The following is a 72,089-nucleotide window of genomic DNA, read 5'->3' on the forward strand; positions in this document are numbered from 1 at the left end:
TATTCTATTTTTTTTCGGGCGGGATCCATTTTCAATTGGAATTACATTCTATATACATCATTTTTTTATATATACTTTCAAAAGCACAACAAAGAATTCCGCTCCTTTATATGTATAATATGATTTACAAATACAACGATCTCAAAATCTTAAGGTTGAATTCGAAAAAATTTAACCAAATTATGTTCTACTAAAATGTATGGATCAGTAATATCTACATATTAGATAACATAGATGTGCGTGAATTCATATGAGTATGCATGTTTGATAGATCAATTTTGGTTCGATTATGGATTACATGTATCATCATCTCGAATTCAAATATTTGAATCCCTTTTTTGTTCACTCCTTTCACGCCCATCTCTCTCGCATGCATGCTCCTTCAGGTAGCTATCACTCTCTTTTCTCCAGCTCACCCGCACGCTCACTTCATGTTTCTCCTATCCTCGCAAACATGGTCTCTCGACGTCTCCCTTGAGAAGTGTCACACTCTCCCTATCATTATACATTACACGGTTTTCATTATCTCTCACGTCTCTACTATTCTCTGGTATCACTCGGTACCTAAGCTTTCTTTTTCACCGCCACACACACAGTCTCCACTCGTCTTTCACTTTATCTTTCTCTCTATGGGATTCTCTCACACACCCTATATGTGTCTACATATGACTCATACCACTAAAATTACTCTCTCTCTCTCTCTCTCCTGTAGACACAACATTTGTTGCGGTCTCCTTTTCGTCTCCATCCCAGACTGACATTATTCATTTGTTTATCGATCAGACAACCCCGACTACCGTCTCCTCTCTCTCTCACAGACACACACACACAACTCCTGCTTCCACTCCCCTTCCCGACTACCGTCTCTCTCTCTCTCTCACATAAAACTCTCGCTTTCGCACCCCAACTCGTATTTCTCTCACAAACATTTATCGACTAGCTAGCCTCTAGATAGGTTTATACACCCGCACACTCGTGCTTCCACCATCGCATACATGTCTCTCTCCCGCTCCTTGTATCTATGTCGATTTTTCGTCCCTTCTTGAGACACGCCCTCTTGATCGTGCACACACACACTATCGCCTCATTTTAAGCTGATACCTATCGCACACACACTCCTTGTGTCTTTGTCACACATGCACTCTGTCCTCCTCCACTCTCCCTCTCTCTCACACACACATGGGCTTTTGGCAACAACTAGCAAGATGCCCATGCGTTGCACGAAACATCAAGATGCATTTGTATGAGTAGTTTATCTTGTGGGGGAAAATGATGAATGAGGGAAGGCCTTATTTGCAAATCTGGAGAGGGGTGTGGGTATCTTTTTGCAAAATTACCATAGTTTCCTTCCTATCCGTCAGATATAGATCGGACGGCCTATATTGCAGGATGGCAGGCACATGATCATCACCGACAATGCTTTTTATAAGAGTAGGGATAAAAAATAGAGTTGGTGATGATGGTGGGCCTGCCATCCTGCACTGTAGGTCGTCTGATTTATATCTGACAGATAGGAAGGAAAATATGGCAATTTACCCGCACTCTTCACCACATTTGCAGATAATGCCTTCCCTCGTTCATCCTTTTCTCCCACAAGATCTTGATGTTCCGTGCAATGCACCGGCATCTTGCTAGTAAGAGTAGAAATTAGACATATACCACTTCTCGAATCTTGAAACCAACAACATTCCTCCCTTATCTCATCAAAACCGCCAAAGGAATATATTTTGAGTGAAACATAACATATTTTTAGTGATATACGTATTTCAAAACTAGAATTTTTTTCTATCAAATCGGTGAATATGTATTAATCTACTTTGATCGTGTGGCAATGCATTGGCACATTGCTAGTAGTTATTATAATTTTTTGGAAACCAGACAAACGGTGGAGTACATATACGAAGAGAAGAGGCGCACGCACGCAGTCGGCCTCTCGATGTCTCGCACACATGAGTGTTATGTAAAGGCGACGTTAACAAATAAACCCTAAAACCCTAGTTGCACGATTGCTACATTCGCGGGTACCGGGTATGTGGTGGAGCACCTTTGTAGGAATAGTCAGCTGAGCACGCCTCCTTGCCGCGTAATTTCTCTATCACGGATGCGACCTCTCATAGCGCAGGCATTGAACCAGTGCGCCGGCCAAGAGGGCCACACTCGCTGCAGGCTCGGCTGAGCACGCCTCCTCGCCGCGTGCAACCAGCTTAAGACTGCCCCACCTGCCTTCATTGAATCCGCGCGTGTGCCGGCAACACGTCCTTCCGTGAGCCGGCAGGCATTTTAGAACACAAAAAATGACTAAAATATAATTAATTTACGCATGGTCTTGACTTGTTGTGCTCGCACTAGTAGCAGGAACTAGTAGAGGATTTTCTTTATTTATAACTCTCCTCACATTTTTTTGGCTTTGAAGTGAATCATGGTTGTGGACATTATGTATGAATGTGCAGATATCTGTGAACATGAGTTTCATGTGGAAGTTGAACTTGGAATGTGGGGCTTGCGCGTGAACTATACCATGTCCAATGCTTCATCTGTTATTGTTTGGAAAGTAATTGCTGTTATTACATGACCCGAAAAAATACATTTTGTGCCACATTAGTAGATGCACGGACATCACAACAGGTATGCTGATTGGATAAACATTTGAACCTAGCTATTATGAAGGAAATTTTGTATTGACAACAGTTTTAGATAGCAGGAGACGCCTAGCCTGCTCTGCCTCTACTAGCTTATTTCTGGCTTCTTCCATCTCTTCTTTGGCTTGGGTGAAGAGAGCATCTGATTGCTCTTTTCGCTTCTTCAGGAACTCAGCTACATTCTCAAGGGCTGCTGCATGCTTTCTTTCAGCCTTTACTAATGCCACGAGGACACGAACAACTGACGACTCCACCTGGCTTGTGTGTAATCCAGCATCATCTGGGAATTTGCACCTTGTGTCTAATCCAGCATCATTAGGGAACTGGCACCTTGTGTGTAATCCAGCCTCATTTTGGAAACATGATCTCGAGGTTGACCACACTTCCCTCCTCGCAGGAACTACATCCTGACATGAAGTTACTTCTTTTTTAGATCAATACTCAGAGCAACCCAGATCCATTTAGTAGAAGCTAGATAAACAGAACTCGGAGAAGTGAATTCAAAAGGAAAAAACAGACTACAAGATGAGAACAGCCACTTCCTACATCAAGCTAAAAATGAAAGCATTAGGACGATTAAGACTCTTCTTATTACACATCAAAGAACACCACGCTTAAGAGAAACAGAAACTACAACATATACACATCGAAGAACACGAGGCTACACGAAAGTAATTGAAAGGGTGTTACTTACCAAAGCTCGTTTTACAGGTTCGGTGCAGCTCCTCTTTAACTTGCCACGCTCCTTGAAGATGTCCCGAATATCCCGTGTTTGGTCTTCATTGCTCCTCTGCATGTTCACACTCGTGATTTTGAAATCTCAACATGGCAAGAAAAATATACTACTAGTAATACTCGCGCATCTTGTGGGCAACATTAAAGCACTCGGCTGCCATGTTAGAGCATCTCCAACAGAATCGCAACATGCGGCGCTTTAAAAATCTCAACATGCTATCTCTACTCTCTTCTCTACTGTTATATTTATTTTATATTTTATATTTAATATTTATCTTTACTTCCTTTATTGTCTACTTTTTTCTCTATACTTTTTTTCTTGCGATATAGGCCGTCCGATTTATATCTGACAGATAGGAAGGAAACAAATGGGAATTTTGCAAAAAGATAACCATACCCCTCTCTAGATTTGCAAATAAGGCCTTCCCTCGTTCATCCTTTTCTCCCATAAGATAAACTACTCATACAAATGCATCTTGATGCATGCAACGCATGTGCATATTGCTAGTTCTAAGAACCTTTCCATCATTTGCCACATTACTGGTTGCATATGAAAAACCTACCCAAGCACAGTGCGATACAGGAGCGACGCACAATTACAAGTTGATATTCTGTTGGACAATGGAGGCTATAACCAATTACTTTTACGGGAACAATAGCACCCAGGAAATTTGAAGGGTAGGTATGAACAAAATTGGAACTGCACATGTACTGCTAAGTGATTCAACACACACATTACCAATCAAGGAGGAGAACGATGGTCGCGGCGGCCTCTGTGAGTCATGGTCGGCAACGGGAGTCAGTTCATTGTCCACGACGGTGGTACTTCTGCGCTTGGCGTCGGCTTCCGGGAAGCAGATCCGAGACCGTGGAAGACGATGTCGGGGAAGAGGCTTCGTGTACGACGACGACGGTGGACCGGCTCCAGTGCGGCGTACGAGGTCGTTGATGAGGCAGATGCGCTACGGTGGACGAGTGCGCCGATGTAAAGGGGAGGAGCACGAAGGCTGCGGTGCCGTGGAGAAGTCTATTTTGCGGTGGGGATAGAAAATGGGGAGTATTCAGGTGTACTACTCTGGGTGCCGGGGTGGGGTTGGCTAGGTAGGGTGAACCTGAAGTTATGAAAACAGCCCCCTACCAAGCGTCATCCGTAGGCCTGTTTCGAAGGCTATGATGGTAACTTCCCACTGCTCGAATCAAGGTCTCGGGAGATTTTCCCGCCGACCTCAAAATTTTGTGACACTGGACTCCCCATGTGGTGTGTTGAGTGATTCGGCTAAGCAACTAGCGAGTAGTAGTAGTAAACTCTGCATATTAGGTTTGACCGAAGTCAAACTTCCTAAAGTTTGACCAGGTTTATAGAAAAATATAAACATTTACCATAACAAATATGTATGATGTGAAAGTACATTCAATAATGAATCTAATGGTATTTATTTGTTATTGTATATGTTAATATTTGTTATAAGCTTTCTGAGAGTTTACAAAACTTGACTTTGACCAATGCTAATACGCGGACTTAAATAAAATGGAGGGAGTACACATTTGTTTTCTTAGTTTGTAGTGAACTAATCATTTGTTGAAATTGTAAAATAAATATATTATGCTATTGACTTCGAATGTAATGGTCTATACAATTCAATAGTTACAATCATTGTCGAATCCCAAGATGTATACAAGGTCTATAGTACTTCACAACATGCTCAAACTCACATAATCCCAGTCAAATGAGAATCTAAATGCATTTCATAGTTATTACTTTGTAGGATGCAACAAAAACAACCATAACTCTACATCAGCCATTATAGACGCAACATTTTGACATATCCCAATGTGTGAATGAAATGTGCAGAGAGAGCTTTTGAAGATGGAGCAGATAGGGCGCGAAAGATTGTATGTATGTGGACAAGAGAGTAGGAGACAAACCTAACGAGACAGAGAGAGAGATAGAGGGAGAGAAAGAGGGAGGAAGAAGTTAGGTCTATGAGAAAGATGGATACATGTAATATACATGAGATGTGTGTGCATCTGGATTTTGTATACGTGGAAGGAGAAGAGACAACATGTTTGATGAGAGAGCTGGAAAAACATGGACGAGAGGGAAGGATCTCGTGGGTTGAGGGATTGACAATTTTGTGCAGGGGGAGAGAGGGATTGGTAATTTTGTGCAAGAGAGAGAGAGGGTGGGGGGAAGGAGTCAGTCAGCCGTCGTCACATCACCCTGCCTCCAAATGACCCCGCATTCTCTAGCGCGGTGTGGTCGCCGTCTTCGATCTGCTCGATGTCCTCTTTGAAGATTGAGGTGTTGTGCATGTTGGGGTGCAAAGAAGCACAAGCGAGAGTGGTCGCCGTATAACCTTGGATGGGGATGAATTGTGTGCTCGGGGGAGTGTGTGTGTGTGTGTTGTGCTGCGTGTGTCTCACTCTCTGTGTGTGTGTGTCAGATATTGAGAGAAAACAAACCTAAGGAGAGAAATGGGTATTCACGAAGAGATTGTGCGGGCCTTGAGGTGGGCAGGGGCCGGGTGAGGGTGTCAAAATGTGCGCGTTGATGCATGTGTTGCATGCGACCGTGCGAGGGACGGACGAATCGAGAGAGATGGTTGTTGTGTTACGGATTCTCCTCTCTCTGTCTCTCTCTCCCTCTCTCTCTCTCTCACACACACACGGACACACACACACACAAGTAAGGCCCTGTTTGGTTCCAAATAAGTCACCAACTTATAAGTTAAGAAGTGCAAAAAGTGACTTATTTTGCCAAACGGACCCAACTTATAAGTCACCCCAACTTATAAGTCATAAGTTGCTCCACCCCAACTTAAAACTTATAAGTCACCCCTTTTTATGTGGGTCCCATCAGCTTTACATTAAAAAACAAGGTGGGAAGGTGTGGTCAGGTGACTTATAAGTCAGATGACAACCAAACAGGCGTGACTTATAAGTCACTGATTTTAAGTCACCTGACTTATAAGTGACGTGACTTATTGGAACCAAACAGACCCTAAACTAGAAGACCATTTGCACATTCACACCTCTCTATGTCTGTATCACACGCACACTGTCTCCACATTGCCCTTCCGCCACAACACACATATGGACACATACAGACGTTCTCTCTTAGTCACACACACAAAATCAGTATTAAAAAAACTAGGGCGCACCTAAAACGTCCAAATCCAAATAAACACGAACTGGAGGTAAATTCAAATATATGGAAATATTGCAGCGTCAAGAACTTTCACACGAAAAAAAGTTGAGTAATATTCGAGGATTGTTTTCACACACACAAAAAGGTTTGGTGGATGTCCTTCGAGCGCGACACGGTGACGCACCGTTCGATCGACCGCGCAGCCGCGACTCACGCGCTTGCACATGATTCCGTATCGTGGCTGTGGTACTAACTAATAAAAGCGCTCCCTAAGTCTGAAGTTTACATGTAGTAGTACAGTTTTCTTTTAAGTTTGACCAACCTTATATATATAACTAAAGTAAGCTCCCACACGCGCACTCATCAATATGCCGCCGCCGTTGCGCATGCCGGCGCCCGCCTGCTCCGGCCAACAATTTCTCGCCCATCACTGCCGTGTCGCCGCCATCCCTGTGCCATGAAACCGAAGGCTCGCCCGCTCACGTCGTCTGCAGTCCCTCCTCGCGATGCCGCCGCTCTGCCAAGCACGCGAGCAACTGGTGGAACCGCGTCTATGCACGCAGCGTACGAAGAGGAGGACGAGCGCGTGCTCCAGCACGCCGGCGAGGAGGAACTACCATGTCATTGTCCTCTCCGGCCGCGCGGAGGAGGCACGCATGGTGGCTGTCGCGGCGGAAGCCGGTCGCGCGCGCGTCGAGCCCGCAAACCGGGTGCAGACGCAGAATCTACCTTCGAGACCTTGAATGCCACGTGGATCCTGCAATCTGAAGGAGCAATTTGGGTCAGTCGACTCATGTGAGCCGTTTGATGCAACATGGATGGCTAGAAGGGCTTCTTCCACCTCTTCTGTCGTCTTCTTACTTCGCTACGTCGAACTTCTTTCACAAATCGACTGACCCAAATTATACTACTAGTACGAATGTATTAAGTACAGTAGGAACACAAAGATACGAGCAGTAGTACCAACTGCAAGAAGAACAGTAGTAAGACATAGTACTAGTACTACTGTACGTACTAAAGAGTTCAAATAACGAGAAAGAACATAAACATAGTTTTGCTGGGGCCTCAGCACAACACACCCTTGAAAATAAACTAAGCAACTAGTCCGCTTGACACTGCAGTAGAACCCGCATGAGCGAAGGCACTGCCACCTACTCGGAGTCCGAGTCCACGTCCTCGACTTCGTCCTCGTCCCTCTTCCTCTTCCTCTTCGCCAACGCTTCTTTGCTTGAACCGGACACTGGGCTCTGCTTCTTCATCCAAACCTTGTAGATATTTAAACAAAGGTAGGCATCCATTGCTGCGTACATGATGTGATCTTCATCTAATGTCTTCAACTCCCATGCATGATGAAACTCGTGATGAGGTTTCTTCAGTTTAGCGTATGAAGGATCAATCATGGCTGCTGCCAAGGTCAGCATTGAAGGTTGAGAGGAGGACACCAGGCTTGCCTTCTGGAGATCGAAGGGCTGGCCTACAATGAGACCTATCCGATGCAAGACATCCCTGTCGTTCTTAAAGCCTATAGTAGTGAATTTCACTCTTTTGTCCCTGAGGAAGTTCTTAAAATCCTGTCACTCAACGTCGGCATGGCATATGTGGTAGGCCAAGCAAATGTTATGTACGAAAACATGGATCATGGTGGGCTTCTTCCTCTCTTCGTCCTTTAGATCCTTCTCTCGTCCCAGGACTGTGGTGTACTCAACATCTAGCCCAGCGACCCACTCATCCATTGAACTGTTGAACATGCGTAGGAAGTGAGCAAGACATGATTTCACCGTCTTGGATCCACGTGTGTAGATGACGATGAACTGATCGCCGGTGATGGCTCTAACCTGGTACTCAGCGGCGACCATGGAGATTTGGGAGGCCATGTATTTTGGAGGAGGGTTAGGAGAAGTTGAACTGTTGTACCCCATAAAAAAACTGGGAGCGAACTAATGTGAAAGGATGGGACGACTGGGAGCGAATTGTTGTAAGGTAGAAGACGGGGACGAGTAGGGCGAGCGAACGGCGTGGGGTTGCTGGCTTGCCCGGTGGATAAACGGCTGCAAGCCCCCGAACAGTTCTCGAGAACTATGCGGGACCCACTAGATGTCATGTCTACTAGACCCATATCGTAGGCCTGACGGTATAGCTTCTGCCTGTTCGCACGCCATGCCGGCACGTGGATGTAACTTCACTTAATTCCGTCAAAGGTCACGCCTCCCACGACCTTCGCCTCCCTCGCGCGGTCGCGCCCTTTGAGACTTCGAACGGCTATAAATGAGCAATTTTTTTTGCCTTTTTTTAGACAACCAATTTTTTTGCCTACTCCGCATGCATGATAATCCCTCTGGTCCTTTTTACTCCGTCAACTGTTTGCAAAGTGTTTGGCCAAATTTATACTTTTTTTGAACACCACCTTTTATTAATTAACCAGCCACACTAGTACACTTATTCGATACAATATTCACCACAAAGGGCGGTACGTTATTTACAAGAATACCATCTAATCTATTGTCAAAGCTATACTTAGCGATTAAGTGTGCCACCTTATTGGCCGAACGGCTAATCTTTGACAATTGAAGATTGTTGATCAACTTCGAGATGCTCAACGCTTTCATCTTCAGGTCACGCATAGCAGACCTGTCATAGTCTCCCGATGCAAGAGACGCTACCACAAAAGCGCAATCAGTCTCTAAAATTGCAGGATTATGAAGAGAAATACCTATGTAGAGACCGGCGGTGCAATCCCTAAGCTCTGCTTCCTCCACGCTTTGACATGCATCAATGAAATCCCATGACCAAATTTATACCAAAAATATCAATATCTACAATACTGATTATAATGAGTATAAGAACTACGTTTTATAATGAGTGTAAAAATATTGATTTGACATTGTGAATGTTGACACATTTTTCTACAAGTCTGGTGAAAGTAGAGGTACATTGACTTCAGACAAAACTTAAATGCACAATGTAGACTAGTTCCTCCGTCCACGTGTGCCATGTCCTATCTTATCATCACAACAAGGTTAGCTATTAGAGTACCACTACCTCCCTTCTAGTTTAAAGGGCTTGATTCAAAAATTTCACCTACTCTTAGCAAGATAGTAGAGGTGGTGGAATAGTTTTTGAAGTCTGCAAAAGTACTCAACTAGTGTTGTCGTTCTTCACAAAAAAATGTGTTTACCAAAGCATGCATGAACACTAGTTACTCTAACCCCCTCTCTTCTTTAATTCTTTGCCACATCAGCATGTTTGCTATTCCCGTGTGCATGATACCAGCTAAGATACCACCATTATGGCCATCCTTAATCATCACATGCAATAATTTAGTGCACCTTGAAATATGAACATGTGTGGGGCATGTATGTTTTTAATGACTTGAGACTATACCTAGCCCAGCATGCAAGATGACTTATTATGCACCGTTCCCCATACCTGCAGGAAGCCCGTTCGTCTCCAAATATTTTCCTTTCCATGTGTGGAAACAATATGACTGCCAAACTCTCCTTCTCCCTCCGGTGGTCCCACCACTCCACCCCGTGTGAAAAAATTTGCATGCATGACTCTCCTCCCCCACGCTCGTCCAATCCGTTGTGACCAGCAATATTTCCACCCCTTCGCTCCCCCGTAATTTACTCCAACAAATATGCCCACTTAGCTGTTACTTAACTGCAGGTGCATTGGGTCACTGACATATGGGCCCAACAGGGGTCTGGCCCACATGTCAGTGACGCAACTGGACCTGCAGTTAAGTCAGTGCAGCTGAGTCCATATCTTACGTAGGTGTGCGATTGCTCGCTATAAATAATGCGCCTCCCATGACATCACTATCTCCTCCCCCTCACGTTCACGTTCATCGCTATATCCTCCCCCTCCCTCTCACGTCGATCCTCCAGCGACTCCGACATGGTGAACGGGTAGCACGTCTCGTACTTGATGTTCTCCGCCAAGGGCCAGCAGTGACCGCTAAACGCATCCGTGAGGTGATGCACCATGTCCGCCGATGGCCAGCAGTTACTACGAGATTTAATCCGAATAAGCAAATAATAAATCATGAATTCTACCATGATTTCGAACAGGAAGGACAAAAACACATACAGTGCAACGGGGGCAGCACCGTTGGCGTTGAGGTTGTCGCCCATGTCCAAACACCACGTAGACACGGTCTTTGAGCACGGTCCGTAGTCGTTCCACACTCGGGCATTGAAGTTTGTAACTATTTTAGATTAGAATATACTACTCCTCCGGTGCTAGTAGTAGAGCAGAGTCCTACTCTACTACTCTACTCAAGCAAGTTAGGGCATAGCACTGTAGGGAGTACCAGTACTGTGATCACTCAAGCAAGTTGTCTGGCATCGACATGACCCTACGCTGCTGGTATGTGTCTCATAAGTCAAGCGGTGTGTTGTAGTCATCATCACCTTTCCACTTCCCGTAGCACATATTCGCTTCTCCATCTTTGTCCGCACATAATCTCGTCCAATCTTCCATCCCCGCTAAGGCGCCTCCCCCCTTGTCCGAAACCCAAGCACTAACAATGGCAGAACCGAGCAGCGTGCGCCGAAAGAGTGGCTGGAATTCGCTCCGCACAGAGGTAATCAAGCTCATTGTTTCACATGTGGACAATCTTAGTACCATGCCGCTCGCCGCGTGCTCGTCGGGGCTGTACCATTTACTCAAAGCCCTCAGGCCGGAGCTTTTTAAGCCAGCTCCTTGCTTGCTGATGCCGCCTGATCTTCAGAAACGGCGTGTCACACAGCATAACGATCATAGGGTGGCGAGCATCAACCCCCTTGACTGCGATCCGATCCCCTTCATCCTCAACTACATTAACGGTATGTACTGGGTCGGCATGAACACGTCTTGGATGGTGCTCGTCGACGGTCGTGACAGCTGGATGCTCGTGGAGGTCTACACCCGGTGATTGATCCCCCTTCCTTCGATTCACACTGCACTGCTTTGGCACCGCGGCCCAGAATACTCGGAATCTTACAGTAGCCAACATGATATCAAGTTTGATTTGCTCAAGGTTGTAATCTGCCAAGTGCCCACAAGATCGGCAAATTATAAAAACTTCAGGCTAATTGCGTTCTTCAACCGCGGTCTCGCCTATCTGACAGGTCACTGCGGTAAGTGGATAAATCTGCACGTCCATCGCAGGATCATACATCCTCCATGGTTCTCTGATGCCATTGAACACAAGGGCTTCATTTACGCCGTCGACTCCTTCTATGGCTGGACGTATTGCTGGCCTACTCCAGTCATCGCTACAAACGGCTGTTACAGCAGTATGTTGCTTTCCTATGATATCATGATGGCTTGCTTATATTACTGTCAACATTTGCTGAAAAAATATTCATGCTCATAACATGTTGTTCTTAAGATTGACTAAATCAAGAGTCTTTTTTATTTGACTCCAACTTGATATGATGTTGTAGGTCGCCTGGTGTCCCTACCCATCCTAATCCCAAAACCTTTCAAAGAAAAGCTGCATGGCAGTTGCAGGTGGTTCCTGGCTCGATCAGACGACGGCGAAAGATTGATGATCGTTCGCACGTACCGGACGTGTTGTTTCGCGGAATACAATCACAGTCACTGCAAGGTGTTTGAGCAGGATCCCAGCTTCTCTGGGACTTCAAGAATTTTTGACTGGAGGTTGGTAAGTAGCCTTGGTACATGCTCTTTGTTTGTTGGACCGAAATATTCGATTAACTAGGAGATGGCCGACGGCAAGGATCATGATGGTAGCGCGGTTTCGTTCATCAGGCAAAACTGTGTGTACACAGCGTACCATGCGTCTCTGCATGCACCATACCCTGATATGTGCCGCCACGCTCTGCAGCCCAAAGTAGGAGAGAGGGTCGCAAGTATCAGACTTCGACCTGCTGGCTAGAGTTCCCCCCGTCAGGCACCCATCTGGTTCAAGCCGCCAGCCAATCTCCATAGCTTAATAAATAGTAACGTCTAACTGAGCCAGTTAGTTAGATGCATACACTTGGTGTAGTAGAATCTTTATTTAGTTTGATGCATACACTTGTTCTTTTTTGGTAGCCCTTTTGTAATGATCGTTGATGTTTGGTTTGGAAGAGAGAGCTGCGTCTTCACTCTTCTGGCCTGCTTACTGCTTCTGTTGCACCCCCAGCCCTGGTTGCTGCTGCTGCTGTTTTCAATGTACAATCAGTAGTATATTTCGTCTGTTGGTTGAATAAATGTGTTGTTAGAACGACAAACACAATGTCTTGGAAGTCGTTGCACGGTTCGATCCTTTAGTGCCCCGTATCGTACGTAGCGCATACTATTTTTCGTACAGAACACATTTTCCAATTGTTGATAACATGCAGCCCACTGATGAAGGCCCAATAGAGAAGCCCGTAATTAACTAGAAGGGAGGCTCTCACATGAATCCGGCCCAGGTACATGCTCATGGTCCCCTAAACATAAATAAATAAATAAAGCTAAATGCTCATGCACCAGTTCTTTGGGAAAATAGGTAGCCCAGTATTTCTTTTTGAAGAATACCCAAGCTAGGCCTATTTATTTTCTCCGAATTACTGGGCTGCAAATCTTCCAAGACGAGGAGGGATGCATTCCGGCCTGGCTTAAGAGTATGGTCAATGTCTGTTAAAAGTAATATCAAAAGGGGTTGAAAATTCCAAAAAAATTATGGCAAATGGGATATAAGTTTCTTTTTTTTGTTTTTGTTCTTCACTGATATCTTATACGTATTTCATTGGATTTAACATGACATAGTACTAATTTATTTTTAAATTTGTTTTAGTATGGATATTAGTTTTTGGATTAAGAATATTTCGTCCCCCAGCAAAATTTGCGAATTTTCAAAATTTCCCATATATTTAGTTAATTTTTTGACCCTGGTACTGACCAGAAAATGGCCAGCAATTCTAAAAATGGAAAATGGGCTGCAATAAATTCCATATGAATTAGAAAATGAGTAAAAAATATAAAAATAATAGCAAATGGGCTGTACACGCCATAGATTTCGAGGCTAACTTGTTTACGCAAGGGTTTGTCAGTGAACACAGGATTCTAGCAGCAGTGACTGTTGGATGTCCATCCAACAACCGACGTGCTTCTTCAATCTCTGATCTTCCTGCTCCAGCCGCCTAAACTAGCACCGGCTAGACTACCTGCTCCCTCCTCTTGTGGCCCGCTGTGATGCCGCGCAGGCTTCCCCGGCCCACCCTACTCCCTCCGCTGGCCTGGCTGCACGCAATCTACTACCTCCCTATTACGCGAAAAAATGTTTCCTCCCACTAACATCTGGGGCGCACTGGTTGGGAGGCTGACCTGTGGGCCTACTAAGTTGACGCGTACGCAGGGCTTGTCAACTTAGTCAACAAATGATTCTAGCAGCAGTAACCATTGGATTTGAATCGAACGGTTCTCCTGCTTCTTCAACCGCTTCTCTTCTTGCACCAGCCGCCCAAACCAGCGCCGGGGAGACCGCTTGCTCCTGCCTCCAGTGGCCGGATGTGCTGCCGTTGAGGCCTCATCACCCCCTACTACTCCCACCACTAGCCAGGCCCTGCGGCGACGATAGCCTCACACCGCAGCTGAACAAGTGAACCCTCGTACTCCTCTCCGCGTGGGCATCCACTGCCACATCTTCCCCAGCTCCGCGTCGTCCCCTTCCTAGGCCTCGCCATCGTCCACCGCCTTGGTGCTCTTGGCGCGGCGTGGTCAACGTGGTCAACGACATTCCATCGGAAGAGTACTGTACGTGGAGAGGCTGACAGCTGGGTCCATGGCCACAACCCAGTTTTTTGTGATTTGCCAAGTAAGTCGCTTTGTCAGGCCTGTTGGGCTGCAAATCTTTCAAGACGAGGAGGGCTTTCATTCGGCTGGCCGAGAAAATGGCCCATCAGTAATGAGAAATGGGATGTACATTTTTAAAAACACATCAAACCAGCAATTAGTTTCAAATTTCTTTTTTCATTTTGAGATTTTAAATTACATTATTTTTTATGCGTGGAGAATTTGTTGGATTTTATATGGATATACATTTATTTTTAAAATCAGTTTGAATGTGAGTCGAAATTTTGGGATTAAAAACAGTTCAGACCGCACCGAAATATGCAAAATTTCGTAAAAATTTTTAACCGTGGCCACAATATGGGTTGTAATGCTAACAAAAAGAATATGGGCTCCAAAAAAACCTTAATAATCAGCAAATGGGCTGTAAATTATTAGAAATAATGGCAGTTGGGCTGTATGCTGTTTTCCACAGATTTGAGGCTTTCCTAAGAAAAGGTTGACGCACAAGCAGTGACTGTTGGAAGGCCATCCAACGGCCGTTGTGCTTCTTCAATCTCTGCTCTTCCTACTCCAGCCGCTCAAACAAGCGCCAGCAGGATTGCCTCCTCCCTCCTCCCCACGGCCGGCTCTGCTGCCGCGCAGGCCCTACCGCCCCATCCTACTCCCATCGCTGGCCTAGCCATCCCTCTACTCACCCACACCTGCTGTTATTCTCCAGCGACACAGACGAACCAGTAAACCCTCATATAGTCGTACTCCCCTCCGCGTGGGAAACAACTGTCGAGTCTTCCCTGCCTCCGTGTCATTTCCTTCCTAGGCCTCGCCTCGTCCCCCGCCCTGGTGCTCTCGGAGCGGCCTGGTCAACGTGGTCAACGACCGACATGCATCTGAAGTGGACTGTACGTGGAGAGGCCGACAACTAGGTCCACGGCCGCATGCAAGGAAATGCCTCCTTATTACGCGCAAAATAATGATTCCTCCACCTGACATCAGGGACCCACCGAAAGGGCCTCTGTATTTTGCGAAAAAAACGTTACCGCCGCTGACAGCTCGGACCCACCAGCTATATCTTCGGACGCAAGGAAGTGCCTCCTTATTACGCACAAAAAAATGAATACTCCCCCTGTTAGCTGGGACCCGGTATAGTGGCAGGCTGACTTGTGGGCCTACTAAGTTGACGGGGACGGAGGGCTTTGTCAACTTACTTAATATGCACGATTCTAGCTCCAGTGACCATACGATGTCCATCCAATGGCCGTAGTGCTTCTTCAACCTCTGGTCTTCTTGCTCCAGCCGCCCAAACCAGCGCCGGTCGTGCCTCGTGCTCCTGCCTCCCGTGGCCGGCTGCGATGCGGCGGAGGCCTCACCGCCCCGTACTACTCCCTTCGCTGGCCAGGCCATCCCTCTACTCACCCACACCCCCTGTTATTCTGCGGCGATGGCAGCCTCACACTGCAGCGAACTAGTGAACCCTCCTACTCCTCTACGCGTGGGCATCCACTGCCGCATCTTCCCTGGCTCCGCGTCGTCCCCTTCCCAGGCCTCGCCGTCGTCCACCGCCCTGGTCCTCTCGGCGCGGTGTGGTCAACGTGGTCAAGGAACGGCTTCCATCGGACGTGGACTATACGTGGAGAGGCTGACAGCTGGGTCCACGGCCACAGCAAGGAAGTGCCTCCTTATTACGTGCAAAATAATTATTCCTCCACCTGACAGCGGGGACCCACCGGACGGGCCACTGTATTTCGTGAAAAAAATGTTCCCCCCTGACTGCTGGGACCCACCAGCTACACCTTCGCATGCAAGGAAGTGCGTCCGAAAAAAAAACAAAATGATTCGCCCCCTAACTGCTGGGACCCACCAGCTACATCTTCGCACACAAGGAAGTTCCTGACAGTCGGGACCCACCTGGTCCAAGCGTACGTAGCGTTGTCATTCTGGTCGCGAACGTGTACGTACATACTGGTCGATGTAGAGGCGCGCACGTGTCGTAGTAGAGGCGCACACGTAGCATGTACACGTACGTATAGCGGCCATGGTGCAAGAAAGAAAATACGGCCACGTATGTGTATATACGGGCGGGGTCTCGAACGCCTACTCGCGCATACGTACGGCCAGGGCTCGTGTACATGGCTGGGTCGGAACAGAGAAACAACGTCGTCCTCGTGTTCATGGGGAGGCAACGGAATGCGTCGTGTTCATGGGGAGGCAACGGAATGTGTCGTGTTCATCGGGAGGCAACGAAATGCGTCGTGTTGCTCGGGAGGTAACAGAACGTGTGGGAGCCAACCGGCTGGGTCGGAACAGAATGCGTGGTCGTGTTCATCGGGAGGGCTTGGACGGAACAACCGATGGAAACGAGGCCTGGCGTACCGCAGAAAGGAGGAAACAGACCTCCTACGGTCGAAACAGGGGTCCTGTTGATCGGGAGGGGTGTGGCATACCGCAAAACGGAGGAAATGGACCTCCTACGGCCGAAACGGGGGTCCTGTTGATCGGGAGGGGTGTGATGTACCGCAAAACGGATGAAACGAACCTCCTACGGTCGAAACGGGGGTCCTGTTCATCGGGAGGGGTGTGGCATACCACAAAATGGGACTCCACGGGATACTGTTCATCTCCACCGTCGACCTCCTCTAGCCTCCACGGGCTCCTGTTCATCCAGCCTCCACCACGCGCTACCCCACCGGCTACTGTTCAACCACCCCTCCACCGTCTACTATTCATCCAGCCCTCCACACCACGGGTTCCTGTTCAACCACCCCTCCACCGTCTATTGTTCATCCAGCCCTCCACCAGACCACGGGGTCCTGTTCATCCAGAGGCAACGCCACCGCTCACTGTTCATTGAACCCCCCACCCCCGCAACACTCACTGTTCATCCAATCGATCGGCTTCAGTTAGCAGCAGTAGCGAAGGAATCGCTTGATCGGGTTCAGTTAACAGCCATCGATCGATCGCTCGGGTTCAGTAAAGCGTAGCCTGCAGTGCAATCGCTCGGGTTCAGTTAGAGCCCAACGCCTCGCTCGGGTTCAGTTACAGCCAACGCCTCGCACACACGCGCGTACGTGTACGAGAGAAACGCGCATCGCTCGGCCCCGGACCTCCCACCGTAACCGGGAACTCCCCGAAATTTTCCTCGCCCTCGCTTCTACCATGGTTTTTTCCATCATGGACGGCCCAAAGAATGTCATGTAGCTGCGTCTCCGGCCCGCCCGGGACGAAAAGCCCATTTTCTATCATGACTTTTTGTCATAGAAGTAGGAGCCCACCACATCTATGATGATACCGGGTTTTGTCACAATTATCGTCATAGAAGTGCCATATGTATGACAGAAAAAAATTTCATTCAGCCCAAAATGTCACGGATGTGTCTTTTTTTGTAGTGATAGGATTTTTATATGCAGTTCTATAGGCCCATAATGCATCATCAAGTTTCTTGGACCAATTCTTTCTAGATCTATTAACAGTCTTTCGCAATATTAATTTGAGCTCTCTATTACTCAATTCTACTTGACCACTAGACTGAGGGTGATAAGGGGATGCAATTCTATGATTAACATCATACTTAGCAAGCATTTTACGGAAAGCACCATGAATAAAATGTGAACCACCATCAGTCATTAAATATCTAGGGACTCCAAATCTTGGAAAAATTACTTCTTTAAGCATTTTAATAGAAGTGTTATGATCAACACTACTAGTTGGAATAACTTCTACCCACTTAGTAACGTAATCAACAACAACTAAAATATGTGTATATCCATTTGAGGAAGGAAAGGGTCCCATATAGTCAAAGCCCCAAACATCAAATGGTTTAATAACAAGTGAATAATTCATAGGCATTTCTTGACGTCTACTAATATTACCAATTCTTTGACATTCATCACAAGATAATACAAACTTACGGGCATCCTTGAAGAGAGTAGGCCAATAAAAACCAGATTGCAATACCTTATGTGCAGTTCTATCTCCAGCATTGTGTCCTCCATAAGCTTCGGAGTGACACTTGCGTAGGATCTGTTCATGTTCATGCTCAGGTACACAATGTCTAATAACACCATCTAATCCTTCTTTATAAAGATGTGGGTCATCCCAAAAGTAATTCCTCAAATCATAGAAGAACTTTTTCTTTTGCTGGTATGTGAAACTAGGTGGTATAAACTTAGCAACATTGGAGCAGTATGAGAAGCATTTATGACATTTAATTGCTCATTAGGAAAGCTATCATCAATAGGTAGTGGGTCATCAAGCACATTTTCTAGCCTAGACAAGTTGTCTGCAACGGGGTACTCAGCTCCCTTTCTATCAACAATATGTAAGTCAAATTCTTGTAGCAAGAGAACCCATCTAATAAGTCTAGGTTTAGCATCTTTCTTTTTCCATAAGATATTTAATAATAGCATGATCAGTGTGAATAATTACTTTAGAATCAACAATATAAGGTCTAAACTTATCACAAGCAAATACAACTGCTAAGAATTCTTTTTCAGTAGTAGCATAATTTCTTTGAGCATTATCTAGGGTTTTAATAGCATATTGAATAACATTTAATTTCTTATCAACTCTTTATCCAAGAACAACACCTACATCATAATTACTAGGATCACACATAATTTCAAAGGGTAAATTCCAATCAGGTGGCTGAACAACAGGTGCAGAGATCAATGCTTTCTTAAGTATTCAAATGCTTCTACACAATCATCATCAAAGACAAATGGTATGTCTTTTTGTAATAAATTAGTCAGAGGCCGATAAATTTTTGAGAAGTCCTTAATGAACCTCCTATAAAATCCGGCATGACCAAGGAAACTTCTTATACCTTTGATGTCTTTGGGACATGGCATCTTCTCAATAGCATCAACCTTGGCTTTATCAACCTCAATACCTTTTTCAGAAACTTTGTGCCCTAAGACAATACCTTCATTAACCATAAAGTGGCACTTTTCCCAATTCAAGACAAGATTAGTTTCTTCACATCTCTGCAAAACTCAATCAAGGTTGCTCAAGTAATCATCAAAGAAGATCCATAGACAGAGAAATCGTCCATGAAAACCTCACAAATCTTTTCACAAAAGTCAGAGAATATAGCCATCATGCATATTTGAAAGGTAGCAGGTGCATTACATAAACCAAAAGGCATACGTCTATAAGCAAAAGTACCAAAAGGGCAAGTAAAAGTAGTCTTTGATTGATCTTTGGCTGACACAGGTATTTGAGAGAAACCAGAATAACCATCTAGGAAGCAAAAATGTGTATGTTTGGATAATCTTTCTAGCATTTGATCGATAAAAGGTAAGGGGTAATGATCCTTTTTAGTGGCCTTATTTAATTTGCGGAAATCAATTACCATCCTATAACCTGTAATAATTCTTTGAGGAATCAATTCATCTTTATCATTATGAACAACAGTAATACCTCCCTTCTTAGGGACACAATGGACATGACTTACCCACTGACTATCAGCAACGGGGTAAATTATACCTGCCTCAAGGATCTTTAGTATTTCTTTTCTTACCACTTCTTTCATTTTAGGATTCAGCCGTCGTTGATGATCGCGAACTGGTTTAGCATCTTCTTCCAAATTAATTTTATGTTGACATAGAGTGGGACTAATGCCCTTAAGATCATCAAGAGTATACCCAAATAGCAGCACGATGCTTCTTCAGAGTTTTCAATAATGTCTCTTCCTCATGCTCTGAAAGGTTAGCACTAATAATAATAGGATATATCTTTTTCTCATCAAGATAAGCATATTTAAGAGTATCAGGCAATGGATTAAGATCAAGCACGGGATCACCCTTGGGTGGAGGAGGATCCCCTAGGATTTCAACAGGAAAATTGTGTTTCAGAATAGGTTCCTATTTAAAGAATACTTCATCTATTTCCCTTCTTTCATTCATAAACATGTCATTTTCACGGTCTAGCAAATATTGTTCTAAAGGATCATTAGGAGGTACGGCAATAGAAGCAAGACCAATAATTTCATCCTTACTAGGTAATTCTTCTTCACGGTGTTGTCTACTAAATTTAGAGAAATTAAATTCATGAGTCATATCATCTAAACCAATAGTAACAACATCCCTTTTGCAATCTATGGTAGCATTAACAGTGTTCAGGAAGGGTCTACCAAATATAATGGGACAAAAGCTATCTTGTGGGGAACCAAGAACAAGAAAATCAGGAGGATATTTAGTTTTCCCACACAAGACTTCAACATCTCTAACAATTCCCATTGGTGAAATAGTATCTCTATTGGCAAGTTTAATTGTGACATCAATATCTTCTATCTCAGCAGGTGCAATATCATGCATAATTTCTTTGTATAAGGAATAAGGTATTGCACTAGCACTAGCACCCATATCACATAAGCCATGATAACAATGATCCCCTATTTTAACAGAAATAACAGGCATGCCTACCACAGGTCTGTTTTTATCTTTAGCACAAGGTTTAGCAATTCTAGCAGTCTCATCAAGGAAATGAATAACATGCCGATCAATATTACCAGACAAGAGATATTTAACAATAGCAATATCAGGTTCAACTTTAATTTGCTCATGAGGTGTATAAGTTTTAATATTGCTTTTACGAACCACAGTTGAAGCTTTAGCATGGTCCTTTATCCTGACAGGGAAAGGTGGTTTCTCAACATAAGAAGTGGGAACAATTGGATCATTATAAGTGACAATCTTTTCTTCAAATTTAATAGGTGCAGCTACTCTTACTTCTATGGGAGGATGATATTTAAACCACTTCTCCTTAGGGATATCAACATAAGTAGCAAAAGATTCACAGAAAGAAGCTACTATCTCAGAGTCAAGTCCATATTTAGTGCTAAATTTACGAAAAACATCGGTATCCATAAAAGATTTAACACAATCAAACCTAGGTGCCATACCTGACTCCTTACCTTTGTCGAGGTCCCAATCTTCAGAGTTGCGTTTAATTCTTTCCAATAAATCCCATTTGAATTCAATAGTCTTCATCGTAAAAGAGCCAGCACAAGAAGTATCAAGCATGGTGCGATTGCTATCAGAAAGCCGAGCAGAAAAATTTTGAATGATCATTTCTCTTGAGAGCTCATGATTGGGGCATGAATATAACATTGATTTAAGCCTCCCCCAAGCTTGAGAGATGCTTTATCCTTCACGAGGCCAAAAATTATATATATAATTGCGATCACGATGAACAAGATGCATAGGATAAAACTTCTGATGAAATTCCAATTTCAATCGTTTGTAATTCTAAGACCCCATATCATCACATAGCCTATACCATGTCGATGCATCTCCCTTCAAAGATAAAGGGAAGACCTTCTTCTTAACAACATCTCCGGGTAGACCTGCAAGCTTAAATAATCCACAAACTTCATCCACATATATTAAATGCTCATCAGGATGCTTTGTTCCATCTCCTAAAAAAGGATTAGCTAGCAGTTTCTCTATCATACCTGAAAGAATTTCAAAGCAGACATTTTCATTTTCAGTAAGTTCAGTAGGTTGAGGAGCAACTCTTTGCTCTACTGGTCGGGGTGAAGATACCCCGAACAAGCCCCCTCAGAGGAGGATTACTTTCCATAGTAACAAGTGACAGTAAATTTCAGCACACTATATAAATTTTTCCTTACCAAATTCCACCTACCAAAGGCGCTTCACTCCCCGGGAACGGCACCAGAAAAGAGTCTTGATGACCCACAAGTATAGGGGATCTATCGTAATCCTTTCGATAAGTAAGAGTGTCGAACCCAACGAGGCGCAGAAGGAAATGATAAGCGGTTTCCAGCTAGATATTCTCTACAAGTACTAAAATAAGTGGTAACGGATAGTTTTGTGATAGGATAATTTGTAACGAGCAACAAGTAAAAAAAGTAAAAAAAGTGCAGCAAGGTGGCCCAATCCTTTTTGGAACAAAGGACAAGCCTGGACAAACTCTTACATAAAGAAAAGCGCTCCCGAGGACACATGGAAATATCGTCAAGCTAGTTTTCATCATGCTCATATGATTCACGTTCGGTACTTGATAATTTGGTATGTGGGTGGACCGGTGCTTGGGTACTGTCCTTACTTGGACAAGCATCCCACTTATGATTAACCTCTATTGCAAGCATCCGCAACTACAACAAAAGTATTAAGGTAAACCTAACCATAGCATGAAACATATGATCCAAATCAGCCCCTTACGAAGCAATGCATAAACTAGGGTTTAAGCTTCTGTCACTCTAGCAACCCATCATCTACTTATTACTTCCCAATGCCTTCCTCTAGGCCCAAATAATGGTGAAGTGTCATGTAGTCGACGTTCACATGACACCACTAGAGGGATGACAACATACATCTCATCAAAATATCGAATGAATACCAAATTCACATGACTACTAATAGCAAGAGTTCTCCCATGTCCTCAGGAACAAACGTAACTACTCACAAAGCATAAACATGTTCATAATCAGAGGGGTATTAATATGCATATAGGATCTGAACATATGATCTTCCACCAAATAAACCAACTAGCATCAACTACAAGGAGTAATTAACACTACTAGCAACCTACTAGTACCAATCCCAGACTTGGAGACAAGAATTGGATACAAGAGATGAAGTAGGGTTTTGAGAGGAGATGGTGCTGATGAATATGTTGATGGATATTGCCCTCTCCCGATGAGAGGAGTGTTGGTGATGACGATGTCGATCATTTCCCCCTCCGGGAGGGAAGTTTGCCCGGCAGAACAGCTCCGCCAGAGCCCTAGATTGGTTCCGCCAAGGTTCCGCCTCGTGGCGGCGGAGTTTCGTCCGAGAAGATGGCTTATGATTTTTTTCCCATCGAAAGACTTCATATAGCAGAAGATGGCCACCGGAGGGCCACCAGGGGGCCCACAAGGTAGGGGGCACGCCTAGGGGGTAGGGCGCACCCCCACCCTCGTGGGCAGGGTGTTCCCCCCTGATGAATTTCTTCCGCTGAGTATTTTTTATATATTCTAAAAATGCCTTCTGTGAAGTTTTAGGACTTTTGGAGCTGTGCAGAATAGGTCTCTAATATTTGCCCCTTTTCCAGCCCAGAACCCAGCTGCCGACATTCTCCCTCTTTATGTAAACCTTGTAAAATAAGAGAGAATAGGCATAAGTATTGTGACATAATGTGTAATAACAGCCCATAATGCAATAAATATTGATATAAAAGCATGATGCAAAATGGACGTATAAGTATTTTATCGCTCTCCGGTAAAAAAATTAAAATTATTTTCGTGAGCGCATACTTTCTGTTTTTATCAGCAAGATCAAACAATGATCACCCAAGAAAATCCTAAATGGTTTACTTGGTACAAACACCAATTAAAACATAAAAAACACAAACATAACAGAGGCTAGACAAATTATTTATTATTAAAGAACAACAAAAAGTAAAGAACACAAATAAAATTGGCTTGCCTCCCAACAAGCGCTATCGTTTAACGCCCCTAGGTAGGCATAAAAGCCAGAATAGATCTAGGTATTGTCATATTTGGTATGCAATCCATAAGTGGCTCTCATAATAGATTCATAAGGTAATTTAATTTTCTTCCTAGGAAAGTGTTCCATGCCTTTCCTTAACGGAAATCGGAATCTAATATTTCCTTCTTTCATGTCAAAAATTGCACCAATCATTTTAAGGAAAGGTCTACCAAGAATAATAGGATATGTAGGATTGCAATCTATATCAAGAACAATGAAATCTACGGGCACATAATTCCTATTTGTAACAATAACAACATCATTAACTCTTCCCATAGGTTTCTTAATGGTGGAATCCGCAAGATGCAAATTTAAAGAACAATCATCAAATTCACGGAAACCTAGCACATCACACAAAGTATTTGGGATTGTGGAAACAATAGCACCCAAATCACATAAAGCATAGCATTCATAATCTTTAATCTTAATTTTAATAGTAGGTTCCCACTCATCATAAAGTTTTCTAATGATAGAAACTTCTAGTTCAAGCTTTTCTTTATAGGATTGCATTAAAGCATCAACGATATTTTTCATAAAAGTTTTATTTTGATCATAAGCATCAGGAGAATTTAACACGAATTGCAACAAGGAAATAATGTCTATCAACGAGCAATTATCATAATAAAATTCCTTGAAATCCAAAATAGTGGGTTCATTGCTATGTAAAGTTTTGACCTGTTTAATCCCACTTTTATTAATTTTTGCATCAAGATCTAAAACTATGAATCATTGGGACGCCTTTTAAATAAAGTTGACTCATCTCCAGTCCCATGTTTATCAAGATTCTTATTGGAAAACAAAGATTTAATAGGATACACATCAATCACTTTTAGATCTTCATCATTATTATCATGAAAACTAGAAGAACACGCTTTCACAAAGCAATCTTTTTAGCACGCATCCTAGCGCTTCTTTCTTTGCACTCATCAATGGAAATTCTCATGGTCTTGAGAGAATCATTGATGTCATGCTTAGGCGGAATAGATCTAAGTTTCAAAGAATCAACGTCAAGAGAAATTCTATCCACGTTCCTAGCCAACTCATCAATCTTAAGCAATTTTTCTTCAACCAAAGCATTGAAATTCTTTTGCAAACTCATAAATTCTTTAACAGCAATCTCAATATTAGAGGGCATCTTATTAAAATTTCTATAAGAATTGTTGTAGGAATTACCATAATTTTTAGAGGAATTAGTAGGAAACGACCTAGAATTAAAGTTTCCTCTATACGCGTTGTTACAAAAATTGTTCCTACCAACAAAATTCACATCCATAGATTCATTATTATTCTCAATCAGAGGGAATAAATTCATATCATTTGGATTGGAAGAAACACTTTTATTAGCAAACAATTTCATAAGTTCATTCATCTTTCCACTCAAAACATTAATCTCTTCAATTGCATGAACTTTTTTACTAGTGGATCTTTCGGTGTGCCATTGAGAATAATTAACCATAATATTGTCTAGGAGTTTAGTAGCTTCTCCTAAAGTGATTTCCATAAAAGTGCCTCCCGTGGCCGAATCTAAAAGATTTATAGAAGCAAAATTCAATCCGGCATAAATTTTTTGTATAATCATCCACAAATTCAAACCCAGAGAAGGGCAATTACGTATCATTAATTTCATCCTCTCCCAAGCCTGTGCAACATGCTCATGATCAAGTTGCTTAAAATTCATAATATCGTTCCTAACGGAGATAATCTTAGCGGGAGGAAAATACTTAGAGATAAAAGCATCTTTGCACTTATTCCATGAATCAATACTATTTTTAGGCAAAGAAGAGAACCAAGTTTTAGCACGATCTCTAAGCGAAAACGGTAATAGCTTCAGTTTAACAATATCATTATCCACATCTTTCTTCTTTTGCATATCACACAAATCAATAAAGTTGTTCAGATGGGTAAAGTCATCTTCACTAGGAAGGCCAGAAAATTGATCTTTCATAACAAGAGTCAACAAAGCGGTATTAATTTCATTAGATTCAGCATCGGCAGCAGGAGCAATCGGAGTGCTAATAAAATCATTGTTGTTGGTATTGGAAAAGTCACACAATTTAGTATTATATTGAGCCATCGTGACAAACAATCAATCCAACACACAAGCACACAAGAAGCAAGCGAAAGGAAACGAATGAAAGAGGGCCAATAAAATGGTAAAGGTGAAGTGGGGGAGAGGAAAACGAGAGGCAAATGGCAAATAATGTAATGCGAGGGAGAAGAGTTTATGATGGGTACTTGGTATGTCTTGACTTGGCGTAGATCTCCCCGGCAATGGCGCCAGAAATCCTTCTTGCTATCTCTTGAGAATGTGTTGGTTTTCCCTTGAAGAGGAAAGGGTGAGGCAGCAAAGTAGCGTAAGAATTTCCCTCAGCTTTTGAGAACCAAGGTATCAATCCAGTAGGAGACAACGCACAAGTCACCTAGTACCTGCACAAACAATCAAGAACTCACAACCAACGCGATAAAGGGGTTGTCAATCCCTTCACGGTCACTTGCAAAAGTGAGACCTGATACATATAATAATATAAATATTTTTGGTATTTTGTTGTATAGATTGGAAAATAAAGATTGCAAAATAGTAAACAAGATGCAATAATAAAAGAGATGAAATATAATAAGAAAGAGACCTGGGGGCCATAGGTTTCACTAGTGGCTTCTCTCATGATAGCATGTATTACGGTGGGTGAACAAATTGCTGCTGAGCAATTGATAGAAAAGTGCATAATTATGAAGATATATAAGGCAATGATCATGAACATAGGCATCACGTCCGTGTCAAGTAGATCGAAATGATTCTGCATCTACTACTATTACTCCACATATCGAACACTATCCAACATGCATCTAGAGTATTAAGTTCATAAGAACAGAGTAACGCTTTAAGCAAGATGACATGATGTAGAGGGTAAACTCAAGCAATATGATATAAACCCCATCTTTTTATCCTCGATGGCAACAATACAATATGTGCCTTCCTACCCCTACTATCACAGGGAAAGGACACCGCAAGATTGAACCCAAAGCTAAGCACTTCTCCCATTGCAAGAAAGATCAATCTAGTAGGCCAAACTAAACTGATAATTCGGAGAGACTTGCAAAGATATCAAATCATGCATATAAGAATTCAGAGAAGAACCAAATAATATTCATAGATAATCAAGTTCATAAACCCACAATTCATAGGATCTCGACAAACACAGCGCAAAAGAGTATTACATTGAATAGATCTCCAAGAACATCAAGGAGAACTTTGTATTGAAGACCAAAGAGAGAGAGAGAGAGGAAGCCATCTACCTAATAACTATGGACCCAAAGGTCTGTGGTAAACTACTCACGCTTCATCGGAGAGGCTATGGTGTTGATGTAGAAGCCCTCCGTGATCGATTCCCCCTCCGGCAGGTCGTCGGAAAAGGTCCCCAGATGGGATCTCACGGGTACAGAAGGTTGCCGTGGTGGAAAAGTGGTTTTGTGGCTCCCCTGATTTTTTAGGGTATAAGAGTATATATAGGCGAAAGAAGTACGTCGGTGGAGCTCCGTGGGGCCCATGAGGGTGGGGGGCGCGCCCTCCTATCTCGTGGCCGCCTCACGTAGTTCCAGACTTCCACTCCAAGTCTCCTGGTTTCCTTTAGGCCCAAGAAAGATCATCGCGAAGGTTTCATTTCGTTTGGTATTCCTTTTCTGCGAAACACTGAAATAGGCAAAAAAACAGAAACTTGCACCGGGCCTTCGGTTAATAGGTTAGTCCCAAAAATAATATAAAAGAGGATATTAAAGCCCATTAAACATCCGAAAAAGGTAATATAATAGCATGGAACAATCAAAAATTATAGATACGTTGGAGAGGTATCAAGTATTAAGTTCATGAAGAACAGTGTAACGCTTTAAGTAAGATGACATGATGTAGAGGAATAAACTTAAGAAATATGATGTAAACCCCATCTTTTTATCCTCGATGGAAACAACACAATACGTGCCTCGCTAGCCCTCCTATCACTGGGTGAGGACACCACAAGATTGAACCCAATGCTAAGCACTTCTCCCGTTGCAAGAAAAACCAATCTGGTTGGCCAAACCAAACTAATAGCTTGAAAAGAATTACAAAGATATCGAATCATGCATAAAATAAAATAGAGAAGATTCAAATAATATTCATAGATAAGCTTATCATGAATCCACAATTCATCGGATCTTGACAAACACACCGCAAAAGAAGATTACATTGGGTAGATCTCCAAGAACATCGAGGAGAACATGGTATTGAGAATCAAAGAGAGAGAACAAGCCATCTACCTACTAGCTATGGACCCGTAGGTCTGTGGTAAACTACTCACGCTTCACCAGAAGGGCAATAGAGTTGATGTAGAAGCCCTCCGTGATCGGATCCCCCTTCGACAGGATGCTAGAAAAGGCTCCAAGATGGGATCTCACGAGAACAGAAGGTTGCGGCGGCGGAAAAGTGTTTTCGTCAATGCTAAGTCTCTTGGGTGTCTCCTGGTCCAAGAAAAATCATCGTGAAGGTTTTATTCCATTTGGACTCTGTTTGGTAATCCTTTTCTGCGAAGCTCAAAAACAAGGAAAATATAGAAACTGGCACTGGGCTCTAGGATAATAAGTTAGTCCCAAAAATAATATAAAACAACATATTAATGCATATAAAACTGAAGGAAATATACCCTTTAGGCAATAATAAAGTTGTTATTTTATATTTCCTTATATCATGATAAATGTTTATTATTCATGCCAGAATTGTATTAACCGGAAACATGATACATGTGTGAATACATAGACAAAACACCGTGTCCCTAGTAAGCTTCTACTGGACTAGCTCGTTAATCAAAGATGGTTAAGTTTCCTAACCATAGACATGTTTTGTCATTTGATGACTGGGATCACATCATTAGGAGAATGATGTGATGGACAAGACCCATCCGTTAGCTTAGCATATTGATCGTTCAGATTTATTGCTATTGCTTTCTTCATGTCATATACATATTCCTTTGACTATGAGATTATTCAACTCCCGGATAACATAGGAATACCTTGTGTGCTATCAAACGTCACAACGTAACTGGGTGATTATAAAGATGCTCTAGAGGTTTCTCCGAAGGTGTTTGTTGGGTTGGCATAGATCGAGATTGGGATTTGTCACTCCCACTATCAGAGAGGTATCTCTGGGCCCTCTCGGTGATGCACATCACAATAAGCCTTGCAAGCAATGTGACTAATGAGTTAGTTGAAGGATGATGTATTACGGGACGAGTAAAGGGACTTGCCGGTAACGAGATTGAACTAGGTACGTAGATACCGACGGTCAAATCTCGGGCAAGTAACATACCGATTACAAAGGGAATAACGTATATTGTCATTATGGTACGACCGATAAAGATCTTCATAGAATATGTAGGAACCAATATGAGCATCCAGGTTCTGTTGTTGGTTATTGACCGGAGAGGTGTCTCAGTCATGTCTACATAGTTCTCGAACCCGTAGGGTCTGCACGCTTAACGTTTGATGACGATTTTGTATTATCTGAGTTATGTGATTTGGTGACTGAATGTTGTTCTGAGTCTCGGATGAGATCATGGACATGACAAGGAGTCTCGAAATGGTCGAGTGGTAAAGATTGATATATATGACGATGGTATTCAGACACCGGAAGTGTTACGGGGGTACCAGGTACATATCGGGTCACCGGAAGGGGTTCCGGGCACCCCCCGTCAACTATATGGGCCTAATGGGCCAAGAGGGGGACAGACCAGCCCTTGCGTGCCCCATGTAGGCCGAAATAGGAGGAGAAGGAAAGACGAGAAGGGAGAAGGAAAGGAGAGGATTTGGCCTCTGCCTTCCTTCCATCCCCCCTCTCTTTCCTTTCCCCTCTGATGAATAAGGAAGGGGGGACGAATTGGGGAGGAACCCCAAGTAGGATTCGGCCTACTTGGGGCGCCCCCTTGGCTACTCCCTCTCTGTCCTACCTATATATGTGAGGGGGGAGGCGCCTAGAACAATACAACAACATCTGTTAGTCGTGTGCGGTGCCTCCCTCCACAGATTACACCTCCGGTCATATCTTCATAGTGCTTAGGCGAAGCCCTGCGCGGATCACTTCACCATCACCATCACCATGTCGTCGTGTTGACGAAACTCTCCCTCGACACTTTGCTGGATCAAGAGTTCGAGGGACGTCATCGTGCTGAACGTGTGCAGAACTCGGAGGTGTCGTACATTCGGTGCTTGATCGGTCGGAACATGAAGAAGTTCGACTACATCAACCGCGTTGTCAAACTCTTTCACTTTCAGTCTATGAGGGTACGTGGACACACTCTCCCCCCTCGTTGCTATGCATCTCCTAGATAGATCTTGCGTGAGCATAGGAATGTTTTTGAAATTGCATGCTAGGTTCCCCAACAGTGGCATCCGAGCCATGTCTATGCGTGGATGATATGCATGAGTAGAACACAAAGAGTCGTGGGCGGTGATTGTCATACTGCTTGCCACCAATGTCTTATTTTTATTTGGCGGTATTGTTGGATGAAGCGGCCCAGACCAACCTTACATAACCACGTTCATGAGACCGGTTCCACCAACAGACATGCAAAAAGTTTTGCATAAAGGTGGTTGGCGGGTGTCTGTTTCTCCTACTTTAGTTGAATCGAATTTGACTGCAGCCGGTCCTTTTTGAAGGTTAAAACAACAAACTTGATAAATCACCATTGTGGTTTTGATGCGTAGGTAAGAACGGTTCTTGCTAGAAGCCCGTAGCAGCCACGTAAAACTTGCAACAACAAAGTAGAGGACTCTAACTTGTTTTTGCAGGGCATGTTGTGATGTGATATGGTCAGCACATGCTGTGATATACGTTATTGTATGAGATGATCATGTTTTGTAAGATATCGAACAACTGGCAGGAGCCTTATGGTTGTCTCTTTATTGTATGAAATGCTAACACCATGTAATTCCTTTACTTTATCACTATGTGTTTGTGATAGTTGTAGAAGAGTAGTTGGTGAGACAACCACGACACTACGATGGAGGTCAAGGAGTCGAGCTGGTGACGATGGAGATCATGAAGATGCTTTGGAGATGGAGATCAAAAGCACAAGATTATGATGGCCATATCATGTCAATATTTTGATTGCATGTGATGTTTATATTTTATGCATCTTATTTTGCTTAGTACGGCGATAGCATTATAAGATGATCCCTTAACAAAATTTCATGGTATAAGTGTTCTCCCCGGGTATGCACCATTGTGACAGTTCATCGTGTAGAGACACCACGTGATGATCGGGTGTGATAGACTCTACGTTCACATACAATGGGTGCAAGACAGTTTTGCACATGCAGAATACTCGGGTTAAACTTGACGAGCTTGGCATGTACAGACATGGCCTCAGAACACTAGAGACCGAAAGGTCGAACATGAATCATATAGCAGATATGATCAACATAGAGATGTTCACCATTGATGACTACTCCATCTCACGTGATGATCATACATGGTTTAGTTGATTTGGATCACGTATCATTTAGATGACTTGAGGGATGTCTATCTAAGTGGGAGTTCTTAAGTAATTTGATTAATTGAACTTTAATTTAGCATAAACTTAGTCCTGATAGTATTTGCAAATTATGTTGTAGATCAATAGCCCGTGTTGTAGCTCCCCTAATTTTTTATATGTTCCTAGATAAAACTAAGTTGAAAGATGATAGTAGCAATGATGCGGACTGGGTCCGTGATCTGAGGATTATCCTCATTGCTGCATAGAAGAATTATGTCCCTGATGCGCCGCTGGGTGACAGACCTATTGTAGGAGCAGATGCAGACGTTATGAACGTTTGGCAAGCTCGATATGATGACTACTTAATAGTTTAGTGTGCCATGCTTTACGGCTTAGAACTGGGACTTCAAAAATGTTTTGAACACCAAGGAGCATATGAGATATTCCAAGAGATGAAATTGGTATTCCATACTCATGCCCGTGTCGAGAGGTATAAGACCTCTGACAAGTACTTTGCCTACAAGATGGAGGAGAATAGCTCAGCTAGTGAGCTTGTGTTCAGAATGTTTGGGCACTACAATCGCTTGAATCAAGTGGGAGTTAATCTTTCAGATAAGATAGTGATTGATAGAGTTCTGTAGTCACTACCACCAAGTTACTAGAACTTCCCGATGAACTATAATATGCAAGGGATGACGAAAACAATTCCCGAGCTCTTCGCGATGCTAAAATCAGCGATGGAAGTAATCAAGAAAGAGCATCAAGTGTTGATGGTTAACAAGACCAGTAGTTTCAAGAAAAAGGGCAAAGGAAAAAATGGAACTTCAAGAAGAATGACAAGCAAGTTGTCACTCCCAGGAAGAAGCCCAAAGATGGACCCAAGCCTGAAACTGAGTGATTCTACTGTAAAGGGAATGGTCACTGGAAGCGGAACTGCCCAGATACTTGGAGGATAAGAAGGATGGAAAAGTGAACAAAAGGTATATTTGATATACATGGTATTGATGTGTACTTTACTAGTGTTTATAGAAACCCCTCAATATTTGATATTGGTTCAGTTGCTAAGATTAGTAACTCGAAACAAGAGTTGCAAAATAAACAGAGACTAGTTAGGGACGAGGTGACGATGTGTGTTGGAAGTAATTCCAAGGTTGATACGATCACCATCGCACACTCCCTCTACCTTCGGGATTAGTGTTGAACCTAAATAAATGTTATTTGGTGTTTTGCGTTGAGCATGAATATGATTAGATCATGTTTAAATGCAATACGGTTATTCACTTAAGTTAGAGAATAATTGTTGTTCTGTTTATATGAATAAAACCTTCTATGGTCATACACCCAATGTGAATGGTTTATTGAATCTCGACCATTGTGATACACATATTCACAATATTGATGCCAAAAGATGCAAAGTTGATAATGATAGTGCAACATACTTGTGGCACTGCTATTTAGGTCATATTGGTGTAAAGCGCATGAAGAAACTCCATACAGATGGGCTTTTGGAATCACTTGATTATGAATCATTTCATACTTGCAAACCATGCCTCATGGGCAAGATTACTAAAACTCCGTTCTCCGGAACAATGGAGCGAGCTACTGACTTATTGGAAATAATACATACCGATGTATGTGATCCAATGAGTGTTGAGGCTCGCGGTGGGTATTGTTATTTTCTGACCTTCACGGCTGATTTGAGCAGATATGGGTATATCTACTTAATGAAACACAAGTCTGAATCATTTGAAAAGTTCAAAGAATTTCAGAGTGAAGTGGAGAATCATCGTAACGAGAAAAGAAAGTTTGTACGATCTGATCGCGGAGGCGAATATTTGAGTTACGAGTTTAGCCTTCATTTAAAACAATGTGGAATATTTTCACAACTCACGCCACCTGGAACACCATAGCGTAATGGTGTGTCCGAACGTCGTAACTACACTTTATTAGATATGGTGCGAGCTATGATGTCTCTTACCGATTTACCACTATCATTTTGGGGTTATGCATTAGAGACAACCGCATTCACGTTAAATAGGGCACTGTCTAAATCCTTTGAGATGACACCGTATGAACTATGGTTTGGCAAGAAACCTATGCTATCGTTTCTTAAAGTTTGGGGTTGAAACACTTATGTCAAAAGGCTTCAGCCTGATAAGCTCGAACCCAAATCGGAGAAGTGCATCTTCATAGGATACCCTAAGGAAACAATTGGGCACACCTTCTACCACAAATCCAAAGGAAAGATATTTGTTGCCAACAATGGAAACTTTCTAGAGAAGGAGTTTCTCTCGAAATAAGTGAGTGGAAGGAAAGTAGAAGTTGATGAGGTAATTGTACCTTCTCTCGAATTGGAAGGTAGCTCATCACCAGAAAACCGTTCCCGTGATGCCTACACCAACTAGAGAGGAAGCTAATGATAATGATCATGAAACTTCAGATCAAGTCACTACTGAACCTCGTAGGTCAACCAGAGCACGTTCCGCACCAGAGTGGTACGGTAATCCTGTTCTGGAAGTCATGTTACTAGACCATGACGAACCAATGAATTATGAAGAAGTGATGATGAGCCCAAATCCGATGAATGGTTTGAGGCCATGAATTCTAAGATCGGATCCATGTATGAGAACAAAGTGTGGACTTTGGTTGACTTGCCTGATGATCGGCGAGCCATAGAGAATAAATGGATCTTCAAGAAGAAGACTGGCGTTGATGGTAATGTTACTGTCTATAAAGCTTGACATGTCGTGAAAGGTTTTTGACAAGTTCAAGGAGTTGACTACGATGAGACCTTCTCACCCGTAGCGATGCTTAAGTCTGTCCAAATCATGTTAGCAATTGCCGCATTTTATGATTATGAAATGTGGCAAATGGACGTCAAAACTGCATCCCTTAATGGATTTCTTAAAGAAGAGTTGTATATGATGCAACCAGAAGGTTTTCTCTTTCCTAAAGGTGCTAACAAAGTGTGCAAGCTCCAGCGATTCATCTATGGACTGGTGCAAGCATCTCGGAGTTGGAACATACGCTTTGATGAGGTGATCAAAGCATATGGTTTTATACAGACTTTTGGAGAAGCCTGTATTTACAAGAAAGTGAGAGGGAGATCTGTAGCATTTCTAATATTATATGTGGATGACATATTGTTGATTGTAAATGATGTAGAATTGCCGGACAGCACAAAAGGATACTTGAATAAGAGTTTTTCAATGAAAGACCTCGGTGAAGCTACTTATATATTGGGCATCAAGATTTATAGGGATAGATCGAGACGCTTAATAGGACTTTCACAAAGCACATACCTGATGACCCACAAGTGTAGGGGATCTATCGTAGCCTTTTCAATAAGTAAAACTGTCGAACCCAACGAGGAGCATAAGGAAATGATAAACGGTTTTCAGCAAGGTATTCTCTGCAAGCACTAAAATTATCGGTAACAGATAGTTTTGTGATAAGGTAATTTGTAACAAGTAACAAATAGCAAAAGTAAATAATGTGCAGCAAGGTGTCCCAATCCTTTTTGTAGCAAAGGACAAGCCTGGACAAACTCTTATATAAAGGAAAGCGCTCCCAAGGACACATGGGAATTATCGTCAAGCTAGTGTTCATCACGCTCATATGATTCGCGTTCGGTACTTTGATAATTTGATATGTGGGTGGAATTGGTTCTTGGGTACTGTCCTTCCTTGGACAAGCATCACACTTATGATTAACCCCTATTGCAAGCATCCGCAACTACAACAGAAGTATTAAGGTAAACCTAAGCATAGCATGAAACATATGGATCCAAATTTGCCCCTTACGAAACAACGCATAAAGTAGGGTTTAAGCTTTTGTCACTCTAGCAACCCATCATCTACTTATTACTTCCCAATGCCTTCCTCTAGGCCCAATCAATGGTGAAGTGTCATGTAGTCGACGTTCACATGACACCACTAGAGGAAAGACAACATACATCTCATCAAAATATGGAACAAATACCAAATTCACATGACTACTTATAGAAAGAGTTCTCCCATGTCCTCAGGAACAAATGGAACTACTCACAAATCATATTCATGTTCATAATCAGAGGGGTATTAATATGCATAACGGATCTGAACATATGATCTTCCACTAAGTAAACCAACTAGCATCAACTACAAGGAGTAATCGACACTACTAGCAACCCACAGGTACCAATCTGAGGTTTGGATACAAAGATTGGATACAAGAGATGAACTAGGGTTTGAGATGAGATGGTGCTGGTGAACATGTTGATGGAGATTGACCCCCTCCCGATGAGAGGATCGATGGTGATGATTTCCCCCTCCCAGATGGAAGTTTCCCCGGCAGAACAGCTCCGCCGGAGCCCTAGATTGGTTCCGCCAAGGTTCCGCCTCGTGGCAGAGGATTTTCATCTCGTGAGCTTGCATATGATTTTTTCCTCGACGAAAGACTCCATATAGCCAAAAACGGGCATTAGAGGGCTGCCAGGGGGCCCACGAGGCAGGGGGTGATACGTCTCCAACATATCTATAATTTATGAAGTAATTCATGCTATTATATTATCAACCTTGGATGTTTTATATGCATTTATATGCTATTTTATATGGTTTTTGGGACTAACCTATTAACCTATAGCCCAGTGCCAGTTTCTGTTTTTTCCTTGTTTTGAGTTTTATAGAAAAGGAATATCAAACGGAGTTCAATTGACGTGCCAATTTTTGATGATTTTTTATGGACCAAAAGAAGACCCCAGAGTAAAAGAGTTGGGCCAGAAAAGTCCCGGGTTGTCCACGAGGGTGGGGGCGCGCCCACCCCCCTGGGCATGGGCCCCTGCCTCGTGGACGCCTCGGGCACCTCCTTGACGTGAGACCGACGCCAAAAATTCCTATAAATACAGAAACCTCAGAAAATTAACCCAGATCGAGAGTTCCGCTGCCAGAAGCCTCCGTAGACACCGAAAACCAATCTAGGCCCTCTCAGGCACCCTGCCGGAGGGGGCCATCATCACCGGAGGGCATGGAGGAGGATCCCGGAGGGCCATCATCACCATGAAGGCCAAGGACCAGAGGGAGAACCTCTCCCCATCTAGGGGGAGGCCATGGAGGAGGAAGCACAAGGGGGAGAACCTCTCCTCCTCTCTCTCGGTGGCACCGTAGTTCCATCGGGAGGGGAATCATCGCCGCGATGATCATCTTCATCAACATCAACATCACCATCATCATCATCATCACCCTCATCTTTTTTACGTGGTCCACTCTCCCACATCCCGCTGTAATCCCTACTTGAACGTGGTGCTTTATGCCACATATTATGATCCAATGATGTGTTGCCATCCCAATGTTTTGAGTAGATATCTTTTGTCTTTGGGTTGATTTATGATCTAGATTGGTATGAGTTGTATGTTTTCCTTTGATGTTGTCCTATGGTGCCCTCCGTGTCGCGCAAGCGTGAGGGGTTCCCGCTGTAGGGTGTTGCAATACGTTCATGATTCGCTTATAGTGGGTTGGTGAGTGACTGAAACACAAACCCGAGTAAGGGGGTTGTTGCGTATGGGAATAAAGAGGACTCGATGCTTTAATGCTATGGTTGGGTTTTACCTTAATGATCTTTAGTAGTTGCGGATGCTTGCTAGAGTTCCAATCATAAGTGCATATAATCCAAGTAGAGAAAGTATGTTAGCTTATGCCTCTCCCTCGTATGAAACTGCAATAGTGATTACCGGTCTTGTTAACGATTGCCTAGGACAATTCCGCACACCGATCCACCATTGTTCCACACTCGCTATTTATAATATTTAGTAATATATTCTAACTTCATGATAACATCACCTACTTTTATATTTTAGCTCTCCGATATCATACAAAGTTATCCTCTTCATACCCACAACCTAGTTTTATTTCTCGTTGCTAGTTGGAAGCAAACGTTCGGTGTACCTAGAGTCGTATCAGTGTCAGATAGGGCTTGAAAGAATATTGATCTTACCTTTAGCTCCTTGTGGGTTCGACACTCCATACTTATCACTTCCACCTTTGGAAATTGCTAGGATGATTCCTTGCACTTGGGGATTATCAGGGGGCGCGCCCCCACCCTCGTGGACGGTGGGTAGCCCCCCTCTAGTACTTCTTTCGCCCAATATTTTTTATATATTCTGCAACGTGCTCCCGTGAAGTCTCAGGACTTTTGGAGATGTGTAGAATAGGTCCCTAATATTTGCTCCTTTTCCAGCCCAGAAGTCCAGCTGCCGGCATTCCCCCTCTTCATGCAAACCTTGTAAAATAAGAGAGAATAGCCATAAGTATTGTGACATAATGTGTACTAACAGCCCATAATGCAATAAATATTGATATAAAAGAATGATGCAAAATGGACGTATCAACTCCCCCAAGCTTAGACCTCGCTTGTCCTCAAGCGAAAGCCGAAATCAAAAAACATGTCCACATGTTTAGAGATAGAGGTGTCGATAAAATAAAATACGGACATGAGGTCATCATGGTCATTCTTAGGACAGCAACATATATAAATATTGTCATATGATCTCTTATGCTAAAGTAACAGTTCATTCACAGTTTCAAGTATGAATCATAAACTTCATTGAAAACTAACAAACTATAATCTCAGTCATTGAAGCAATTGCAATTTATCATAACATCGGAAAGAGTCAATATAAGAGCTTTTCAGCAAGTCCACTTACTCAACTATCATTTAGTCTTTCACAATTGCTAACACTCAAGTAATATTTATGGGTTTGAAGTTTCAGTCGGAAACAGAGAAAGATAGGGGCTTATAGTTTTGCCTCCCAACTTTTTACCTCAAGGGTAATGTCAACAATAACAGTTCATGAGAACTCACATCCAATTAGCTATATATATCAGGATCTTTCCAACACATTGTGCTTGCCAAAGGATAAAATGTAAAAAGGAAAGGTGAAGATCACCATGACTCTTATATGAAGTAAGACAAGAATAAAAGATAGGCCCTTCGCAGAGGGAAGCAGAGGTTGTCATGTGCTTTTATGGTTGGATGCACAAAATGTTAATGCAAAAGAACGTCACTTTATATTGCCACTTGTGATATGGACCTTTATTATGCAGTCCGTCGCTTTTATTTCTTCCACATCACAAGATCGTATAAAGCTTATTTTCTCCACACTAATAAATCATACATATTTAGAGAGAAATTTTTATTGCTTGCAACGATGAAAACTTACTTGAAGGATCTTACTCAATCCATAGGTAGATATGGTGGACTCTAATGGCAAAACTAGGTTTAAGGATATTTGGAAGCACAAGTAGTATCTCTACTTGGTGTAGAGAATTTGGCTAGCATGAGAGGGAAAGGCAAGCTCAACATGTTGGATGATCCATGACAATATAATTTATTTCAGATGTAAGAAAGCATAACCCATTATGTTGTCTTCCTTGTCCAACGTCAACTCTTTAGCATGTCATATTTTAATGAGTGCTCACAATCATAAAAGATGTTCAAGATAGTATATTTATATGTGAAAACCTCTCTTTTTTTATTACTTCCTATTAATTGCAACGATGACCAAAACTATATTTGTCAACTCTCAACAACTTTTATTCATCATACTTTTATATGCGAAGTCATTACTCTCCAGAAGGTCCATATGATCTCTTTATTTATTTTTATTCTTTCTCTTTTATTTTATTCCCTCAATATCATAGCAAGATAATCAAGCCCTTGACTCAACACTAATATTTATTATATATAGCTCACAGACTCAATTACATAGAAGGATCATAAAACAAAACTCAAAACTAGATCATACTAAAACTTTATTCTACTAGATCAAGATATTATCAAAAGGATCGAACTAAGTAAAACAGTAAAGATAAAAGTGTGATGGTGATACGATACCGGGGCAGTCCCCCAAGCTTGGCATTTGCCAAGGGGAGTGCCTATACCCATGTGTTTATGTATCCTTCTTTGTCGGTGAAGAGCACTACAAAAAAATACACTTCCCTGATGATACGTGGTTGTCACAGTTGTTCACTTTTTTTGTCATGCATGTACATCCATGACAAATTTATGACAGAATCAAGATAGTCATACTTGTGTTGTCGTAGAAGTGTTCCATGACATTACCAAAATTATCATCACGGAAGTGTCCACTTCCATGATGATAAATCGTGCGTCATAGAAGTGCTTTCGTCAAGGGTGACCGACACGTGGCATCCACCGTAACGGAACGCCGTTAAGCTATCGGGTTGGGTTTTGGATCCGATAACCCATTAACAGCCCCGACCAATGGGAAATTTCCACGTGTAAAATTCTTATTGGCCGGATGAAACATGTGTCAGCTCGTCAGTGGGTTAGATAGGCACCTATGATACATCGTCACGTGGCACGGCCCAACAGAGGCCCATTCCTGTGAAAAGGCCGGCTTGTTTGACTTGGTCAAAAGGTGGCGGGCCGGCCCATGTAAAGCCTGTTAACGGCATGTTCGCATATAGCCCATTTACAGCCCGCTAACCCAAGGCCCGTTACGCCCTATCCGAATTAGGCCTAGTAGCGTCATCTGGGCCACCCAATATGATTCCAGCCCGTTTTCACTTCTGGCCCATGTATGGCCCATGACGTCTTTCGGCCCATATGAGGCCCTATGCAACTCTTGGCCTATTAACGGCCCGTGGTGAAACTGGCCCGTAATGAACAGTGTATCACTTTACACCCATTAACGGCCCGTGGTGAAACTGGCCCGTAATGAACAGTGTATCAATTTATACCCATTAACAGCCCGTTATTCCGTTGGGCCGTTTCCAACCCATGTTATCTTTCGGCCTTCTCAGAGCCCATTTATTCTTGGGCTCATTTCCAGCATTCGTTTACTTACGGCCCATTACTGTCATTTTCTGCTTGTGGGCCAAATTCAGCTCGTGGTTACAGTCGGCCCGTTTGTGGTCCGTTAATATGTTGGGACGTTTTCATAGCGTCATCAAATACGACCTATTAACGATGGCCCGTTATGGTCGGCCCATGAACGGACGATTCGAACTCTAGCCCGTTTACAGCCATGATGTGGCATGTTATTGGCCCATGTTTGGCCATCGATCATACTGCCCATATAAGGCCCATTGATGATATGGCCCGTAGAAGGCCCATTGTTTCTATGACGCGTAGAAGGCCCACTGTTTCTATGGCCCGTAGAAGGCCCACTGTTTTTACGGCCCGTAGGAGGCCCAGTGTCACTACAGTAAATATTATCCCATGGTTATTGTGGCCTAGTTTTAAAAAATAGGTTATTGCAGCCACTAGCGAACCGTGGAAAAAGAACTGCAATGACTAGAAGCAAATAAATAAACAAGACAACAAGGAAATAAATAAGCAAGCAACTTACGCTAGGCTATCACGGCTATCACACATATTACACCCACTGGGCATCAAAGTTCGCCACCAGTGCAAATAAACGCGCCGACAAAAGAATATACAAAACTAAGAGCACTTCAGAAGGCACTAGGCCTGGCCAGGTCGGGCCCCCCAAAACAGCTGAAGAAGCTGATTAGACCTCAGTTGTGTCAACGATAGATGCATCAACACTAGATTTAAGGCATGATGGTGCGCACGGCAGTCCTCTGACATCTTCATTGCATCTTTGACTTCAAGTCGGAGCTGAGCTGAAGCAAGCCTTTCCGCTTTAAGTCGATACTGAAGAAGTCGAACTGATTGAGGCAGCAACTGCACAGAGGTTGTCTCACACCTGCTGGTGAGTAGCTTCAACTCACTGTCTTCATCAAGACAGGACCTTAGGGTCATCTCGCTGTCCTCAAGATGGTTTGGCTCATTATCTTCCCTAAAGTTCTGCCTGGCGTAAGAGATACGAGTCTGAAAGAGAAACAAGGAGACACGTAACAGGTTTCACAATTATATAAGCAAATAAATGGATTTGTTCTACATAAGGAACATGTTTTTACAACTACAATTTGAAACTAGTAGTTGTTGCAAACATCCAATCAGATGTAAACAGAAAAGCAAACAATAGTGGAGGAAATGATGCCTATCCAAATCTATACTAGAACAAAGTTTGAAGGCTTGAGAAGGATGAACTTACATTACATGTTAACACGGGCTTGGCAAAGCCCTTCTCCATGCTGATGTAAGGATAATTCAATAAATTCCCCAAAGAAAATTCTTTATAAGCGTTGCCATTATTCTACATTTTGCAAAGAGTAAATATAGATCAAATAATATTGGAAGAAACAAAGGATAATGAAGCTCAGGTGCAGACTGATGATACATAATCAAATAGCAATTAATTAAGTACAACGTTACACGGCAAAAGGGAGAGAGGTACTGACAAGAGCAATGTAGAGCCCATTATTGTTTTGAGATCGTATGATCCTTTGAGCAAGGAGATTCATCTGAAATTAGTTTTCATACAAGAGAGAAGGTAAGGCACAAGCAGAAATTTAGGAGTTCAAATTTTGAATTGATATCATAGACAGTACCTGACGCTGGGCTCCCAGCAGTTCTAATAGGGGTTTGGCCACTGGAGTAGGGGTAAAGTGTGGTACAGTTGGGCCTATGTTTTCTATGGCTGCTGATCTATCTGATTTAACAGGTATCACTACCTTCTCCAAATACCTAGTTTATACTCCTTGATGACCTGCACTCACCCTCTTCCTTTTGGACACCTATTACGAAAGAACAACATTTGACTGGAAAAACATAGTGCGACGACACATGGAATAGGTACAGAAAATGGATAGGAATGGCATATACTCATATATGATGCTTAAACTAAGCAAATGGTGTAACAAAGTAGAAGTAATGCAAGAGGTCAGAAGCAAAATATGTGCGATCAATACAACTTTGCAAAGTTAGAGCAAGCACCTTGATGGGTGAATAAGATAGGCCATCCTCCACCATGCCAAGTTTGTTAGGCAGTGGATCATTCCGCAATATTCCTCTCGTGCGCCCATTCTCATATTCATTTTGATAATGTTCAATATCTGACATGCATGAAAACATAAAAACAAGTGAGATTTTCTTTGTAATGCAGAAGTGATTCTAATCCAATATTGCCTCCCTGTAAACCCCTTTGTGCTATCTCTGCAATTCTTTTAAAAGATGCCATGCATGCTGTAATATGTCGTGTGCATTAATATAATGTGGCCTACTACTCAAAATATGAGAGCTCTAGAAGTGATGACACTTCGCAGATGATAGCTTCAACATATAGTAAAGAAGAACAAGTCGACCTGACCTGACAGATTCAAAATATACTAAGGGAGAACAACTCGACCTGACCAGTCGACCGCAAGAGAAGAGTATCATCTTAAAGAAGAGCAGAAGAGCAAGCAGATTGAAGATATTACAAGTCTTTTAATACAATGTCGGTTGGCCACCCATGATGAACCAGAGCGCACAGAGAAATACTATTCTTTCCGGTCTCTCCATATGTGGCTCACATGCATTTCGAAACTAAAGTAGGAACATTTAGCTAACCAATTAAACATCTCTCAGTTTTACTAATATCAGCAATAATATCAGATATGAATTTGTACAACTAAGCTTGTTTAGCTCGATGGGTGGAGCAGTGCTATTACGACACGAACCACGTAGGCTGATTGTGGTCATCATAAAATGGGGAAAACATAAGCATGATGAGTACAGTGTTGACCGTGGCAGTGGGATGACAGATCTGAAGCTGCAAACTGCGCAAAGGGTAGTTAGCAACCGATGTTTGCTTTGAAATAACAACTATGATTTGGTATGGACAAGAAAGTACGGTCAACAAGTGACAAAGAAATGCAATTATGCTGTCTCTCTATATGTCGCGACATGCATTTGGAAACTCAAGTGGGACCTTTATCTAACCAATTAAATGTGTCGGTTAACTAATATCAGTATCATATCACAATCATATTTTAACAACTAAGCTTTTGAATTCTGAGTGTTGTGTTGTTTAGCTTGAAGGGTGGAGTAATGCTAGTACGACAGAAAGCACCTACACAGATCATACTAGAGTAGATAAAAGGGGAAAACCCTAAGAATCAAGAGAAAAATTAGGAAAATGGAACTAGCTGGACCAGTGGGTGGCGCACATGCTTTTCGAAACGAATATAGGAACATTAGGTGACCAATTAAACATTCTCTATTTTAGTGATATGAGCATCATATCAGATTCGTATTTCAACACGTGAGCTTTGGGTTGAGGTCTTGAGGAGCAGTGCTAGCACGACACGAAGCACCTACGATGATGGTAGTGAATATAAAGTGGGGAAACCATAAGCTTTACGAGTATAGTGCCCGTGCCATGGCGGATGTGAAGGTGCAAACCGGACAAAGCTACTTCGCAACCAATGTTTGCTTTCAACTAGCCACTACGATTTGGTACGGACAAGAAAAGTACAGTAAACAAATTACGGTCTATTTTCCGGGTGAGATCAATAACTTAAGCACATATGGAAGAGTACCACCTCTCTTGTGACGCCGTGTAGGCCTATGCTGGTACGTTGAGGGTGTTGCGGGTGCGATGGCTGTCGGCGGCGGGGAAGAAGACTTTAGACGGCAGACGGCTGGGTCGGGGGATATATCCTGTTGCCGTCGACGAGGCGGTCGTAGGAGCGGCAACGACAAGGTGGACGACGGCTCCGATGAAGCGAGAGGAGGCGATGAAAGGATGTTGATCCAGCGCCGTGGATGAGAGACGTCCATCTCTTGCAGTGGACGAATGGGTAGGGGTAGCGGCTCCGGTAAGGTGGAGGATGGGGTGGCGGACGGAGGAGGCTGGCCGCAGTGCAGAGGTTGTCGTGCCGCCGCCGGTGTATGAATGGGGAAATGGAGGGGAGGGGGGATCTCAAACTTTGGGACGCGCTTCTCTAAAATGGGGGAAAGTTACGAACTTATCCCCCGTTTAAAATTTCGGACATCGCGTCGGTTGGGGATAGGACGGTAATCTCACATCTCCCAAATATTTGCCGGTAACTATTTCGGGCGACAAGAGGGTGTTTTGCCTCCCATGGTTGGCGCCCATGGTGTATGAATGGGGCTGACAGGTAGGGCGGTTGTGTCACGTCTGATGGAAGTTACACATCTACCCCGATGTAAAATATTAGCCTACATCGATTTCGGGCGAGGAGAGGGTGTTTTGCCGCCCACGGTTGGCGCCCACGGTGTATGAACGGGGCTGATAGGTAGGGCGGTTGTGTCACGTCTGATGGAAGTTACACATCTGCCCCTATTTAAAATATAAGCCTACATCGATTTCGGACGAGGAGAGTTTGTTTTGCCGCCCACCGTGTATGAATGGGGAAATGGAGGAAGAGACACATGTCTTTCGGACGAGCTTGAATCAAATGTGTTTTGCCACCCACGTTTGGCGCCCACCGTGTCTGAATGGGCTCAGAGACCGTCGTGTCACGTCTGATTGAAGTTACTAGTCTACCCCTATCGACAGCAGTGTAAATACTATCGATAAGGATGTCAAGTGTCAGGGGTAGACAGTAATTTCCATCTCGCAAACACTTGCTTCGAGCAGCCCACAAATTATAGTGGGTGTTTAGCCGCTTCGTTCAAAACTTGGGAGAATTAGCATTCACGTTTGCCCTGGGACCTGGCAAACTAAATTCAAATCCAATTTGTATTCGATTACGAATATCCACAGATAATTATACTTTTTTTTATTTATTTCTTCAAAACGACAACAAAGATTTATTCCACCTTGATATATGATTATGATTTAGAAATGCCGTGATCTTCGAATTTAGGTTGGATACACTCTGAGTCAAACAGTTATTTCATCCAATACAATATGCTCACACGACAAACAGTTCACCTTATGTCAATCATACAAGTTCTGAGGATTACCTCGCCTAAAAAATTCGGATCATTACAACACATGGACAACGTAGGGGGTCTTGCAACATAATCCATTCACAGACATGACACAACATGCAAGTACAATAATCTAATGAAAATTTCAACTGGTATCTAAAGAAGAACCGAGATTATCTTGGGCTTCAGATAACAGAAACAGCAGGACCTCCTCCGTCTTCAAATGCAACATTCTTACTTCCTCCAATTCTTGGGTTGTTTGCATAATGCGTGCCGCTAATTCCATAATTTCCAGCCTCAAGATAAATATTACCTCATTCATGGCAGCCACACCATCTCTTTCTGCCTCTAGTAGAGCCTCAAGCACTATAATATCTGTGCTCAGACTGCTCTCCGGCGGTGTTGCCTCTGAACTGCTACCATCTGGTAACATGGATGGCGCACTGCTTCCACAAATAGATTCTGGGGTTGTACATTGTGTCCTAGTGTGAACGGCATCTTGAAAGGTTTCCGCTGGACATCAGTAAGAGATAGTTATCATATGATCCAGGCAGTAAGCTTACATGGTAAACGACGGATGAATTATTGCCGAGCATGGCAAACTATATTTAAATTGTTCGAAGCAGCATCAGCCGAAAAGAAATTAAAATGGTAAGATGAAACTAGGGATGTAAGTGGCAAATAAATGAAATCCGCCAGTCCCATCTAGTTAAACTAGTTTTTGCTACCTCCCTAGTTCATTTTCCTCAAAAAACAAAAACTCCTTTGAACTATCATACCACTAGTGGACTTTAATCGGGATTAAACCGGACCCAGTTGACATCCCTAGTTTAAAGGGAGTGTACAACCGCTATATTTAAGTTGCCAAGGCATCTAAGAAGTTGAAATAATCTGAGAAAGCACTTAACAGTGTGGCCTCATATAAACTACGAAGACAGTCTTGTGATGAAGTTGAGAGGAAAAGTTAAGGACTCAAATGAAATAGGCATGCATTTCTTTACGATAGTATAGCAGGCACTGCTGACATATTGGCCAACTCAGGTATAGCGTAACAACAAATAAGCATTCGAATCAAGCAATACAGCAAAGCAGACAACTGAACTATTTGTAATTCGATAGGATTACACGTTGAGGGCACAAGCCAAGAAAGCAGCCCACTCGCATTACATTCATTGTTGAGGAAATCGTTAACTGGTAGCTGCTCGGTTGGCCGACGAGTAGGGGATTAATAGGCTAATCGGCAAGTTAATCGTCCATTTAATCAATTAATCGGACGATTTATCGGTTTATCCGCTACTCGGTGACCCTACGAGTAGGGATTAATCGGCAAGTTAACTGGTTAATCGGACGAATTCTTGAACAGGGAATACATTTCACATGTACTAAAACACACTGGCTTACCATATGTTGCTGTGAAGCCTAGCTGCTGTTGCAATGTTCTTTCAAGATATCGTCAGCATCCCATGGCTGCAAATCTAGTTGTTGTAGTTTATTCTGCACCATCTATTTAGGTAAAATTAATTTTAATCGCATGCACTAGTCCGAATTGATCATCAATGGTTCATCTAAACTAATGAAAGAAGGGTGTGTGCATACACGACAATACTCCCTCCAATTCTTTTTACTTTGCGTATAACTTTTTCTCAGTTTTCTCGTATTAGTCTGCGCGTTGCTGATTCCTGGTGCTGGTTTCCTTTTGTGCCCCGCCCCATCCGCCTCTGCCCTAATTAATTGGCAAATTAGTCCAGAAAAATTAAACCAGTGCCCTCCTTGGTATGCGGGTCAAGAGTTATGCGCAGAGTAAATAGAATCGGAGGGAGAGTATATCTGCTTCCCTCTATTTTTATGCTTGTTCGAGGTGCCAGCCCCAAAAGAACAAATATTTTGCTTGATGGGGTTGGCAGCTCCATAATTAATAGAAGCATAAAATTAGTCATGCAACTTGGGAAGATCAAGAACACACAAACAAGTAATGAACAGAGGCTCGGAGCAGTGATGTAATAGCTAGCATCAGAAAATGTAGGGTAAAACGAACAAAAAGCAACGGAACCACATGCTATTTTGTTGATGTGTAATTAAGCATAGAGAACATTAAGCAGTCTGATGGAACCAACAGGTGCCATCAGAACAAAACTAAAGCATATTAACTATATGTGCACTGGTATGTAATTTAGCACATGTAACATGTTCACTGCCAGAAGTATGGCCCTACAGGTGCAAGCAGAATAATGTGTCTCATGAAAAACTGAATGATGCCCTGAAGAAATTCAAAGGTGCGGTGCTTATGCTAGGAAAGTGAACGTAGGCGCCGGCCGTTGGATAATAGTACCTGATTCTCGGCGGCGTATGGGTATCGTTGTCATACTTGATAGCTAAGGATTGTCGATGGTGCTCGTGTTGCGGTTGAGTTTGGGCCGGCTATCACCGTCGCTGAAGCAGCTCCGGTGCTACGGTTGCGGCGCCTTTCGACATACAAGAAAGCTCATCTGTGGTAAGTGAATAGTTGCACGATAAAGAGAAAAACTGAAGGAGTACAAATCGAAATAACCCGATGAGGCTGCGGCGTCGGTAAAGCAGGGCCGGTGGAGTTGAATATGGCGTCCATGGAGCGGGTCCGATGAAGTGGACGAAGGCTTCGGCGGGCGCGTTGTACATTGCTTTCGGTGAGGCAGATCTGTTGCAGCAGACGAGGGCTTGTATGAAGGGCCAGCGAAGGGGCGGACGAGGGAGTCAGTGAAGGGCCTACGCTGTGGTGGACAAGGGCGCCAGTTAAGCAGATCCGGTGCGGTGGACCATGATGGCGGTCAAGGAGATCTGGAGCGGTGGACAAGCCAGTCGCTGAAGCGGCTCAGGTGAAGTGGTGAGTTGGCACTTGGGGGTTCCAAGGTGCGGAAGGTAGATCCGGCGGGGTGTGAGGTCCACCGCTGCGGCGGAGGACTAGATTCGGCGGCTTGCCGTGGTTGGGGGCTCGGGGAGGGGAAGGGGAGGGGCTCTGGGGAAGAATGTTGGGGGCAAAGAGGGGAAAACAATGGAGTTACCAAAGCAGCCCTTTTCCGTTCATGTGGCAGGGGTAAAACAGGAATATCGCAGGGCTAAACTTTCGGGCGCGTGATATTTCAATGTGAGCAGGAAGTTTGAAAGCTTTTGGCGCCTAAAATTATAAATATTCTGCTCTCGTACGGCCGACTATGATATCATGGCCGATAATTTGTTTGTTTTGCACGCAAAAAAATGTGCAAGTTTTGAAAATCAATGTCTCCAACTCGAAACATAGATTGTCCATTCAATTCAAATATGGATCATTGAGCTACTACAAGCAAATACCATCATACGGTCCAATTCAAATGAAATTCCAAATGTGTTTACCCTAAATATGATGACAAAAGCAAAAATGTGTATGTGTATGAAGAAAGTGGATGATTATAAAGTTTGAACATGCCCGTATGTGTATATCTCTAGGTTTGATATATGAATTTGAAATCACAAAATCCTGGCTTAAAAAATGTACCTCCGTTTAAATGAATTACAAAAGCAAATGATGGAGTCGAATTCCAAAATTCCAATCTTAGGTTTGTAATTCTGGTACATCAAGGTATATCACGCATGTTCAAAAGTATCGTTATCTCATAGTACAAACTGTGAAACAAATTGATCAACCATGAGTGCACAATATCTCAATTATGCTAAAGTCCCTCAAATATAGACACCTCACTCTTTATCTGAAGTCACCCCCCACCACACACACAGAGAGAGAGAGAGAGAAGTCGTTCTCTCCCCCAAACACCAACACACGAGCACATTAACGCCCCTCTCTCTTGTAAAGTCCGGACCCCAACATAGGTCTCTATCACTTTGTCTCTCGGGCATGCACACATCTCTTCCCTCACTCTCTATGTCTCCCGCTATCTCTCTTACCCAAGCACACGCACTATGTAGAGTGTATATTTCCCATACACACAAAACGTCGCCCCCAAACGTCTATCTCCCTAGTTATATGGTTCTCACGCACTCACCTCACACACCACCCCCACTTCAAACAAGCACACTTTGTCTCCTTGTGCACCACTCTCCTCTTTCTATCTCTCCCACATGCAGACCCGCCCCAGCTCCTTCCCTGTATACATATATGTCGTGACTCTTTGCATAGCTCCCTAATGTATAATCATTCTCGATTTCGCACATTGTTCTCTACACCATCTATTCTAGCTCTCTCATGAAGTCCCTATCACACACACGATGACTCGCTTCCCTTGCGTCTCCGTTCATAGGCCAATTTCGGACAACATCAACATTGTCTCCCTATCTATACACCATTTATGGACACAAACGACCCCTCTCGCCCCCTATCTTCCTCTCTCTCTCTCTCTCTCTCTCTCTCTCTCTCTCTCTCTTTCTCTCGCTCTCACACCCCTCTCCCCCACACACACTCGATGTCTCTTCCAAATAGTCTGCTCTCCCCCCCCCGCCCGCACCCGTGCTATCTCGCTACTACACATGTTACACCATTCCCCCTTCCCTTATACTAGGTTTACATCATCATTGGTCTCTCTACTCCACATACACTCTCTCCCTCTCACGCACAAACGCATGCACAAACACACACAGACATGCACAAACACCCATTTACCTAGATCCTCATCTCTCCTCATGTCTGCATGTGTATCTCACACACTCACTCTCTAATTATCTATATGTGTCTCCATGTTACACAACACAAATCCCCATGTACATGTCTCTCTCTATCCTCCACACACATAGACACAAAGAATCTGTTATCATTGCCTCAGTCTCTAACATATCACACACGCACTCTCTCTCTCTCTCTCTCTCTCTCTCGCAAACACGCTCAACAAGGGTTTCCCCATGAATAACTTACCATCTATTCGTGAACAGTCGTGGCAGTATGGCGAACACGAGACTTGAAAAATAATAAATCTACACGTGCTTAGACCACCTAGTATGACTACTAGGACTAGAGCAAGCCAAAAAGCGCGCCGCCGTCACCCCCTCCTTGTCGGCGACAAGAAAATCTTCGTTTTACACAGTCGAGAAGTCATTGTGCTAAGGCCCCACATGCCGAGGCGTTGAATAGAATGTAGATGCTAGTTTATGGAAGCAAGTATCGATAATACGTTTGTATCTCCATACTTATATTTCTTCTCTTATAAAAAACCGAGTTGGGGATGATGGTACGTGTGCCATCTTGCAATATAGACCGTCCGATCTATATCTGACGGATGGAAATTAAACTAAAAGATACCCGCACCCCTCTCCACATTTGCAGACAAGGCCTTCCCTTGTTCATCCTTATCTCCAACAAACCTCATTATTGAGCAATTAAGAAAGAAAGCCTCTGGAACAAACTGGCCTGGTGGCCGCTGCCATCGTCGTTAATCCCCATGCCTCCGCTCAGTTGGACCAGCAACCACCACCACACCCCACTCCTCTTCACCTTATATCATATTTCTCGAGATATCATTAGTTTTTACACATGGGATTACTCCATCAAGGGTCAATCACAACAAGTGTTTTATAAAAAAATGCATCTTGATGTTCCGTGCAATGCACGGATCTTGCTAGTACTCCTACATAAGACTAAGTTGGTGATGCTGGTGTGTCTGCCATCCATCATTTCTGACCATTAGATCTACATCTAACGATTGTGAGGTAAGTTGTTGCTTTTTCTCAACAACATCCCACTTGTCTACCAATTTGCAGAAAAACCCATAATTAGTATCTTAAAACCAACCACATCCCTCCCTGACCTCACCAAAACAGCCCAAGGAATATATTCTAATTGAAACATAATATATCTCTAGTGACATATGTATATCAAAATTAGAGTGTTTTGTACCAAGTTTGTGAATAAGTATTATTCTAATTATGATTCGTTGCAACGGACATGAACATTGCTAGTATTTCCAACCATGCATTTCTTTTCCTAGTATTCCATAGTTTCGAGTTTTCCATCAAGATATTAGTCACTCATGGTTGATATTTACTTTCAATCATGTACACATATGCACTATGTAACTAGCCTTGCTTATTGGCTTCCAAAGCTTAACTTTCACTCCTACTTACAATATGTAGAGTATTTAACAAAAAACTACCACTTTCAACCAGCCCTAGGAGGAATCTATTGTACAAAAAATAGCAAAAACATACCGAAAATTTCTTAATCCACGCCAAAAACTACCTAGTACTCCTACCGATTAGGTTCGTTTAAACCCATTTATGACAAGGTTGGCCCACATGTCCGTGCTGACGAGGCAGCTTAAACCAACACATTTTGTTTGACCGTTGACACGAGGGACCCACATCTGACCTTCTATCCAGTTATTCCCCCTCAAATCATTATTTTTCCTGAACATTACTTCAAACAGTACTGATGTGTGTTCGTCGGTGGCGCCGGCGATGAGCGAGTTGGCCGCCGCTCCGCCGGATGGGCCGGATGCCGCGCTGGCCTCCGCACGGGTTGGCAGGCTGGCCCGAGCGTGACTCACGAGCGAGCAAGCCGCCGCGCTGGCCTTCGCTCGAGCTAGATGGCTGGCCTTAGCGCGGCGCGCGCGAGCAAGCCGCCGCGCTGCCTTGCCAATCTAGCTAGCAAACCTTGCAGACAAGCAGCTAAACGGAGCTATCTTGGCTAGCTAGCGGCCACGAGCGTCGTACGGAGCTGGCATCCGGGCTGCCGCAACATGGGCTCTGCACCGCCGGCGGTTTTGACCTCGCCTTCTGCCGGCGGCGGTAGCTGCGTCCCATGGCCGAGGATGACTAGGTGGACGGGCCGGAGGTAGGAGGTCACTCGAGGATTTTTGTTGGTAAGAGCATGTACAATGGTTGATAAGGTAGTCTTATCTTAAGTCTGCCATGTATGTAAGTGGTAGTAGTTTCTTGGCATTTTAGTGGTTTCTTGCATTATTAGAGCAAGTACAATAGAGCTGAGTCAGCGGGCTATAAGAAATAAACTACTACTACATGTTGGCTATAAGATGGGCTGTAGATGACATGGCACTGGCTTATAGCCAACAGCTGGCTATACTATTAACCATGCTCTTAGGTGTTTCTTGTAAGGAATAATGTATGTACTATTAGCGACAAAAGGCGATTCTAGGTTGCGTTGTACTCCAACGAGTACTACTAGTGGTCACGGGAGTGTATACCTCGTTTTGTGGGTTCGATCCCGGCCGAACGCATGACGACCTTTTTTTAAATAGTACTACTACACTTTGCTGTGAGCCAATATTTTACACGGGTAGTTTGAGTTTTGAAGTCAAACGGACGTGCGGCCCCACAATCTGGGTGCACTGGACAGCCTAGCCACGTGAATGGGTTTTCCTTCCCAGCATCACGTGGCTCGCGTGCTCGCCCTAGCCACACCTCGCTTGCAGCTTCTAGCTAGTAGCATATTTAAACTAGCGCCTCCCAATTAAGCCCGAGGAGCCAGAAAAGCCTGGCGGGGCATTGGGAACTGTGCAATATGGCTCTATACGTAAAGTGCTCTACTACTACTCGATAGCTTGTGGCGTTGCATGCATGGACTTCACTCCATTATCGGCTCTACTATAAAAGAAATTCCTCTTGCCGTGTTTTTTTGAAACAGAGGCAAAAGCTTTGCTTCATCTCATTCATAAATAAGGAACTACTAACAAAGTTCGACGAGATCCATTACACCTCCACAAATGGAAGCGAAAAGCCTAGTCTCGCTGTATCAAATAACTCAAATGTTCTGCCCCCGCAGTAACCGTCGCTGATAAACAGGCTGCTAGTGTGTGCGTGAGAGGAGCTGCTGAGTAGGCCAGCTACGTGAGAGGAGCAGCTGAATAGAGCACCAAGAGTACCCACTAGGCCACTACGCAGGTGTACTTCCCCTGCATTGATAGTACAGCGATGGTTCTAGAGAACAGTAGTACCCTCCACTTCCAACTGTAGCTCCTTGGCCCTGAGATTCAAGAGTTCAAAACTGGTGCACTATACTAGACTAGACTAGAAGTACAGTACATTGCACTACTAGTTGAGAAAAGTAGTACTAGTACTGCTACAGTACGAGTACGTACTCCTTTGTCACATAATGTAAGATGTTTTTTGACACTAGTTGGCGTGTACAAAAAATGGCAAAAACATACCCAAAATTTCTTAATCCACGCCAAAAACTACTACCTAGTGCCAAAAATTTCTTACTAGTGCTATTATTTACAGTATAATGCAATCCCGTAACGTTCCATAATCCCTTTCTTTCAAAAAATCACTTCTGGAGAGAAGATTGCTATCTCCACGCGAGCTTCTCATAGGCCAGCGCCACCGCATGCAGTCATGTGAGAGAGAGGGAGACATCCATGCACCATGCAGAGAGAGGAGAACGCGGGCGGACATCCAATGGGCTGCATGGAGCATTTATAGCTGCTAACTCCTCCCATCCATGCGCTAGGGGTATTTCCATCCAGAAAGCATGCAGTGAGCCCCTGCCTTGGTATCCAGGTCTGCTCTTATGCACAGAGTAAAAAGAATCAGAGGGAGTACTAGTAGTAAATAATAGCCTCACCCCTTCGCTGAGGAACGATCTACAGCTGGAAGGGACGAGGCCATGCGGTTACTAGGCTCTTATCTCCTCCTCGCCAGTTCCCCTCCCCCCGAAGAGAAGGCAGTTCGTCGCTGCTCCCATGGATTCTCCAGGCGGTTCTCCTCCTCGTCGGGGTTGGGAGACCTTGGACGACGATCCTATGGGAGAAATCGCACGCCGCTCCGACGTCCTCACCGCCGCAAGACTCGGTGCTTCCTGCACCAACTTTTTCAAGACGCTTATTAAACAGGCCATGCTTGTTGTCTTCCATGCATCCTCGAGGAGAAGGTTCTTCTATGGGACAATCCTTCGAACATTCCACCGCTCCCTGGCCATGGTTGCACGTTGACTCCGCTAGAGTTGCCGACGTTGAGAGGTAGTCAGATTTTGTCCGATGAGCAGATCAGTAATGGAGTTTGATCATGTAGTACATAGTTATTCCATTTCCATCCCGTAATTTCTCCGCTGCCCACCGTCTTATATATAGGTCTGGGTCGGTGCCAACGAAGATTGGCTTGCATACCTCTGGCCAGATACCACCATCATTTTGCACAACATCCACAGCAGTGCGGCTGTTCCGGTAGACCCCTTCTCCACCATTGGGATCGGCCTTCCGGACTGGCTAGACAAGAATACATATGATGATGCCTACATGAGATTGAAGAAGATAGCAATTACGGACCCATCGACAAAGTGACACGGCTACTACGATTACTATCTCATCGCGGTGTTCGACATAAGGATTGCCATCAATGCAGGAGGCAGTAACGGTAGAGGCTGGCGCATGTTGGCGGCGGCAGATTTGTACCCCTACATGTTCGAAGACGTCGTGCGCCATCTAGGCCGCATCTTCGCGGTGACAAGCCAGGGGACTTGTTTCATCTAGTTGACATCCTACGGTACGGGAGATTACAAACGGAATGCACAAACCATCATTTGCATCCCTAACGGTACTCCATTATTTTGCAGGGACCAGTCATCCCCCGATCAAAATAAGATCGCCGATCCTGGACGTGCATTTTCATCCTCGATTCGGTCTAACTTGGAACCTTGTAGCTGACTTTGGCATATTGGGATCAACTATCTTAGCAGTCGTTACCCATGGTACCACTGATGTGAAACATGGTCACATAATCTAGCACGATCGGACCATCACCATCTACCCAGGTATTCCATTTTTTAAACCTCTCGCCTTCTCTTTCATTGTTGTACTAGTAGTATACTTTGTAGTACTAGTAGGAGTACTTTTTACCTTGGAGGATGTGTATAGCTAGCTAGGCCCTTGAAGACTTGAACCCACTAGCTGCCACCATTTTTGGTTTTCCATGTCTTACTATCTCATCCTTGTAGCCAAGAGTGGCTATATATAATAAGCCGGTTATTTTACTTCCTCTATACCGGAGTAGTACTATTTGCTGCACAGTATTACTGACCGCCACATTTGAGCACAACATTATTATGCATGGACCTTGACTATGTACGTCACCATGTGTCCAGATCTGGGATGCCGCGTGTACCAGATGAACGGCGCCGAGTTCGACCCCCGTGATGCTATGTGGGTGCCGAGGGACACTCTTGGAGAGTACTCGCTTTTCATCGGGGACAGCTACCCCATTGTGAAGCGGATGCCACCTTCCGTGCACAACACGAAAGGCCTACCGTTCATGAAGCATGGTTGTGTCTTCAGTGCGCACCGCTGGATGAACGACATGCTGGGACACGCTATCCCTGATTTATGCCGCTTCAGCTTGGATGAGTCTCCATCGTGTGGTACCGGACTAGAAAGCTGCGACAATGATTCCTGTTGCCCATCGCTATGGATCGTGCCATCCATGAAGAACACCTGGGACTAGAACCTGGAGGAGGACATGTAGCCCATCTATAACGTGTAAGTGGAGTACGGTAATTGTGAATGGTAGCGCTGTGAATATATGTAGACTAGTCGTGCACAAATTTATCACATGAGTTGGAGATGAACTTGTGTGGCATACTGGCATTTGTCCTTTAGAATTTATTACTAGTAAATGTGTTATGTGTACGTGAAACTTGTGTGGTTGTTGCACGGGCTCCAACACGCTCTTTGAGAAAAAAAAGGTGGCACAGCTTTGGATATACGTGACGTGGCGGCATCATACAGTAGCACCGTTCGCTATAGTTGTACTAGTACACTCCTACTAGGACGACAACTCCTATACAACCTTGCGCTTGGCTCTTTGCCTCTTCGGGAGGTTCAACAGTTTGTACTCGTGTGAACCTTGCACTTGGCTCTTCGCCTCTTCGGAAGGTCCAACAATGATGATACTACAGTACAATATGCTTCTGGCAATCTGACACCGATTGAACTGCTGCACGTCCACCACGAGGGCGAGGGCGAGGGCGAGGGAGAGGGAGAGGGAGAGGGTGCTGTAGTCAAAACCCTCTCCTCATCCTGCGAACCACCGCGTGCGTGAGCGAGGGAGAGGCATAGTAAGCAAGCTTCTCCTCGTTCGGCGAGTTGACGGGACACATCAAAGAAGTACTAGTACTAGTAGTAGTCCATACTGCATCCTTTCCGATTAATATGGCTTAATTTGAAACGAGAAAATACACTGGCGGTCAACGTATGTAACAGTACGCTCTTTACGGTCACTATATATAGTTTTGCGGCGATTATGTGATCACTAGCTCATCGTAGAGCACCGTATTGCACCCTACTGACCGACCACATAGTCGACGCGGCACTTTGTTGACTGGTTAAATTGTCACCTGGTTTCTGGGTCCCACCTGTCATTTGGTAGAGCAAAGAAATCAGTTAAACAAAACTTTACGCAGGCGCGACACGAGTCCAACCCTTGCGCGCGAACCGCCCTGGCTGTGTATGTGAGTGCATGCACGTGTCCTCCCTCGGTCTTCCAACAAAGAGTGTACTACATGATGTACATCTACACTTCCAATGTGTTTAGCCTTTAATCTAAATCGATATTGATCGATTAATGCACCAACTTGTGCCGTAGGTATAGGCTACATGTCTACCCTTAATTACATCATGCAATGGCCTTCATTTAATCTTCTTATCTCAATGGTCGCATGCACACATAAGTCTGCTACTTTTGGGCGTTAATTATGCCCTGGTCAATGTGTAAATATCTAAATGTACAATCTTTCACGGACGTAGGGAGTAGGTTGAGCACTTGAGCATGAGCGTGTGTGTTGCGTCTTGTGCTGTGTGCCGCATGGGTGCGTGAGTGTTGCGTGCGTCCATGTGTATGTGTGAGTGTTGCATGTTGCACGCATGCATGCATGGGGCTTACTCCCTCCCATTGACATGTTCATATTTCAAGCTTCCTCTGTTCCCTCCATATGGTGATACTCCCTCTGTTCCCAAATAGTACGGAGTAAAAGCCTCCCTCTGTTCCCAAATACAGAGTATTTGTCTTTCTACAGATTTCAACAAGTGACTAGGTACGGAGAAAAATGAGTGAAGTGAGCATAGAGGCATAGGGATACTGTAGAAAGGAAGTCATCGCGGTCCATTTATTCCCCATCTCGGTCAGAGAGAACTATTAAACTAGTCTCTTCTTCTTCCTCCTCTCTTCTTCTTCCTCCTCTCTTCCCCATCGTCGGCCGCACACCATTTACCCCCGCTCACTGCTCGCCCGCCCGCGCCATCTTCCTTGGTAGCTCGCGCGTACCATATCCCCCCACTCATTGCTCGGCCACACGAGGAGAAGCTTCTTCGCTCGCCCGCCCGAATCCACTTCCCCGCTGGCTCGCAGGCACCAAAAACCCCAATGGCAGAACAGACTGACACGCAGAGCCGTGATTGGAATTCCCTCCCCGATGTTCTCTTGGAGCAGATCTGTAGTCGTATGGACCTACTCAGCGCCGTCCGTCTGGCCGCATGCTTGGTGTCTTTGTACCGTCTACTCGTCTACAACCGGCCGGCTCTTTTCAAGACACCCTGCTTGCTGATGCCCGATCCTCGCAGGTGGCCCAGACACCGACTTGACGATCCTACGGAGGTTGTCGTGGTGCCCATCGACATGCTACCCTACCAGTCCACCTGTCCTTCATGCGCGGCCACTACTAGGCGGGCATGAAGGCCAACTGGATCGTCCTCATCCACCACACCGGTAGTATGTGGCGTCTCCTGGATATCTACACCCAGCGAGAGATCACCCTTCCATCGTTGGATACCGCCGCCATCGAGCCTCGCGGCCCGCCAGACACTCCTGCCTACTACGCATGAGACGCGTCAAGCTTTTGGCTCGACCTCTGTTTGCAGAAAGTTGTAATCTGCGAAGTTCCCACACCATCAGAAGACTACATGGATTACAAACTCATTGCCATGTTCAACAAGGGATTAGTCTATCTGGAATCCGGTCGCCATACATGGTTATGGATCATCATCAATCCTGTTGAGGAAACATTTCTGTCTGATGCTATAGTGCATGATGGCATCGTTTGCGCGGTCGACGCACAGATTGGCTACCTATATTGGTGGAATCTATCATCGTGTAATTGTTCTATCTCATCTCATCTTTACCTTATGAATACGACTGCCTGTTCATTTGTTACAAATTTAGAATGCATAGCATGTCTATAACCACATCATTGCTATATGTTCCTCTCATTTCCTAGATTTTTATGACCACACATGTTATTGTTAGAGTTGATATGAGAACAATTGGCATCTAACAATTGTTAGAATACATATTATGAGCATAACATCATGATTTCTATATGTTACTCTCATTTACAAGATTTTTATAACAACGCATGTTATTGCTTAGAGTTGATATGAGAACAGTAGTAGTAAGTGCTATGGTAGAATATGAGTAGGCGTTGTCATAGCTGTTTTCCTCTCATTGTTACATGATGTTTGAACCATGACATATTGCTAGAATATGAAAGCCATTGGCTTTTTTTAACTTGGGGTATGATTATGACCACAGCATTGCAATTCTCTGTCTATGATATGTGTCACTGTTATAATAATCTTAATTCCACACATACTCTGAACATGATTGTTTATTTTTGTCCTTTTGGTCTCCAATTTGAATTGTTGCAGCAGACACAAATGCGCTGGCCTTCATGATTCCAGGACCTGGAATCATACCAGCCAATGGGTGGTGGTTTATCGCTCGTTCAGCTGACGGCAGTCATTTGATGCTCATTCGCACGTACCAAATTTACCAAACCATTACATCAAACCACATGCAGTACAATGTGTGGGGTGTTCGTGACATTGATGGCTATGGCTGCTTCGTGTTCGAGAAAGATCCCATCTCCGTTGGGCTAGGCGTATTCAACTAGAGGCAGGTTTACAGCCTCGGAAACCACTCCTTGTTCCTCGGGCTCAATTATCCGATCATCCAGCCAATCATCGATCATATCACCGGCGATGATGACTATGCTATGCAACTTCCATTCACGATGGGGGGCTGTGTTTACACATCATACCATGGGTTTCATGAATCACCATATCCAGAGATTCGTCGACACAGCTTGTTGCCAGATAATCTTCAGTGTGTGAAAGGCATCAAGCTTCCATGCGATGGATGGCTTTTGCAAACCCAACATTCGGCGATGTCGTTCATGCCAACAGGAAATATGCACAACTTGATTCGTGCTGATATCTAGACTGAGCCATGTATTCTGCTGCTGTAGCACGACCCTCTTTTGTTGGATATTATGTACTGTTGTTAGTTTGAAGCACTCCTCTGGTTTGAAGGATAGATACCTTCCTGGGATCAAGTGCATCCTAACTCACCTGCGTAGGATGTACTGATAATGATGATGGAGATGCTGTGCAAAAGCCATATATATATCAGTTAGGCTTCAAGTGCGTACTTGTTAGTTAAACTTATGTATAAATTGTGACACTAAATACGACTAGTAAGTAGTACAGTAGCAGTACTAGTATACGTCGGTCAAATTATTCATCATGTCCACACATTGAATTGACGTGACAACACGCTGCGCGTGAGGTGACACAAGAATCCCGGCGGCGTGTTCGGGTATTCTGGACTTCAGATTTGGAGTACCACTTGTCTGTCAAAATCTTTCATCATTCACTTAAAACAGTCGATTGATCATACATTGAGTACCATATAACTGGAATTACCGATGCAAGTCGAAGAAGGATTGGCCCGTGCTGCCGGCTGGCGTCAAGTTCGATCCCACGGATCAGGAGCTGATCGAGCACCTTGAGGCCAAAGTGAGTGCTGACAGCGCGAGATTTCAGTCTCTCATCGATTTGTTCATACCAACCATCGACAGCGAGCATGACATATGTTACACCCAACCTGAGAAACTTCCAGGTAAGACACCGACCGGCCGTCTACTTGCACAAACATATTCCTTTGTTTATAGCTCTATTTTTCTTTTTAGACGCAGACCTGGTGAAGCAATTACAATTTGACAGTTAATAAAAAGTGAAACAAGTGACTGCAACATGCCAAAGATGTTATGAAAATGCCAACTAGGTACACTAAAACCTGTATTCCACAATACTGCAGGTATCACACTGAGTGGCCTAAGGAAGCATTTCTTCCAGCACAATTCTAGGGCATTCAAAAGGGGCGCGTGGACGCGTCGCAAGATACAGTCGGAGTGCGGCATGCACGCGATGTGGCACAAGACCGGCAATACCTTGCCGGTGATGGTCAACGGCCGGCAAACGGGCAGCAAAAAAAGGTTCTGGTGCTGCACACCAACAAGAACTTTGACCAGCAGAGGACCAACTGGGTGATGCACCAGTACCACCTCGGGGACCTGGAGCAAGAGAAGGAGCGGGAGCTGGTCCTCTGCAAGATTTTCTACTAGACGAACACTAGGGCCAGGAGTAAAAACATTATAAGTTAGTTTGGTATTGGTAGTTGTACTACCTTGTCGTCCGCAAGTTGGTATTGTTGTTAACGATCTTTTGGTATGAACATGCATTTGCTTCCAATCATCATGTCGAGGGTCGACGTGGATATAAAGCTGAATCATTTGTTTCGAAACGAATTTTTGGGCACCTGATTTTTATTTGATGGGTAGCATAAGCACCCGCCATTCGAATTCCCAGTTCTCCAATTTTTTCGAAACAAGTGCATGCACTTATTATCACGATAAAAAAACAATATATGTGTTGCATCCCAGTTATCAGTCTGTACTTGCAGAATTCTCTCGTTTATTGAGCACATATATTGTTTTTTCAGGTCGAGCAAGTTTCAACTGGGCTGTAGATTGCTCAGGGTTGTTTTGTTTTTAACAGGCCCAGGCCATGACGACAACGGGGCACAAAGATCCAGCAGGTATCTACTGGCCTCTGGCCCGCCAGCGTTAGTTATATTTTGTCTTACAACATCCGCAGGCATTTTTTTTACTGAATCAAACACACAGCCCAGTTCTATTTTCCTCTTGAAACGCATGTCCTACATCCGTTTTCTAATCTCTACCTATAGTTTTACTAGTTCATATACACGTATCATTATATTGAAAACACATAAAATTCCCTTTTCATATTTACATCCTTATTTTTGTTGTTTTTCCCACCCAGCGCTGATTTTATTACCACTGGTTTTCCCTTAAACCAACTAAATTGTCCCACGTCTTATTTGCTTACAAAAACAAAACGATTTTTTTGGCAAATCAATAAGTTCTTCAAAAATGTTTATCATTTCGGGATTACAACAGTTCGGACTCCACCGAAATATGCAAAATAAGGTTGGACTTTTTGACCGTGGTCCTGGGCAGAAAATGGGCTGTAATAAATTACTAAGAATAAGCAAATGGGCTGCAAATTATATAAAAAAAGCAAATGGGCTTTATGTTGTCTGCCACAGATTTGGAGGCTGACTTGTGGGCCTACTAAGTTCATGCGTACAAAAGGTTTCTCAAAAAAGAAACTTAGTCAACAATCGTGCTTCTTCAGTCTCTGATATTCCAGTCCCAGCCGCCCAAACCAGCGCCATCGGAACCGCCTGCTCCCGCCTCCCGTGGCCGGCAGTGTTGCCGGGAAGGCCTCACGGCCCCATCATACTCGCATCCCTGGCCTGTCTATCCCTCTACTCACCCACACCTCATGTTATTTTCCGGCGATGGCAGCCGAACCAATCAACCCTCGTACTCTCCACCGCGTGGGCAGCCACTACCGTGTCTTCCCCGGCTCCGTGTCGTTCCCTTCATAGGCCTCGCCGTCGTCCACCACCCTGGTGCTCTCGGCGCGGCATGGTCAGCGATGTCCATCCAACGGCCGTAGTGCATCTTCAACCTCTGGTCTTCTTGCCCCAGCCGCCCAAAGCAGCGCCGGTCATGCCGCATGCTCCTACCTCCCATGGCCGGTTGTGCTGCCGCGGAGGCCTCACCGTCCCCATACTACTCCCACCGCTGGCCAGGCCATCCCTCCACTCACCCACTCCCCCTGTTATTCTGCGGCGATGGCAGCCTCACACCGTAGCCGAAACCAGTGAACCCTCGTACTCCTCTCCGCGTGGGCATCCACTGCCGTGTCTTCCCCAGCTCCGCGTCGTCCCCTTCCTAGGCCTCGCCGTCGTCCACCGTCGTGGTGCTCTCGGTGCGGCGTGGTCAATGTGGTCAACGACCGACTTTCATCGGAAGAGTACTGTACGTGGAGTGGCTGATAGCTGGGTCCACAGCAGCCGCAAGGAAGTGCCTCCTTATTACGTGCAAAATAATTATTCCTCCACCTGACAACAGGGACCCACCGGACGGGCCACCAGTATTTTGCGAAAAAAACGTTTCCCCCTGACTACTGGGACCCACCGGACGGGCCACCGTATTTCGCGAAAAAAACGTTTTCCCCTGACTGCTGGGACCCACTGGACGGACCATCGTATTTCGTGAAAAAACGTTCCACCCCCCCCCCCCGCTGTCAGCTCAGACCCACCGGAAGTGCCTCCTTATTATGCACAGAAAAATGAATACTCCCCCTGCTAGCTGGGGCCCAACCTGGTGGGAGGCTGACTTGTGGGCCTACTAAGTTGACGAGGATGGAGGGCTTTGTCAACTTAGTCAATATGAACGATTCTAGCTCCAGCGACCGTATGATGTCCATCCAACGGTCGTAGTGCTTCTTCAACCTCTGGTCTTCTTGCTCCAGCCGCCCAAAGCTGCGCCGGTCGTGCCGCGTGCTCCTGCTTCTCGTGGCCGGCTGTGATCCCGCGGAGGCCTCACCGCCCCCTACTACTCCCACTGCTGGCCCATGCTATCCCTCTACTCACCCACACCCCTTGTTATTCTACGGCGATGGCAGCCTCACGCCGCAGCCGAACTAGTGAACCCTCGTACTCCTCTCCGCGTGTGCATCCACTACCGCGTCTTCCCCGGCTCCACGTCGTCCCCTTCCTAGGCCTCGCCGTCGTCCACCGCCTTGGTGCTCTCGGCGCGGCGTGGTCAATGTGGTCAACGACTGACTTCCATCGGAAGAGTACTGTACGTGGAGAGGCTGACAGCTGGGTCCACGGCCACAGCCCAATTTTTTTGTGATTTGCCAAGTCGCTTTGTCAGGCCTGTTGGGCTACAAATCTTTCAAGACAAGGAGAGCTTCATTCGACTGGCTGAGAAAATGGCCCATCAGTAATGAGAAATGGGCTGTACATTTTTAAAACACATCAAATTGGCAATTAGTTTAAAATATCTTTTTTTCATTTTGAGATTTTAAATTACATTAATTTTTATGCGTGGAGAATTTGTAGGATTTTATGTTGCTATACATTTATTTTTAAAATCAGTTTGAATGTGAGTCGAAATTTCGGGATTAAAAACAGTTCGGACCGCATCGAAATATGGAAAATTTCGTTAATTTTTTAACCGTGCCACAATATGGGCTGTAATGCTAACAAAAAGAATATGGGCTCCAAAAAAACCTTAAGAATTAGCAAATGCGCTGTAAATTATTAGAAATAATGACAGATGGGTTGTATGCTGTTTTTCAAAGATTTGAGGCTTTCCTAAAAAGAAAGGTTGACGCACAAGCAGTGACTGTTGGATGTCCATCGATCGGCCGTCTTGCTTCTTCAATCTCTGCTCTTCCTGCTCCAGCCGCTCAAACAAGCGCCGGCGGTACTGCCTGCTCCCTCCTCCCCGCGGCCGGCTGTGCTGCCGCGCAGGCCTCACCACCCCACCGTACTCCCATCGCTGGCCTAGCCATCCCTGTAATCACCCACACCTGCTGTTATTCTCCGGCGACGGCAGACGAACCAGTAAACCCTCATACAGTCGTACTCCCCTCCGCGTGGGAAACAACTGCCGAGTCTTCCCTGCCTTCGTGTCATTCCCTTCCTAGGCCTCGCCGTCGTCCACCGCCCTGGTGCTCTCAGCGCGCCTGGTCAACGTGGTCAACGACCGACATGCATCTGAAGTGGACTGTACGTGGAGAGGCCGATAGCTGGGTCCACGACCGCATGAAAGGAAATGCCTCCTTATACGCACAAAATAATGATTCCTCCACCTGACATCAGGGACCCACCGAAAGGGCCTCTGTATTTCGCGAAAAAAACGTTACCGCCGCTGACAGCTCGGACCCACCAGCTATATCTTCGCACGCAAGGAAGTGCCTCCTTATTACGTTCAAAAAAATGAATACCCCCCTGCTAGCTGGGACCCACCTTGGTGGCAGGCTGACTTGATGCCTACTAAGTTGACGGGGACGGAGGGCTTTTTCAACTTAGTCAATATGCACGATTCTAGCTGCAGTGACCATACGATGTCCATCCAACGGCCATAGTGCTTCTTCAACCTCTGGTCTTCTTGCTCCAGCCGCCCAAACCAGCGCCGGTCGTGCCTCGTGCTCCTGCCTCCCGTGGCCAGCTGCGATGCGGCGGAGGCCTCACCGCCCCCTACTACTCCCACCGTTGGCCAGGCCATCCCTCTAGTCGCCCACACCCCCTGTTATTCTGCGGCGATGGAAGCCTCACACCGCAGCGAACCAGTGAACCCTCGTACTCCTCTATGCGTGGGCATCCACTGCCGCGTCTTCCCCGGCTCCATGTCGTCCCCTTCCTAGGCCTCGCCGTCATCCACCGCCCTGGTGCTCTCGGCGCGGCGTGGTCAACGTGGTCAAGGAACGGCTTCCATCGGACGTGGACTGTACGTGGAGAGCCTGACAGCTGGGTCCACAGCCGCAGCAAGGAAGTGCCTCCTTATTACGTGCAAAATAATTATTCCTCCACCTGATAGCGGGGACCCACCGGACGGGCCACCGTATTTCGGCCCCCCTGACTGCTGGGACCCACCAGCTACATCTTCGCACGCAAGGAAGTGCCTGACAGTCGGGACCCACCTGGTCGAAGCGTACGTAGTGTTGTCATTCTGGTCGCGAACGTGTACGTACATATATACTGGTCAATGTAGAGGCGCGCACGTGTCGTAGTAGAGGCGCGCACGTAGCATGTACACGTACGTACAGCAGCCAGGTGCAAGAAAGAAAATAGGGCCACGTATGTGTACATACGGGCTGGGTCTCGAACGCCTACTCGCGCATACGTACGGCCAGGGCTCGTGTACATGGCTGGGTCGGAATGGAGAAACAGCGTCGTCGTCGTGTTCATGGGGAGGCAACGGAATGCGTCATGTTCATGGGGAGGCAACGGAATGCGTTGTGTTCATCGGGAGGGTTTGGACGGAACAGGCGACGGAAACGAGGCCTGGCGTACCACAGAACGGAGGAAACGGCCTTGTGTTCGACCGGCCACGTTCGAAACAGGATCCCGTTCATCGGGAGGGGTCTGGCGTACCGCAAAACGGAGGAAACGGACCTCCTACGGTCGAAACGGGGGTCCTGTTGATTGGGAGGCGTGTGGCGTACCGCAAAACGAGGTTTTGTCACAATTTTCGTCATAGAAGTGTCATATGTATGACAGAAAAAATTTCATTCGGCCCAAAATGTCACGGATGTATCTTTTTTTTGTAGTGGAGGGCTTTGGTGATGATGGATAGTCGCACATCGAGCGTAGGAGGTCCTCCAATTTGCGGATAATGCCTTTTAGTGTGATGATATGCTCCTTCAGCAAAATATTTTCACTTGTGAGATACTTGTTTTGAATACGAGCTAACTCGATCATCTTGAAAGCTTCAATCTCCGTTGGGGTAAACAGATTATGATGAGGTTGAAGGATGTCTTCGTCCACTGCTGCCGGAACTTGATCTCCCATGGCCTTCTTGATCCCATCATCCTTGTTGATCTCCCCAGGTTCTTCTCACTTCAGTTCTATCTTCATTAGCCAAGCATCATTGCCCTCATTGTTGGAGGAGGAGGGAGACGACATGATGCTTGGCTTTGACAACCCTCGTAGAAAACAGCTCAAAACGAAAACAGGATATATTTGCGTGATATGGTGGTCAAAACCTTCGGGAGATTATATAATGAATTTTTACCGACCAAAAGAAGTATCGTGCTAGAAAACGAAGTCTGGAGGGCACACGAGGTGCCTACGAGGGAGGGGGGCGCGCCCTCCACACTCGTGGAAGCCTCGTGTCCTTTCCGGACTGCTTCTTATTTTCCTATTTTCTTAAATATTCCAAAACAGAGAAAAATTGCTATTAAAACTGTTTTGGAGTCGGTTTACTTACCGTGCCATGTAACTCTTCCTTTTTGGAGTCTGAAACGTTCAGGAAAGTGTCCCTTATGAATTCCTCAGGGGTTACGGTTTCAATAACATTAGTTTCAACATTTATGGGATTACTTGTGATATAATGTTTGATTCTTTGACTGTTCACCACCCTCGGATTTGTGCCTTCGAAGTTGTTGATTTTTATGGCACCAGAACGATAAACCTCCTCGATGACGTAAGGACCTTCCCATTTAGAGAGGAGTTTGCCTGCAAAAAATCTTAAACGAGAGTTGTATAGCAATACATAATCGCCTACATTAAACTCACGCTTTTGTATCCTTTTATCATGCCATCTTTTAACTTTTTCTTTAAACAAGTTGGCATTCTCATAAGCCTGGGTTCTCCATTCATCGAGTGAGCTAATTTCAAAAAGCCTCTTCTCCCGGCAAGTTTGAAGTCATAGTTGAGCTCTTTAATGGCCCAATATGCCTTATGTTCTAGTTCGAGAGGTAAGTGACATGCTTTACCATAAACCATTTTATAATGAGACATACCCATAGGATTTTTATATGCAGTTCTATAGGCCCATAATGCATCATCAAGTTTCTTGGACCAATTCTTCCTAGATCTATTAACAGTCTTTTGCAAAATTAATTTAAGCTCTCTATTACTCAATTCTACTTGACCACTACACTGTGGATGATATGGAGATGCAATTCTATGATTAACATCACACTTAGCAAGCATTTTATGAAAAGCACCATGAATAAAATGTGAACCACCATCAGTCATTAAGTATCTAGGGACTCCAAACCTCGGAAAAATAACTTCTTTAAGCATCTTAATAGAGGTGTTATGAGCAGCACTACTAGTTGGAATAGCTTCTACCCACTTAGTAACGTAATCAACAACAACTAAAATATGTGTATACCCATTAGAGGAAGGAAAAGGTCCCATATAATCAAAGCCCTGAACATCAAATGGTTCAATAACAAGTGAATAATTCATAGGCATTTCTTGATGTCTACTAATATTACCAATTCTTTGACATTCATCACAAGACAAAACAAACTTGTGGGCATCCTTGAAGATAGTAGGACAATAAAAACCGGATTGCAATACCTTATGTGCAGTTCTACCTCCAGCATGGTGTCCTCCATAAGCCTTAGAGGGACACTTGCGTAGGATATGTTCATGTTCATGCTCAGGTACACAACATCTAATAACACCATCTACACCTTCTTTATAAAGATGTGGGTCATCCCAGGAGTAATGTCTTAAATCATAGAAGAACTTTTTCTTTTGCTGGTATGTGAAACTAGGTGGTATAAATTTAGCAACAATATAATTAGCATAATTAGCATACCATGGAGCAGTATGAGAAGCATTTATGACAGCTAATTGTTCATCAGGGAAGCTATCATCAATAGGTAGTGGGTCATCAAGAACATTCTCTAACCTAGACAAGTTGTCTGCAATGGGGTTCTCAGCTCCCTTTCTATCAATAATATGCAAATCAAATTCTTGTAGTAAGAGAACCCATCTAATAATTCTAGGTTTAGCATCTTTCTTTTCCATAAGATATTTAATAGCATCATGATCGGTGTGAACAGTTACTTTGGAATCAACAATATAAGATCTGAACTTATCACAAGCAAATACAACTGCTAAAAATTCTTTTTCAGTAGTAGCATAATTTCTCTGAGCACTGTCTAGAGTTTTACTAGCATATTGGATAACATTTAATTTATTATCAACTCTTTGTCCTAGAATAGCCCCTACAGCATAATCACTAGCATCACACATGATTTCAAATGGTAAATTCCAATCAGGAGGCTGAACAATAGGTGCAGAAATCAAAGCTTTCTTAAGTATTTCAAATGCTTCTACACAATCATCATCAAAGACAAAGGAACATCTTTTTGTAAGAGATTAGTCAGAGGCCTGAAAATTTTGGAGAAGTCCTTAATGAACCTCCTATAAAAACCGACATCACCAAGGAAACTTCTTATACCTTTAATGTCCTTAGGGCACAGCATCTTTTCAATAGCATCAACTTTAGTTTTATCAACTTTAATACCTCTTTCAGAAATTTTATGCCCCAAGACAATACCTTCATTAACCATAAAGTGGCACTTCTCCCAATTCAAGACAAGATTAGTTTCTTCACATCTCTGCAAAACTCGATCAAGGTTGCTTAAGAAGTCATCAAAAGAACTTCCATAAACGGAGAAATCATCCATGAAAACCTCAACAATCTTTTCACAAAAGTCAGAGAATATAGCTGTCATACATCTTTGAAAGGTAGCAGGTGCATTGCATAAACCAAAAGGCATACGTCTATAAGCAAAGGTACCGAAAGGGCAAGTAAAAGTTGTCTTTTCTAGATCCTCTTTTGATATAGGTATTTGAGAGAAATCAGAATAACCATCTAGAAAGAAAAAATGTGTATGTTTGGATAGTCTTTCTAGCATTTGATCTATAAAAGGTAAAGGGTAATGATCCATTTTAGTAGCTTCATTTAATTTGCGTAAATCAATTACCATTCTATAACCTGTAACAATTCTTTGTGGGATCAATTCATCTTTATCATTAGGAACAACAGTAATACCTCCCTTCATAGGGACACAATGGATAGGACTTACCCACTGACTATCAGCAACGGGATAAATATACCTGCCTCCAGAAGCTTTAGTATTTCTTTTCTTACCACTTCTTTCGTCTTAGGATTTAACCGTCGTTGATGATCAACGATCGGTTTCGCGTCTTTCTCCAATTTTATTTTGTGCTGGCATAGAGTGGGACTAATGCCCTTAAGATCATCAAGAGTATATCCAATAGTAGCACGGTGCTTCTTCAGAGTTTTCAATAATTTCTTTTCTTCATTCTCTGAAAGGTTAGCACTAATAATAACAGGATATATCTCTTTTTCATCTAGATAAGCATATTTAAGAGTATCGGGTAAAGGTTTAAGCTCAAACACGGGATCACACTTAGGTGGAGGAGGTTCCCCTAGGATTTCAACAGGCAAGTTGTGTTTCAAAATAGGTCCCTATTTAAAGAATACTTCATCTATTTCCCTTCTTTCATTCATAAACATATCATTTTCGTGGTCTAGCAAATATTGTTCTAAAGGATCACTAGGAGGCACGGCAAAAGAAGCAAGACCAATAATTTATCTCTACTAGGCAATTCTTTATCATGGGGTTGTCTACGAAATTTAGCAAAATTAAACTCATGAGACATATCCCCTAAACCAACAGAAACAATATCCTTATTGCAGTCTATCTTAGCATTAACAGTATTCAAGAAGGGTCTATCAAATATAATGGGACAAAAGTTATCTTGTGGGGAACCAAGAACAAGAAAATCAGTAGGGTATTTAACTTTCCCACACAATACTTCAACATCTCTAACAATCCCAACTGGTGAAATAGTATCTCTATTGGCAAGCTTAATTGTAACATCAATTTCTTCTAACTCAGCAGGTGCAATATCATGCATAATTTCTTTGTATAAGGAATGAGGTATTGCACTTGCACTAGCACCCATATCACATAAGCCCTGATAGAAATGATCTACTATTTTAAAATAAATAACAGGCATGCCTACAACAGGTCTATGTTTATTTTTAGTATCAAGTCTAGCAATTCTAGCAGCTTCATCACAGAAGTAAATAACATGCCCATCAATATTATTGGCCAAGAGATCTTTAACCATAGCAACACTAGGTTCAACTTTAATTTCCTCAGAGGGTGTAGGTGTTCTAGTATTACTCTTATGAACCACAGTTGAAGCTTTAGCATGATCCTTTATTCTAACCGGGAAAGGTGGTTTCTTAATATAGGCAGTAGGAACAACAGGATCATTATAAGTAATAGTCTTTTCTTCAACTTTAATAGGTGCAACTACTTTTACTTCAATGGGAGGATTATATTTAAACCACTTCTCCTTAGGGAGATCAACATGAGTAGCAAAGGATTCATAGAAAGAAGCTACTACCTCAGAGTCAAGTCCATATTTAGTGTTAAATTCACGAAAAGCATCGATATCCATAACAGATTTAACACAATCAAACTTAGGTGTTATACCTGACTCCTTATCTTCGTCGAGATCCCAATATTTAGAGTTGCGTTTAATTCTCTCCAATAAATCCCATTTGAATTCAATAGTCTTCATCATAAAAGAACCAGTACAAGAAGTATCGAGCATGGAGCGATTACCGAGAGAAAGCTGAGCATAATTTTTTTGAATAATCATTTCTTTTGAGAGCTCATGATTGGGGCATGAATATAACATTGACTTAAGCCTCCCCCAAGCTTGAGCGATGCTTTCTCCTTCACGAGGCCAAAAATTATATATATAATTATGATCACAATGAATAAGATGCATAGGATAAAACTTCTGATGAAATTCCAATTTCAACCGGTTGTAGTTCCATGGTCCCATATCATAGCATAGATTAAACCATGTCAATGCCTCTTCCTTCAAAGATAAAGGGAAGACATTCTTCTTGATAACATCCTCGGGCATACCTGCAAGCTTAAATAATCCACAAACTACATCCACATAGATTAGGTGCAAATCGGGATGTAATGTTCCATCACCTGTGAAAGGATTAGCTAGCAGTTTCTCTATCATAGCCGAAGGAATTTCAAAGTAAACATTTTCAGTAGGTTCAGTAGGTTGAGGAGCAACTCTTTGCTCTACTGGTCGGGGTGAAGATACCCCGAACAAGCCCCTCAAAGGATTATGTTCCATAGTAAGAAGTGACAGTAAATTTCAGCACACTATATAATTTTTTCCTTACCAAATTCCACCTACCAAAGGAGCTTCACTCCCCGGCAACGGCGCCAGAAAAGAGTCTTGATGACCCACAAGTGTAGGGGATCTATCGTAGCCTTTTCGATAAGTAGAAGTGTCGAACCCAACGAGGAGCACAAGGAAATGATAAGCGGCTTTCAGCAAGGTATTCTCTGCAAGCACTGAAATTATTGGTAACAGATAGTTTTGTGATAAGGTATTTGTAACAAGTAACAAATAGAAAAGTAAATAAGGTGCAGCAAGGTAGCCCAATCCTTTTTGTAGCAAAGGACAAGCCTGGACAAACTCTTATATAAAGGAAAGCGCTCCCGAGGACACATGGGAATTATCGTCAAGCTAGTTTTCATCATGCTCATATGATTCGTGTTTGGTACTTTGATAATTTGATATGTGGGTGGACCAGTGCTTGGGTACTGTCCTTCCTTGGACAAGCATCCCACTTATGATTAACCCCTATTGCAAGAATCCGCAACTACAACAGAAGTATTAAGGTAAACCTAACCATAGCATGAAACATATGGATCCAAATCAGCCCCTTACGAAACAACGCATAAACTAGGGTTTAAGCTTCTGTCACTCTAGCAACCCATCATCTACTTATTACTTCCCAATGCCTTCCTCTAGGCCCAATAAATGGTGAAGTGTCATGTAGTCGACGTTCACATGACACCACTAGAGGAAAGACAACATACATCTCATCAAAATATCGAACGAATACCAAATTCACATGACTACTTATAGCAAGACTTCTCCCATGTCCTTAGGAACAAACGGAACAACTCACAAATAATATTCATGTTCATAATCAGAGGGTATTAATATGCATAATGGATCTAAACATATGATCTTCCACTAAGTAAACCAACTAGCATCAACTACAAGGAGTAATCAACACTACTAGCAACCCACAGGTACCAATCTGAGGTTTGGATACAAAGATTAGATACAAGAGATGAACTAGGGTTTGAGATGAGATGGTGCTGGTGAACATGATGGAGATTGACCCCCTCCCAATGAGAGGATCGATGGTGATGATTTCCCCCTCCCGGAGGGAAGTTTCCCCGGCAGAACAGCTCCGCCGGAGCCCTAGATTGGTTCCGCCAAG

The sequence above is a fragment of the Triticum urartu genome, chromosome 7A (assembly GCF_056163025.1).
Source record: "Triticum urartu cultivar PI428250 chromosome 7A, HENAU_Tu73, whole genome shotgun sequence".
Taxonomy (NCBI): Eukaryota; Viridiplantae; Streptophyta; class Magnoliopsida; order Poales; family Poaceae; genus Triticum; species Triticum urartu.